Source organism: Benincasa hispida, chromosome 4 (genome assembly GCF_027475165.1).
Source record: "Benincasa hispida cultivar pf3 chromosome 4, pf3_genome.v1.1, whole genome shotgun sequence".
NCBI classification, from domain to species: Eukaryota; Viridiplantae; Streptophyta; class Magnoliopsida; order Cucurbitales; family Cucurbitaceae; genus Benincasa; species Benincasa hispida.
The window spans coordinates 54601750-54663277 of record NC_143481.1 but is presented as its reverse complement, the minus strand read 5'-3'; the positions used below and the strand labels follow the sequence as shown (position 1 = coordinate 54663277).

General features: G+C 36.8%; 1 protein-coding gene across 1 annotated transcript; it reads right to left on the bottom strand.

Annotated features, from left to right (window-relative positions):
• Positions 1–5350: 5350 nt before the first annotated feature.
• Positions 5351–28795, bottom strand: LOC120075452 (Ubiquitin-like superfamily protein). Its single transcript, XM_039028853.2, has 10 exons — positions 28512–28795; positions 28118–28217; positions 22227–22279; positions 22058–22139; positions 19337–19402; positions 19176–19243; positions 15576–15773; positions 14995–15496; positions 8347–8622; positions 5351–5732 (listed from the first exon to the last, which is right to left on the bottom strand). The coding sequence occupies exons 2-10, from the start codon at positions 28215–28217 to the stop codon at positions 5497–5499; spliced, it is 1581 nt and encodes a 526-aa protein (XP_038884781.2). The 5' UTR covers positions 28512–28795; the 3' UTR covers positions 5351–5496.
• Between the last annotated feature and the right edge of the window lie 32733 nt (positions 28796–61528).

Genomic DNA, 61528 nt, shown 5'->3' with positions numbered 1-61528 from the left:
TTTAATAAAAATTAAATGAATATTAGAATTATATATTTGCACTCAATGTGAATGATGGCTAAATTTTATTTATTTTAGATGGTACTTTTGTAATTCAATAAAACTCAAAGTGGTAAAATAGCCTAGAAAAGTTTTTGAAAATCTTTACTTTTGAAATATAAAATAAAATTAATACTATAAGTTTTAATAATATTTGGCTAGTAGTTATATTATGATATTTTTTTATAAATTTTCAAATAATGACATAATTCATTAAATAGGGTTAAATCGCATCAAAGTTTCGCATCTTTATGGGATTAAGATTTCATTATTAATTATAATTAATGATAAAGGCATATTCAACATTAATTTCTAGGAAATAAATGTATAAAATATCTATTAAATAAATTAATTTGAAATTTAATTGTTTTATTGTTGGAACAATATATAGATGTTAGAGTAAGTATTTTAGATTTTGAGGAAAAAAAAAATTTTAAAGAGACAAACATTTTTTAAGAGAAAAAAGAGACACAAAAGGTTAGTTATTATTGTACATATTCGTCAAAGTTTAACGTAGATTTTATTTTTTATTAATATTATTTCTTCCTTATTATATTCGATCTTTTATTTTCTTTGGGTGTGATATCTTTATTTTGTTTCATAACTGTTTCTCTAGATGGTTATTTTGTTTTCTTTGCTATGGCTTTTGATCTCTGGTTCTATTAAGAGCTCGATCTTTGCTGTTATTTTGTTTGTTGTGGTGCCTTGATCCGGGTTGTGGAATTCTCCTGTTGTTGTATAATAATATAACATTTTCAAGAAAAAAAACTTAGATTTTATTTTTGATCTAGTTTTAAAATTTAGAGAGCTTAGTCATTATATTAAAATAAAGTAGGTAAATTGTTCTTATTTATATTTTTAGTTAACAAGCAAAAAAAAAAAAACTTTTAAGAAATAAATAAAAAAATAAAAAAAATAGCTATAAAATTATATTTCAATCTAAAAAAAAAAGCTAAGAGAGTATTATTGCTTGATTTGTCGAATAAGCTCAACGCACTATTGAAAGGGCATCTATTGATATTGATGATTCATCCATAGCCATCTTCAAAGGATTCTTAAAAGTATTTGCTTCTAAGATCTCCAATTCAAAGCAACCAATAATAGATTGATATGTTGGATATATTTTTTGTGGTTTCCATATGTCATAAGCTCAATGTCTCCTCCTTCAACAAAAATATTGATATGCAACCTTCTCACCTTAGTTCTAAAGAAAGAAGCAATTAGGTGGAAATTTTGTACGGATGACCCCTATTTAGAGATTCACTCGAAATTTGGTCTCACTTTAAAAAGCACTCAAATTTAGCCTTTTGCTTATGTCAATCGCATGTGAAAGTACTATTTTAACCTAAAATGTGCACGAGGCCAGACGCAACCCAATTTTCTCGCTCTTTCCTCTCGTTCCTTCATCTCGTTTCTCTCGCTCCTTCATCTCGTTCCCCAATTCACGTTGCACTCCTTCATTTTTTTCATTGATTTTCCCTTCTTTTGAATTCTTCCTCTTACTTCTTCCTCTTCTCCTTCCTCTCGTTTCTTCCTCTAGCTTTTTCCTCATCAATAATTTTGTAGTTTTTTCCTTTGAGTTTTTCCTTCATTTGAATTTCTCACTCTCGCTTCTTCTTCTCGTTCTGATTCATGCTTCAACTTACATCTTTGATTCGAGAAGAAGAAGACGACGTCAATATAAACAAAAAAACCACCAGAAAATGAGGGCAACTGAAGAAAATCTCGCCATAAAAAGGAAAAAAAGGATCGACATAAACATAAATTGCGAAAAAGGAAAAAGAGAAATCACCGGAAAACAAAGAGCATCATAAATAGAAGAAATCACAAAAAAAAAAGAAAAGAAAAAAAAAAGAAGAAATGTAGAAAAAAGGGAATAAAAAAAGAAAAAAAATATGTAAAAGAGAGAAGGAAGAAAGAAGAAGGAAAAAGGGTTAAAGTGGTAAATTAATAAGGTGATGACATCAACCGAAGGTAAAAAAAAATCGAGAAAATTGAAAAGTAAAGCCAATTTTCAAGATGACTCTTGTCGGTACCAAATTTCCCGATTAGGTGAAAGAAGAAAGAAGATGGTAAAGAGAGGAGTTTGAGGAAAATGGGAGGGGAGATGAGAGTATTTATGCTTTTAGTTAGAAAATAGAATGGTTAGAGGTTATTAGTAATTTTAATTTATGAATTGTAACGCATATGGAGATATTTAAGGCATTAAAAAAATGATTAATTAGTGGATGAAGTATTAGATTTGAATTTAAATTACAAAATGGTATATATGTAATTAACCAAAATTTGGAAGGACAAATTTGTCCAAAAATGTTTAATCCTGGCTTTTTATATATTAAATATGAGAAAATTAATTAACAAACATAACACAACGGTAAAATTAAAAATTTTCTAAATGTTAAACTGGACAAAATTGTAACATACATAAGAACAACAAATAATAATTATTATTATAAAATAACTTGAAAAATCTATAGAAACAATTAGGGAATATAATATGATGTGAAACATAATACGATGTGAAACAATTATATAAAACAATTAGTAGTATTTTTAGGAATAATAACCAAATGTATAACATCATTTAAAAAAAATTGTAAATATAGACAAATTTATCCGCGAGGTCTATCCGCGATAAACTTCTATCGTTAATAGACTCTTACCAATGATAGACTCCTACCAATAATATGGTCTATCACTGATAGACTATTTAAATTTAGCCATATTTGCAATTTTTTTTACATTATATTATATCTCCTAATATTTTGGGTCTAATATCTATATTTGCAATGGTCCCTTATATAAATGGAGTTGTTTTCAAATAATGGAAAATGAAATAACTTATTTACAAATATAGCAATATGTTGTTGTTTGTCAGTGATAAACTACGATAGACATCTATTGCGGTCTATTGACATTCATCAATGTCAATAATAGATGTTTATCGTGATCTATCGCGATCTATCACTAATAAACAATAACATTCTATACTTGAAAATATTTTCAAATAGTTTTACTATTTAAAATAATTATTCTAAAATATAACATACAAAATAGATGTATATATTTTAAAGGCGTTCGCTAGAAATAGAACATTCATTCATTATTTCAAGGATATATATCGTTGATTGGGTGATACAAAATCGATTAAATTGATTATGGGTGATGAAATAGCACTACATTGACCAACTTCCTCCATGATGATGATAAAAAATCAGGGAGAAGAATCAAGGATGATTTTTATTTTTATTATTATTTTTTTTTTATCGTATGAGTTTTAAGGTATGTTTGGAATGACTTAGGAAAAAAACGTTTTTCAAAAATTCTTTTTCATTAAACATTTTTCATAAAAAAAAAATCTTCAAAATAAAAACACACGTGTTTGGTAACTCTCTCAAAAATATTTTTATATACAAGTTTGTTTGGTTTGTTATATACTAAAAGTATTTTTATTAAGGTCGAATTACTATAAATGACAGTTATAAAATACTATGAACCAATAATTTCAAATAGTGGTCGTTGAAGTTGGTCGTATGGGGTGGTCACCAGAGTTGACTAGTGATGGTCGAGGTTGGACGGTGGTGGTGGTGGTTGGAGTTGGCCGCCAATGATGTTGTCGAAGTAGGTTGTTGGTGGTGGTCGGCAGAAGGTAGTGGTAGGCAAGACAATATAGTGGAAGTGAGAAATTAGAGAAAGATTAACCATTAAATATTCAAAATTCATTTTTCTATAAAGTGGTTTCAAGTATATATCTTAAACTAACTTATTTTATTGACTCATTTTTTTAAAAAAATTCATTTTGAATTGGTGTGAAACACTTGAACTTTTTCTAAAGTAACGTATTTTTAAAATTAAACACTTGAAAATATTCCACATCCACTCTTAGATTTATAGGTCTAAAAATAGCACTAAATTTTTTTGAGTGAAATGAAAGAGTAACAAAACAAATCTTAATGACCATTTGGAGGGAAGTTATAGATAATAAGAGATTTTAGGGGATATATTGAAATCCATGGAAAATATAGCTATTTATTTTAGGAACTAATTTACACAAATAAGAATTAAATCTAGTGGGCAATAAAATCATTCCTCTATTAGGCTTCAATTGGCTTGGCTTGAGACAAAGTTGAGAATTTTCTTGAATTAAGACATTTGTGAAATTTGTGAAGCCTTTTAATGGTCTTGTAGTTGACCAAAAGATTCATTACATTTATCTTAAACCAAAAAAAAAATAAATAAATAAATAAAGAAAAAAAAAGTTATATTCTTGTCTCTATAGTATTAAATTTTACATGTCGATATTTCTAGGTTTTTCTGGGTTCGACATCGACAAGATGGATGAATTGATATTTCCATCCTATCATAAAAAAACCTATGAAATACATAAAATAAATATCAAATAGTCACTAATAAAAACATAACATAAATAATAGACATGTTAACTTGTTTGAAAATCATACCAACTTTATTTATTAAATTATTATTTTTTTATTTTTTTCCAAAGATATCCCTCAAAATCAACATTTTATCGATATTTTCATTGAAATTTCCATAAAATTAAGACATCGATATTTCCACCAACATCATTATTTTAAACCTTGCTTGTTCCTCAAGTTTGAGTTAATATTATATTAATATAACAACAAAAATAAAATGGCTCTAACCAATCCCTTCTAATAAATAGTGATATGAGTGTACCTATTATATCTTTTGATGACAATGACCAAAAAAAATGTCAATAAATACAAATCTAATAGGAGTGACTTAAAAGTACAACAAAGACGAAAGAGCAGGAAGAAGAGTGTGAATGAAGTTAATAATGTAAATATTAGTTCAAGATGTCAATCTAAACATATAACTCAATTGATTAAGATATATACTTTGACCAAGAAACGAGAAGTTTGACCCTACATGTTGAACTAAAAATAAAAATAAATATTAGTAGGGGAAATACTTCAAAATTCTCAACATCACACTGATGAATAATTAAGACTCCATTTGATTTTTAATTTTTTAATCTAAGCTTATAAACACTGCTTTCATCTATAATTTTTTGTTTTTTTTTTGTTATAAACTTTCTACCCATGTTTTAAAAATAAAACTATTAAAAAAAGTTTTAAAACTAATATTTTTGTTTAGAAATTTCACTATTGATTCAAATGTTTCTTCACATGGTAAAAAAAGGTTGAGAAAGAATCAACCATAAATTTTAAAAATAGAAAACTAAAAATGAAAGTAGTTACCAAATGAGGAACACACACAATGTAATGCGAGCTAGAGGAAAAGTGATTGTGACAAGAGACCATTGAGATGACATCCAAATGTAGAGAGACTTATTTAATTTTAGACATTTACAGTGTCATTGTTATAATAAGTTATCAGTTTCATTTCAGACCATATTGTATATAAGTAGGATTTAAGTTTCTGAGCAGATAATCTAGTGTTTGAACATTGGCCTCATTTGCTATCATTGTCACCACCATACTCAGTAGAGTTACCATTCCAAAAGGAATTCCTACTTTTGAATCGTTCATCGTCATCGTCACGCTTCAGTGTATGAATGCTATGAATATTTGCTCCAAATCTAGATGAAGAAGAAGGTTGCTTGCCTCGAGTATCGTTTCCACCTGCCATCGTAATTCCCTGGTTTGGTTGGCGGGCATAACGCCTCTCTGCTTCCAAAGAATCACTACCTGAAATCGACCAAAAATATTAGCCATTAAAAGAATCAAGGAGAAATTATTTTCAACTCTATACTAGTTCATATCAAGTCGATTTTAACCATAGCCTATAAGAAATAGACAATGCGTTAGAACCAAAAGGGGAGTAGACAACCTAAGTACCTTAAACATTCAATTTCAGCTAGTTGAATACTACATTCAAATGAATGGTGCAATTAATCTCATTAAAATGCATTAAATTTTTTTTCTATTAAAAGACTTTTTTCTAAGTACAATTGAAATTAGGGAGATTCAAATAACAGACCAACTAACACATAAGACAATTGATCTATACTTGGTTTGGCGGAAACAAGACTTTGTTTCTCATTGATTATTTATTCATCTGTGTATATGTTTTCACGGATGAATCAATAATCATATAAAAACCGATCAACAAAGAGACTCAAAAGATACAAAATCACCTAAACAAATCATAAAAATACTTGAAGCTGCCAATAAATAAACCTAGAAAAAAGTACATAAGCTCAGCTATAAAATATTCAAACCTAAAACATCTAATACAATGAGAAAAACTAATATCCAGATTTTTTTTTTTTATAAAAAAAGTGCTTCCTCCAAGCACAAGAATTCTCATAGCTAAGTCATAATTCTACCACTTATTCAAGTTTATCATTAAATTGGATGAATTACAACGTCAAAGTTGAAATTGAGTTACTAACAAAAATAAAAATTAAAAAAGTAAAAAAAAAAAAAAAAGTAAACATTTTTCCGCAAGGATTATGTTTTAGCTTCATCACTAGGAGGACCTCAGGACATGAGAGATGTTTTGTGCATGATAGCTAGGTGTGAAGGTATTTGATGGAATACTAAAGAATACTCAGTGATATATGTCAACCAAAATTCAATCAAAATAGTAAGCAAAATGAGTAACACCTAAACCATTTGGCCTCCACGAAAACAACTCCATTTGGCCTCCATGAAAACAACTATTCCACTATATAAAGTTGTTTCATAACTAACAACCTTTTTATTTTTGAAATAAATGTGTTTATTAACCAATTCTTAGGTTGGAAATTCATTTTTAAAAGCATTTACATAAACCATGACAGCTTTTTTAAAAAAAATAAAAAAAATCAAAATTTTGTCTTGAGTTTTGAAACTTGGCTAAGACTACGTAGTCTTCTCCAAAGAAGTATAAAACAAATTAAAGAAATCAATAGCAAACAGCAATCTTTTTTGGATGCAACTTATACTCTTTCTTTCATTCTCAACGAAATTTTGGGTTTATATAAAATAATAATAATAATAATAATAATAATAATAAACATAGAAAACAGCAGAAGGGAGAAGACAAATAAATAGAAGCAGAGAACCATTAACAGGAAGAATCACAACATCAAATATCTCCATGCTTGAAATTCCAGGTTTTAAATTAAGGGACAATGGTAACCTTGATAATCCTCCAATACAATATTCATTCATAAACCATAAACTATTTTTAATTGAATTAAGTGTTTTGAGGAGAAATTTACGCAACTCCTATAAAAAGAACTTCAGGAGATCATGAAGCATTAAAATGCCCGTCTATATTTTATGTTAGTAATTGTAGGAGATATTCTATGATAGTGTAAGAAAAAAAAAAAGAGTAAATCTCATTAGTCCATGACTTTTAGTATTGGCTCCTAAATTTTCAAATGTCTATTATAATTCAAAACTATTATGGTCGTTTACATCATTCAACTACATAATATCCACGCACGTAATACCAAACCGCAGCCAATGCAATACATGCCCATATATACATGTTCAAAGCTCATGTTACCATATGCAAAACAAGTCATGGCAAGAATCAAAACAGTTATTTTTTAAAAAAAAAAAAAAATCAAAGATTAACGTAAACATTTTGAAGCTTTGGAACCAAAATAGAACTAACCAAAAAGTAAAAGAGATTAAAATAGACCTTTTGAAAGCTTGGGAAAGAAAATAAAGTTAACTCAAAAGTTTAGGCACCGTTTGGTTACTATTTGGTTTTTGTTTTTTAGCTTTTGAAAATTAAGCCTATAAATACTCGTTCCACCTCTAAATTTCTTGCTTTGATATCTACCTTCTATCAACGTTTTTAAAAACTAATCCAAGTATCTATCACCTAGGGGTTCATGTGGTTATTAAAGCTATTCTATTAGAATTGTGGTTGGAGAGGAATTATGGAATTGAAAGCAAGCATCTTTCTTGGTTTGACAGATATGAATCAGCTCATTTGAAGACTTCTTCTTGGTGTTCTTTCTCAAAGTCTTTTGTTGGATTTCCTTCACAAGATATCTGCCTAAAATTTAATTAGCCTGCTTTTATTTCTCCTGATAGCTTATCAATTATCATCTTTGTATCGTTCGTACTTTTTATTACTTTCTTATTTACTCTACAATGGACTTTCTATCTCTAAGCATTAGTCTATTAATGAAAAGTTTCATTTTTTGTTATTGGAAAAAAAAAAAATAGACCTTTGAAAGTTAAAAAGAGAGACCAAAATGAAATAATCCTGAATACTCAGACAAACCAAGATTTTAACCTTAAAAAACATAAAGATTAGAATACTGTGAAATTGCTATCTACAGGATAAGAAACTCACTATATTGTCGTGCGTCTCCCTGAGTTTCATGTCTGGAACTTGTTGTGCCGCCCCCTACCCCAAGATAAGAGAATGGATTCACATAAGATAAAATCCTTTTAACGAATGCAAAGTATCCATCACTATTTTCATCTGAAGAAACACCATTGGCTGCAAAGTTTCTTTGATCAGAGGAGGAAGATGCTCCTCTGAAATCAGTACTAACTCCCTGATGCCGAACCATTATCAATGCTTGTCTGTTATGTAGGCCCAGGTCAGATAATGATTTACCCAAGTCTGGAGCAATTCAAATAAATAAGACAACAGTCAACACCCAGCCTTCCATTAAGCATCTTCATGCTACTAAATATATTATGATGACAAGTTCTACAAAATGGAAGTGAGAGTTTATTGAAATCCAGATTAAAAGACACCAATTTGAGTTGAACTATTGGCTGTACTTATAGGATGATAGATAAATCTTTTGAAAGATCTGAATATTAGTTTTAATCGATACCAGCTGATCCCCAGTCCTAAACAATGGATGTCAGTCCAGTTGATATGTTTAAGGCACACGGCAACGATCACATGATAGTGACTCATAAATATGATCAACATCTTTTTTTTTTTTTTCTTTTGAGTCGGTGAAACTATGATCAACATTGTATTATTTCACGTCAAAAACAGAGCTATTAGCATGTATTCTAAGTTTAAACTGTACCAGTCAAAGCACCATCCGAGTTGCAAGTTCCAATTGGCAACAAAATGAGTAAAACCACTGGACTCTGAGAATTTTGCCGTTAAAAGATTATTTACATGAAACTTGTGAATCCATTTACCAAAAAGATAAAGAAAAGATATTCATGTCACAACTCATACGAGAAAGGTTTCCAACAAGCTAGCATAAAATTAAAGACGTCAGAGTTCACTTTTGCAATTTTTCCTTCGTCCTTCGTCTTTAATTCACATTGCATCCATACTTCTCGGAAAGACCACCTCAACCGAAAAGCTTTTTGTCTGTCATTTATCATGCTCTTATTTAATGCAACTAAATTTTTTCTCCAAATTTGATAACAAGTGAAGAAAGAAAGAAAGAGAGAAAAAAAAACACTAGTCAGAGAATAGATCGGTGGATAAGGTACCAATTACCATTAATCAATGGTTTGGTTTCACCCTGCAATTATTGAACTCAAATAATAATAATAATAATAAATGAAGAAAAAAAAGAAAGAAAAAACATAGCTTTCTGGACCTAGGAGTCAAAACGATATCAATTAAAAATATTGGAGGAGAAAGAGAAAGGAGGGGAGATGGGGAAGGAGAGATCTATTCAAATAAAGAAAGGAAGAAGAATAACGGAAGGTTTACGTGGAAAACCCTAGACCAGGGAGAAAAAATCACAGTAGAAGAATTCTTATTATTTTTCACTTTAAAGAACAACACAGGCCCAAATATAAATAGACTAAGGAAAACCCTAATACAGTAGAGAATTATAAAAAGATTAAAATGCCCTTAGGGCAAATACGGCATTTTTCAACACTCCCCCTCAAGTTGGGGCGTAGATGTCAATAAGATCCAACTTGCTAACACAAGAATCGAAGCTTTGCCTTAGTAACCCTTTGATGAGAATGTCAGCAACTTGGTAACTTGAAGGAATGTAGGGAATATAATTATGCCACTATCCAGTTTTTCTTTAATGAGTGTCTATTAATCTCCACATGTTTAGTTTTATCATGTTGCACAGGATTGTTGGCTATACTTATAGTTGCCTTGTTAGCACAATAGAGTTTCATAGGAGCATCATTCTCTTGGTGAAGATCAGACAAAACTTTCCTCAATCATATCTCTTCGCATATTCTCAAACTCATAGCCCTGTATTCCGCTTCAGCACTACTTCTAGCAACCACACCTTGTTTCTTACTCCACAAAGTAACAAGATTACCCCACACAAAAGTACAATACCCCGAGGTTGATTTTCTATCTATAACAGATCCTGCCCAATCCGAGTCAGTGTAAGCCTCAATGCATCTCCTGTCATATTTCCTAAACATTAGGCCTTTTCCTAGAGTACATTTCAAATACCTCAGAATTCGAGTAACAACCTCAATATGTTTCTCGTAAGGAGCTTGCATAAACTGACTAACCATACTGACAACATAGGATATATCTGGTCTATTATGAGATAAGTAAATCAATTTTCCTACTAGACGCTGATACCTTCTTTATTGACAGGAACTCCGTCGACAAGATCTCTCAGCTTAGCATAGACTTCAACAAGGGTATCAATGAGTTTACATCCAGTCATCCCGATTTCCCTCAACAAATCCAGAGTATATTTCCGTTGAGAAACAGATATTCCTTCTCTCGATCTCGCCACCTCCATTCCAAGAAAATATCTCAAACTCCCGATATCTTTGATCTCAAATTCATCTGCCATTTTCCATTTTAGTTTGACAATCTCAGCAGCATCATCACCTGACAGAACGATAACATATACAATTAGAACAACAATCTTCTCTAATGCTGACCTTTTTGTGAACAAGGTATGATCAGAGTGCCCCTAAATGAAACCTTGGGACTTAACAAAGGTGGTAAACCTGTCAAACCAGGCTTTCGGTGACTGTTTAAACCATATAGGGATTTTTTGAGTTCACAAACTCAATGATCAAATTAAGCTTCAAACTCAGGAGGAGGGCTCATACAGACCCCTTCTTCTAATTCACTATTTAAGAACGCATTCTTCACATCAAGTTGATGAAGGGGTCAATCTTTGTTAACGGTTACTGAGAGAAGAACCCGAATCGTGTTCAATTTTGCCACTGGAGAGAAAGTTTCCGAGTAATCGATCCCATACGTCTGAGTAAACCCTTTAGCAACCAATCTGGCCTTGTATCTATCAAGAGTTCCATCAAACTTATACTTAACAGTGAACACCCATTTGCACCCAACTGTTTTATGCCCTTTAGTGAGAGCTACAAGGTCCCACGTTTTATATGTTTCAAGAGCTTTCATCTCTTCCATAACAGCAACTTTCCATTCGGGAATTTCCATGACCATATGCACATTAGTCGGTATTGTTACAGTCTCCAGGTTAGTAGTGAAAGCTCTAAACCCAGAAGACAAATTACTGTAAGAAAGGAAGCTAAGCATGGAATATTTGGTACACGACCTAGTCCCTTTCCGTAGAGCAATGGGTATATCAAGAATGGCATCATAATCTTCTGTTTTACCTGACATCTCATTAGTATGAGAACGGTGGTCACACTTGCTTATTTGCGACAAGCCCTCACCCTCCTGAGTTTCTCCTGATGACACATTACTACCTACAGTTTCGACCTTTTCTGAAACAATTTCATTAGTTTCATCACTTTCAACCACATCACCCTTAACACACTCATCAATACTGTCAGGAACAACATCAGGAGCAGAAATACCTTGAATTTGAGCTGGTGCTGGTTCCGATTCATGGACAGTATTCGGTGGAGCAACAGGAGGCGTTATTTCCTTTCTAAGATTTTTCCTGTAGTATGTTATCTAGGGCACTTGTTTAGTAGGAAGGACAGTGTCATTTGTATCTAGGATAGGCTCAGGAAGAAAATCCATAGGGACAAAATATGTGGACGAGTTAGTCTCTTCACTAGTGTTCTCCCTCTGAAGAGGACTAACAGGAAAAAAAGGTTTATCCTCAAGAAACGTTACATCTATAGTGACAAAGTACTTCCTTGAGGACGGATGAAAACACTTATAACCTTGCTGATGAAGAGGATACCCGACAAAAACACTCCTGAGCACGAGGAGCAAATTTAGTGTGGTGGGGACCATGGCTATGGACAAAAGCAGTACACTCAACACTCGAAGAGGAACATCCAAAATGAGACGCGTGGATAGGGAAGACTCTTTGAAGCATTCAAAAGGTGTTTGGAATTTGAGAACACGGGAGGGCATCTGATTAATGAGATGGGCTGCAATTAGGACAACATCTCCCTATAAATATAAGGGAAGAGAGGCAGGGAGCATGAGGGATCGAGCCACTTCAATGAGGTGACGATATTTCCATTCAGCCACCCCATTTTGTTGAGTATAAGCACACAAACTTTGATGGGCAATACTTTTCAAAGTCAAGAACTCACGAACGGTGGTCTTAACTGTGTTTCTACTATAGTATAGAATTGTTGGAAAACAGACGCCACTCCGAAGAATGGCAATCTTCGTGTTAAACTGTGTTTCTACTGTAGTATAGAATTGTTGGAAAACAGACGCCACTTCTGACTTGTCAGTGAGAAGAAACACCCATGTAAGTCGGGTGTGATCATCAATAAAAGGTCACAAACCAACGCTTGCTGGACAAAGTAATGATGTTTGAAGGACCCCAAACATCACTATGGACCAGATGGAATGGCTGGGAAGGTTTGTAAAGCTGAGACGGGAAGGTAACCCGATGTTGTTTTGCACGTATACAGACATAAGACAGAGAAGAAACAACACACTATGAAAGAAATGGGGAAATAAATACTTCATATATTGAAAGTTTGGATGACCAAAACGAAAATGTCATAAATAATCTTTTTCAGAAGTTGAAAATGAAGATAACAAACTAGTCCTAGAAAAACTCCTAGAAGCAGCATCATCAAAAAGGAAATAGAGGCCCTTATCATGTCGGGCAATGCCAATTGTCGTCCCCGAGCTCAAGTCCTAAAACAAAACAGTATCTGATGATAAAACAACTCGGTAGTTTAAATCCCTAGATTTTACTGATAGACAGCAAATTGTAGGAAATTTTTGGAACATGCAACACGTTCTGCAAGATCAAACCCTAGAAAGGAGAATGATCCATCTCCTGCCATAGTAATGATAGTTTATTGAAATAAGAAGCCACGTCCATGATCCCTTGTTTGCACTCATGAACCTGTTTGGCAAGGTGTATAGATGTGATGCGTTTTTCCTTTTAGAATACAGTTTTTGTACTGCCTCCCAAATGTCCCGAGCAGATGCAGAATATAGCAAAGGTTTTCCTATCTGAGGTTCCATGCTATTGACCAGCATAGAGCGGAGCAAGGAATTTTCTCCCTTCCAGATGCACTCTTGAGGGTCCCCAGGTTTCAGTCTTGGTATCTCACCAGTCAAATTCTCAAATTTATGGCGCGCCTCGAGGGCCATTTTAATGGACTGAGACCAAGAAAAATAATTCTAGTCATTTAGCTTTTCCCCTGTAATGAACACTGTAGAATTTCTCATAGATCCAGATAACAAATTCGATGTAGATAAATTAGGGGAAGTGGTTACCGAATTTTCATAATGCATTGATAGTCCTGAAGAAGGATCTGAGCTTACAGGATTTGTCTGAAGATCTGAGGTATTCCCAAGGACTGCCCCAAGGGCAGCAATCTATTGCTAAAGGCACACCAATTGTTGTTGGATCATCATTGGAGACATACCCATCAATCCCAAAGCCCCACAGTTGGCTGACACATTCTGAAAGAGACCAATAGTGACTGTCCTAGGTGGTTGCAGTCCACCAAAGGAAGAAAAGGACTCACCGACAAAAGGATGCGACGCATTAGACGACACTGGCAGCAACTGGTGTGGCTGCGACTGGCTTGACTGAATCGGTTGCAATAGAGGCAACAGCTGGACTGGTTCGGGCAAACCCAACTGTGACGGCTGCTGGGCTCCGTGGGCAACGACTGGAGGACCGACTACAGCGGCTGGAACGGCTGCAGTGGAATTGACTGAATCGTTAGGGCATGGAGCCGGATTGGCTCCAACAGCTTGACTGGGCGACAAGACAACGTACGACACCAGCGCCGGCAATGGACTAAGATATATTGACCGAAGATATTGATCGACTGCAGCCTGAACCGTAACGGACATAATAGCAACAGCGGTGTCATTAGTTTCGGAAGTGGTCCCGTTGCTGGCTGAGGTTGATGGTTGATTTTTGTCAATGATGGCTAGGGTTTCGTCACCTTGCTTTGATACCATATTGAAATAAAGAAAGAAAGAAGAAGAATAACGCAAGGCTTACATGGAAAACCCTAGACCAGGGAGAAAAAACCACGATAGAAGAATTCTTATTATTTTTTATACTTTACAGAACAACACAGACCTAAATATAAATAGACTAAGGCAAACCCTAATACAATAGAGAATTATAAAAAGACTAAAATGCCCTTCGGGCAAATACAACATTTTTCAACAAGATCATAAGTGGGTGAGGATAGAAAGAGAGAAAAGAAACTTCTGCAGGGAGAAGAATGAAAAGAAAAGGCCACATGAAAAATATAACATAAGATTAAGACTTGTCACGTCATGCTAAATTAACCACATACATATTTATCATATCATCCTCTAATGTGTTCTATCAACTTTATAATTAGTATCATTAGTGATTGTACTTTTTTCCAAAACTCATGGAATAACACTTGAACTATCAGTTTTTGAGACCTAAGACAAAGGAATTCTAACCAAAACTTCCAAGATAAACAAAAGTGATTTTTACATCTTTTTACTCCTTTTGGGATTTGTATCCTTTGAGTGAATAGTCTCTTTTTTCATTTTATCAATGAAAAGTTTGGTCTATTGTTAGAAAAAATAGAAATGAAGAATAATCAATAATGTGTTAGGAGCTATTGACTTTAACAAAAAAAAAAAAATAAAATCAGATCATACCTTGATCTGTGAAAACCTTGCGGGGATATGGGATGGCTAAATCATAAGATCCAAAGGTACTTTCTTGGCTGTTATCCACATAGTCCTTGATCATCCCCAAGGTGCTTGTCTTGGAAAACTTCTCCTGTAGGTTAACACCATTCAGCAGCCGAATGTTTAAATGAACATCATTTGACGTGTAGTCCTTGGGGGCACTATCATTTTCCATAGCATTATTGCCATCAACAATTTCATTCTCTTCTCGTAGTACCTCTTCCTTGGCTTCTAAAGAAATTGGTTGCAAAGCTCCTGATTGACAGGATTCGACAAACTTTGGAGGGATATAAGAGTCATTCACAATTTTGGAAGTATTTTCAGAGGAGCAGTTTTGCTGGTCTCGAGGATGTGCCAATGAATGGTCTTTCTCAGAGGGGCCAGGGGATGATTCATCATTATTCTGAATCTCAACACTCACAGAATGATGTACAATGGACTCCTTAACATCTGCTTTCATGTCTTCCCGCTAACAATACCAAAGAGAACGGGACCAATTATAAATAATATAACCCCTTAGCTTAAGCCAGACTATGTTGATATAATACCTTGACTAATTTTTCAGGCCTTTTCTCTTCCTCTACTGTACCACTGTTGACGCCCAGATTTGTCTCTGAGGAACCAACATGATGATCTGAAGGAGAAACAGCTGCCAAAGAGGAACTCCGTAAATCAGATGGGCTTGAAGTAGATGCCTCAGACTTCTTTGACGCAAGGGCTGCTGTCAAAACAGATGCCGTTGTTTCCTGCAATTCATCTTCGGATATAACTAAAATGCCAAAATGCTTTGATGCAAACAATAGGTAGTTCTAAGGGTGGATCAAGATGAAAAATATTCACAAAATTTAGGAACAAATTAAAAGGCCTGACTTACCTAATTTAATCACGTCATAATGCCTCATCTTTGAAAAGATATGAGAAAGGAGAAGGACAAAGAGAGAAAAGACGAGAGAAGAGAGAGAGAGGGAGAAAAAAAAATGAAAAAGCTATATAATCCGAAAAATTAATATAAAATTAGTAAAAATTGTCACCTCATTCATAATTTACTAGCTTGACACGTCATGTCATTTGTTTGTTAATCAACTAACTTTCAAATTAACTCAGAAACCACTTGGAAAAATCTCTCAAACCTCAAATGCTAAAGTGTCCATTGTCAAACCAAAGATCCAAATAAATGCCAAAAACTTTATTATTTTGTTTTATCCAAATAAGCTAGTAAATAACTTCAGTGGTGTTCGTCCATGAAACCAGCTTTTCTATTCAGTCACCCACGCAAATCACTGATAGTAGAGAATCAATATCTTCACGAGCACAACAAGAAAGAACGCAAACAAAGTCTAAATAGAAGTGTAACAAGATAAAAGCAAATAAAAATATCTTAATAATCCTCCATGATTTTTTACCGTTGACAAGGTAAGAGACACATTGGTGTAAACCAAATTTGGAGAGACTTTTATCAATGATAAGATGCCTCAAATACAAGACAAACCCCTACTTATAAAGGGGGAGCCAAAAACTAATCCTAACTTAACAACCTTCACAACCAAACTAAAAGAGATATGATCTTAGAGAGAGAACACTAAGGGGAAGCGATGGTCCTTGCAGCTCAAAACGGACAAGTCAATAGAGTGAATTAACTAAGGACCCCTTTGAATCCTCTCAAACCAACATTCAACAAGGAAGGCTTTGACGACGCAAATGAAGAATTGATAACAAAATCTTCCAAAAAGCTCCAATTACGAAAATAAAAAAGAAACACCACAATGTTGCCTGGAGAAATATGAAGAAACTATTGAAACACGAAACTTTCAGCAACTTTTAACAATCTTCAAAAATGAAAAACCTGTGAAGAAACGTCAATTTTAAGCCTCTCAAATCAAGAACACCATCCTTCTGAGAATTGAAGACCAAAACCCATTAAGCATGATGAAAACTTTCTACCTTTATTTTTTCCATAAAAAGACTTCTAGGTTCTCCATAAAAGTGCTACAACTTAAAAGCTTGCTCTCAACCCATAAAACTAAAAAAGCTTTCAAAAATAACCTAAGAATCTTCAACCAGCTTCCTCTTTTGAACACCAGATAACTTTGAAGAGAAGACCCACCACTTCCTTTATCTTTGATTACGATTGAGGTTGATTAGACTTTTTCCCGGAAGAGTTTTCATATATTGCAATATCTTCACCAAAAAATTTATCCTCCTCTTTTGGAACAGAGTTCAAAGCCAAGATATCAGGTTCTTCATTGCTTATACTAATTGAAGAATCATCTTCCGAATCGTCTTCAACCAAGTGCGCTTTGAACTTGAGTGGGTGGGAAGGTTCTTCACTGCTTACACTAACTAAAAATGCTGGAATTTCTAGCCAGACGAGGGCATTTTGGGCAAGGTGTGAGTTGTTTAGTCATGAGACCCAAAATGTAATAAGTCATAGAGTTGATATTTTTTAGTCATGGGCCCACAAACTCCTTGGCCTAAACAACGAGTGGAGTTATTAGTCATGGGCCCACAAACTATTAGTCAAAACCCTTCGCCGGTGCTTCTCTCCGAAATGTCGGCAACTGGCTCTGATACCATTATTAGGTACTTAAGCACCTTGGAGAACCACACCCCAAAAACCAGCTATTGAGGTGGGAGATCTGAAATATATTGAGATATAAAAATGAAAGCACGAGATAACCCAACTATAAAGTAACTTGGAACCTCCCTCTTGAGTGTACTCACCCAAGCCCTAGACCACTCCACAAAACCTCCTCTTCACGCACTTACCCTCCCTCTATTTATAACATGTAGTAACTACCCTTATACAATAACTACCTTATTCAGTAACTACCTATCTATCTAATGACCCTTATACCCCTTAACTAACTCGATACTAAATATCTAGTACCTAACACCAAGCCACTTAAGTACCACATTGGTCATCTCAAACCGATGTGGGACAAAGCTAGCCCATACTACCTTAGTTCCTAACACATAGTTCCATGTATGTCTTCCATCAAGTGTGTTAATTCTTTTCTAGGCTAGAGAACTTAAGAGACTTTTTTGTCGTCTTCTTCCAATAAGAAGATACAACCGTTAGGTATCTATGATGTCCTTGCACACAGTAAGACCTAACCTAACAAGGAAAAACACACCCTGATGATACAAAATAGATTGATATAACTTCTAGCAAAAATAACCAGCAATGTCCAGAACAAATCACAATGAAAAACAAAGTAATAACAGGTAAATATGAAAACAAAGAACAAGGTAGATAACGGCTGAATTCGAGAACACCTCCCTCTCCTCTGAAGCTTCACAGCTCAAATAATCCACTCCTCTAATACTCCCACAAAAACCTCTATCTCTTTGCTTGTCCCCTCCCTCAAACACAAAGGACCCCACAAACGTAACAGAAAACGGTGTCCACTATTCATTTGTCTGTTGAGGAACTCCCTTTTTACCCCTTCTCCCATAAGTATGAGCAATTGAGGTTTTACAACCACCCAAGGAAGGGGGGGAAAAACACCAAATAGAACCAGCAACAACCAACCATAAAGAGGGGAAAAAAGGACAAAAAAACCTGAGACTAAAAAAAACAAGGTCACAATACAGCAGCCACAAACCAACCAAGCAACCAAAAAGGAAAGAAAAAATTGCTAGGACTGAACCCAGTTGCCTACAAACAAACAACCAAAAGGAAGAAAACCCAAGAAAACAGCAACAAGATAAGGAACTGAAAATCCCACAAGCGATTAAGACTCCACAACCAAACTAAGCACCATACTGGAAGAAAGCAAACAGCCACAACCAGAAGGTCTTAAAAACTTAGTGATTTAAAAAAAAACAGCCATAAAAAAGACTAGAACTGAAAGCGACATTCAACATAGAAGGAATAGAAGATTAGTAGGTACATTGAAATTTCAATTGAACCACCTAACATGCATTCCTAGGTACATTGAAATTTCAATTGAACCACCTAACATGAATTCCTTTCTTCAGCTCTTGCAATTCCAAATCCCTTCATTATCATTAAAAATCCAAAATATGACAACTTTTACAAGGTATTACACACCAAGAATCCGTGGAGCTCCGCATTGTAACAAAAGATATACAATATATATATATAAAGAGAAAAAAAAAACCATTAATAGGCAATAGTTCCCTACTTGGATATGAAGACCCAACCATGCCTTCTCTAAATTGGAAGCCAAAACCTCAGCACCAACGAAGCCCTCTATATCAAGACAAGAAAACAAAGTTCAACAGAAATATATGATATATTTAGCTTAAACTGTAGCAACAGACACATCTCATCAACAATCCTTACCATTTTGCCAAAATTGTATACCATTGTATCCAACAGCTGTAATACATGGTACAGATTTCTGTGGGTCTGTAGCACATTGATGCAAGGAAACAACCTCAACCTTGAATGTATTATTAGAGAATGACTCCATAATGTCAGCTATAAGCAAGGGGAAGATATATAGATATAAAGCTGAGAAGCTTGCACAAGGAAACTCAAACTAACGTTCCAGTTTGAGAAGGAACAACACTGACAGTGGACCACAAGCTTAGAATCACGGCTGACTTCAACTATCATAGAACTTAGATTTTCTTCTTAAAAGAAAATGTGGTACAAAAACCTATTTCAGAACTTTGATCTACACAGAAAATACAAATATACCAGATTTTTTTTTTTTTTTTTTTTTTTTTGAACAAATGCATTGCCAGAGAATCGAACCCTGGACACCTTACAATCAAAGATATTTTGAAAAAAAAAAATCTAGGAGTTTTTTTTCCCTTTTTTAAAAATAAAACAATAAACCAAACTACATAATTGGCAAGTGAATAAATGGAGTAGGAGATATTCTAGGTTTCAGTAGGTATGCTATTGAGTGTTGACACTAGCGGATGGTTCATGAAGAAAAAGGAAGATATTAGCAAAAGATATCCTTGGAATTTCATAACCAAATCCAAACAATCTATGGCAAAGGATTTTAAGTTTAAGGTAAGAGATAGAAGGAAGAGAAGAAAAGTAGGTGCCTCCACTTAAAGAACAGTCTTACAGAAAAGAGAATTAGATGCGTGGTTCCAGCAGCTACACATTAGTTTCACCAGTTTCCATCAGACAACCCAAGAAGCTTAGTTACTTTGAAAAGGCAAATCTTCTGAAAAAAGTTCAACAAAATATTTCTTCAATAACATTGCAGATATTAGAAACTCACAATCCATCCTCCCCAAGAAATTGAATGAAGAAGCTTTGGAACCACTTATTTAAGGATTTTAGTCTGTCTTAGTGTCTCCACAACAAAATAAAAACTCTTGGTTTAAGTGTTGATTATGTAATTCATGAAAAAAAGAAAATTATAAAACTAATCAATTAGTGCTGATGTTAACCAAACACTTTTAGAAAATTAACTTTTCTTTATTGTATCTTATCAAATATATATATATATATATATATATATATATATATACACTTTTCATTATTGTAGTTAACAAAGTCTAATTCAAACTTAGGGACTAGGGGTGTTAAAAAAACCCGATGACCCAAAAAAACCGATCAACCCAACCCAACCCGTGCGGTTTTGGTTAGGTTGGGTTGGGTTCAAATAAATGAAAATTTTATGGGTTGAGTTGGTTTATGGGTTCACCTAATATAATCCAAACCAATTTGAACCAACTCAAATTTATTATTAACTTTAAAATATATTTTTTTTCTTACTTATAAGACAATTATTTATACATATATTGATTTTAATTTTATTTAATTCCAATATTTTTTGAATAATTTATTCTTCAACAACTCTTAAAAGTAGTTTCTTTACACTTTAGAAAGAAAATTTTCACTATATAAATTGAAATTGAGTTGTTAATCTTAATTCAATATATGAAAATAATTAAATTAGACTTTTACAGATTTACGTTTTGCTTCTTTTTAGAATAAAATTTTAAATAAATGACCCGATTAATCCGAATCAACCCAACCCAAATATTTTATGGTTGGGTTGGGTTGGGTTCATTTTTTAATAAAGGTTATTTGGGTTGAAAAAATTTACAACCCGAACAATAGGGTTGGGTCTAAAAAGTCTTTCAATCCAACCCATGAACACCCCTAGTAGACATTATAGTCTTACTTATGGATTTTGTAGACATTTGAAAACATTGTTGCCTATATTTTGAATTTTGTAGACATTATGGTCTTTCTTGTGAATTTTGGAGACTTGTTTTGTTATAATAGATTTTGGATATCGTTTTTGTGGATTGTGGAATCTTATGTGTTTTTTATTGGTGATTCCAAGCTCTTTTTTTTTTCAAGGGAACCGATAGAACCGAACCACCCATTTTTTATGGGTTGGTTTGGTTCGGGTTCATAATTTAACAAGGGTTAGTTTGGGTTAGAAAAATACACAAACCGAATCATAGGGTTGGGCCTAAAATATCCCTAAACCCAACCCAACCCACAAATACCCCTACTAGAGACCACAGTCAAATGAAACTTCTTAAAATTTACAGACATAAAGGGAAACCCCATTCACAACTTAAAGACCAAACGTGTAATATTTCTTTCATTATGATAAGATTCACTTTTTCATTATTAATTTCTCAAAAGAAAAAAAAAAAAAAAAAGTAGTAGTACTTTTAATAAAAGGGGAATACAGTATACAGGTGACTTCATAGGAATTGAATAGAGCTTCTTTCGTTTTATCCCCTCCAAAAAAAAACGAGCCATGGCATTGACAAAATTCCAAAAATAATCTCCTGAATACCTAAATGGGAGATTCTAATCTATGAAGAGCTCAAACTCAATATTAAAATTCATGAAGAGCTCAAACAGGGAGATTCTAATCTATGGTCCTCAGAAATTGCATGGCTTAAAATGTAAGGATGTATAGACCCCTTTTTTCTTTTTAACAAAAAAAACATCCAACGTACAAACCAAAATGTATTGTCCAAATTACACCACCATGCCAGCGAGTCAAGCCATGCACAGTAGCATGTAATAGAGATAAGAACTGAAAACTACTACTCAATATTAGGATACATATTGACGAAAACTGGGCAGCATCAGTACTTCCGGCAGGAATATGCAATAAAACACAGTATTTCAACACTGATTCAGCCACCTGGTATACCATTAAACGAAAGAACAGTATAAAGTCAAAGATGAAGGAACGTCAATAGTCAATCCAAGGAGTTGAGAATAGTTTTACCTTTGAACTAGTCCATGTTGAGCTTTCCAATCTGCTTGATTCAGCATCATCACCTGAATAAAATAAGAGGGGAAGGAGAATAATAAATTACGACTGCAAAATTCAAAATTCTAATAGGTGGCATCAATATTTTTTGGATAAAAAGACACTTCATTAAATGAATGAAGGGAAAATCCACGCATGAAGCTGATTACAAGAAAGCTCTCCAGTTGGAAAGAAGAAAGAATAAACTATAATGAGTAAAAGGATAATCAGATTTAGACCAAAGAAAAGCATAGAATCAAATAAATAAAACTATGAAAGGCAGAGGAGGAATCCCTGAAAAATCAGCCATTACATTCACTCCAAAGAGTACAAAAGAACGCACACACGATGACCAACCAAATTGTCCGCTTGGTACCACGAAAAGGATGCTCCATGAACATAGAAGCAAGGAGATAAAAAAATAGAATTGGGACATACAAAAGACCAACCAAAAGATTCCAGAACAATATTCCAGAAAAGCTTCATGAGCAAACAAATAAGTTGGAGATTCAGTGTGTTGGCAATACATGGTGCACTTAGTTGTGGTATGATTCAGTGTGTTGGCAATACAAGGAGGTTCACTTGTCAGACTATTTGCTTGATTGCTAATCATGAACAACGTCGTGTTGGTGATGACTCTTCTACTACTTTCTAGAAAGACTCCTGGCTTAGTTGTGGTATTATTTCTGCTACTTTTCCCCATCTTTTTTTGTCTCTCTTTGACTAGATGACACTATGGCTGATGTGTGGATAGTTGGTTCGAATTCATGGGATTTGCATCTCTGTCGTAATCTTAATGATTTTGAAATTTCTGAATGGGCTTCATTATTTCACCATTTGTCTTCTATTAGACTCTGCCTACTGGTGATACACGGATCTGGCCTATTGACCCTTCATCGATTTTTGCCGTTAAATCTCATGGTGGGTTTGGTGGGATCAGTTGACCCCCCCCCCCCCCCCCCCCCCCCCCCACAGTCTTAGAGCTATGAATATGACTGATCGATTGCCAACACACTGAATCTCCAACTTATTTGTTTGCTCATGAAGCTTTAGGATGAGTAATAATTTGGCAAACTAGAAAAAAGTAGTGTGAATGAGCATGTGCCTACCACTTTTAGAAATGAAGGCATTCTTCCAATTATGAAGCTTGTGCTTAAATCTATCAACAACGTGTTGCCAAAAAGGCAGTGTCTTAGAATTCCCACCTAATGATAGACCCAAATAGGTAGACGGTAACAACCCCACTTGAGCCAAAAGTGTTCAAAATCCACTCAAATTCTGAATCATCAATATGAATTCCAAGAAACTCACTTTTAGAGGGGTTAATTTTTAAACCAGATGCAAACTCAAAAATACCAACAAGTTCAAACAGATTTTGTAAAGCAGCATGATCTGCAGTTGAAGATGGTTCAAAAAGAAAGATGATGTACCAATGCAATGACTAGTAACTAAGAAGCATGGACACTCTAGTTTTGTGTCCAAAAAGTGTCGGACACTTGTTAGTGCAATAGATGTGTTAGATACTAGTTGTGCAAAGTCAAAATAAGACCAACATTTGGTATACATGCATCAAACACTTCTTACATATACTAAGTCAAAACATATAAAATTTGAGAGTGAAATACATGAAACTATTTTTCTAAGCATAGAAATGAATAAATCATTAACTTTGATTTCCTCCTTTTTTAAAATGATATATAATTTTAAAAAAGGTATGTTTTAATAAACGTGTCCTTGTCATGTCCATGTCCTAAATTTTTAAAAAATGACTTGTCGCCATGTAGTGTTGTGCCGTATCCGTGTCCCATATCCGTATCGGTGCTTCTTAGACTAGTAATAAGACCCAAAGAAGAATTGTGCTCCAAAAGGCGGCTCAAACAATTCACAGCCAGAATAAAGAGGAAAGATGAGAAAGGATCCTCTTGTCAAATACCACAAGGAAGGAATGATCTTCCCTCAAGGGCAACCATTAATAATGATGAATAATTTGCACTAGATATACAATCTCTAATCCATCAGCGCCAGAGGGAGCCAAAACCTTTGACCTGAAACACAACATTTGAGAAATCCCAATCTACATTATTAAAAGCTTTCTCGAAATCCAACTTAAGAATCACACCAGCTTTATTAGGGAAAAAAACAATAATCAATCAGCTCATTAACCACTAAAGAAGCATCCATGATTTGTCTATTAGCCACAAAAGCAGGTTGATTGGCAGCAATGGTAGATGGAATGACAAGCTTCAATCAGTTAGACCAACCTTTCTCAGATTAAACAGATGTATGTCTCATTCAAAGATGCATTAATGATACCAGAGGTGAAAAAAGTCATTGATCAAGTTCAGGATATCATGCTTAATAACAGTCTAGAAAACCTGAAAAATACAGCAGTAAATCCATCAGGTCCCGGAGACTTGAAAGAACCTAAAGAAGAGATTGCTTTGAAAACCTCATCCTCTGTAAAGGAGGTGTAGTCATCACTTCCCATGATCCATTCTTCTTACTTCTATGTTGCAAACCCACACACAAATAGAAGATCCAGTCCATCAAACGTTAGTTATTTGCAATGCCCAACCCAAAATTTAGAATTCAGATTAGGCATACAACCCTCCTTTGCATTCTCCTACATTCCCTACGACCTAGTCATGCTACCTACTTGTTTCGAACATAGGTCCTTTCATTGTGCTTCGTCCCACTCACTTGCTTTCTAGAAAAGTTCCCAAGAGATAACTCAATACAATGCCTCAAGCCGAACATGCACAACTTTGTAGTTCCTATGATTACGTCATCAAAATGAAAAGTGCACCTTGTTGGTTAAGGTCGTAACTCCCAATTCTTTTAAGCCTTTCTCAACCATGCTTGCATAGCCTCAGAACTCCTCTCATTTTGATGTGGTGGCAGTTCTCATTCACGTAAGCCTCCTCTACTTGAGTGTCACATGTCTACTAGCTTCAGCCTTGGGTGATCTCAATTCACATTATCACGTCTTGTACTAGGAGGGGTTCCACTCGGATACCATTTGTAACAACTTAAATTTCTTTTGTCCAATATGGCTGTAATGGCTTGGGTCAAGGGTGGGGGAGAAAATTGTGGATTTAGGCTCAAAAGGAGTGGACCAGATGGGTGAGAGAGGTCAGGTTGATTGATAAGGACATGGGGAGTTAGGGGAGATGATGGCTTTTGGGTACGGAGGAAGCTGAGTGGAGTCAGGGTCTAGTCATTCGCCTATTGTCATAGGGTGCACGTTCTTGGGAACCTCATTTTGTTTCACAGACGATCGTAGGTGCATGAAGTTGTTCCCCATCACCTAGCTTTGGGTCCATAGACTTCGGTGATGTATCCAATGGGGTAATCTGAATTGAAAAAAGGGTCAATCGTGACAAAATATTCTCTTGTGGAGGAAGTCGCAGGTGGACAGTTGCCGCCGAGATAACAGATTGATTCTCGGTCACCCTAACGCTAACTTCCATCATGTCTAGGCAAGGCAAGGTTTTCTTTGCCACTTCACAGAAACTTCCGCAAGCATTGCCAATAAATTCAAAGTGTCGATGCTCCATGTGTCCAAAGGCAAATTTATGACCTTTATCCATCTTCCATCTTCCATCTTCCATCTTCCATCCTCCATAAGAGGGGGCTTTTTATTCTCAGTAGACAGCTTCATGTCCCCATTTTTCAAATCTCACTTGATATTCCACCCCATCTGAAGTTCCGAAGATGAAGAGGACCTTGTTTGCTTGAAAAAGAGCTAGCAGAAGAAAAGGCGTTGATGTTCTGGTTGAGGGCATCCATAAGCAAAAGCCAGTGGTCATGGAAATGCTGGCTACGAAGGACAACAATAGCAGATTGGTCCAGCAACGCTAGGTCATATGGCATAGTTGGTAGGATGATTAGTGGCGGGTGGGTGAAGTTCATCACCACTTTGCTATCACATCCACTTTTATGGAGAACAAAGATCTTATGCAGTTACGCTCAATACTCACATTTTAAAAGAAAGGGTGAGGATTTTATCTCAGTTCAACTGACCAATATAACAAGACTTCTCACACGGATTTTTTCCTTGAAGAGAAACGAAAACTTATTGATGTGATGAAAAAAGACTAATGCTAACAAATACATGCTTTCCCAAATGGTAAGAAAAGCATATGAAGAAACAACATAAACATGTAATCCAAACAAAAGAAATTATAAGGAAAATATGAAAACATTCCAATTAAGACATACATCTTTAATAGAATAATTTCAAAAGCCTTTGGAGAGACAACATATAGATGTTTTGGGACGAGCCAAAAACAATCTTCCCAAGGAAGAGACTCACTATGAAAAATCCTCTAATATATCTCAAGCCGAATTTTGGATAAAATAGCTTTCACCGCATTGGCACACTAACTGAAAATATTCTCCTTAAATGAATTAAGGAACACCCACTGAGTATTAAAGAAGAGCTTGATGAATTAAAGGAATGATTGAATTCGACCCAACTGTTAACTGTTTCTAATGGTACAGTCTGTTTGCCCGTTGTGCCATAAGTTTATGTGGCAAGTTAATGCTTCCGCATCAGCATGAATATTCATTCATTATTACTAGTTTCCGAGTTTTCTTTTGAACAACAAACGTTATTTATCAATTTATTTTATTTCATGTTTTATAATGTTTTTCTGTAATCCCAAATAAAGCTTTAAATTATTTATAAAAGTTATGCTTGAAAATCTATTTCTCTTTATAGACTTTTCTAATGCTTTTAAAAACGTTATTAGTATGCATGTAGTAGGGTTCATAGTCAAAGTCCAAAAAACTGGGTCATTACATATATACTACAGAAAATTCTCAAATCTTAGAGGAAACTATAGGCTCTCTTTTTTCTTCTTCTCTTTTCCCTTTCTTTCTTATCCCCCCCAGGCTCGGAGGAATGCATATTCATGTTAATCTAAGAAAAAACAGGATACGGATTAGTCGGAAATATACTTATGCAACAAACAAGAATGGAGATACTTTTCCCCATGGTTGGCCGAAACTTTTTCTAATACGAAACGGGAGACTTCATCAAACAAAACAAGAATGGAACTACGGAGATAGCATAAAACAGACAAGGGATACTAAGCCTACAAAGAGAGGTCATATAAAAGGCCTCTAACCTAGATTAAAGATGGAGCATTACAAAAAGACACGTGTATTGCACACCATGTATGAATATCATTTTTTTTAACAATAGACAAAATTTTTCATTAAATTAATGAAAAGAGACTAGCTCAAAAAAAATCCTAAAGGAGTGAATCAAAACGAAAAACTTATTACAAAGCAAAAGAAAAACAGAAGATGAAAACTCCATCCATCAATATCTTTGGGAGGCTAAAACCCAATTGTAATACAACCCAGAAAGCACTTCTAGAACATGTACAAATTTGTACTACTTGAGTATTAAGCATCTACCATAAAAACGGAATTTCTTGCAATGGATAATTGTAATTAAGGAGAGCAGAATCTCCTAAATTAGAAATAATCATTTATATGTACATGGATTTGGATAAGATATCCATTTCTACAGATAATAAGGGTCATAATAATTCAATCCTGATAACCAAAACCAAAAAAAAAAAAAAAAAAAAAAAAAAACACAACGAAAGAAAGAACAAACAGATCTTTTATGTACTTTTACAAGTAGTGTTTCAAGGTTGGATATTTTTAAGTAGAAACATACAGGAGAATTGGGATAAACGTAAACTAGTTGATATACATAATGCACCATTATTTGGACCAGTCACTCCCCCACTACTAAAGATTAACGCAAAATTGTCTTTTCTCCTTCCATCTAAAAAATATCCAAACCAGCAAAATAATTGAGGAAGAAGGTAGAACAAATAAAAATATACCGGAAATATAAACCAAAAATAGTTTCCTTTGATTTTTGGATTCGGCAATTGCTTCAGCTATGGAACCCTTGAATGCCAGTGAGGATATAGACTGCTCCATCTGCACAAATAAACAATAAACAGCAATGACGATGAGGAAAACTCGTACTCACTAAGAACAAAAAGAGAGACAAATTATAAAACTAAATAATCGTAAGAAGAATCAAGACATAGACAACGTTCAATTATCTTCCCCGTGATAAAAACAAAACCCGCTATCATTGAACCCCTTAAATCCCTATCTATCCATCCATTCATCCATTTCCCACAGACCGTCAACTCCAGAAGCAAATTCTGAGCAAACCCAAAACACAATTTGATGACCCAACAACAAGGAAACTGAAATTCCGATCACCTGAACAAAATTCAGTGAATATTGGACTATGAAATTTCAAAATGATGGGCTGATTGGCAATTGACAACCGATGCGCAGTCCGAGCACGGCGTAGGATGGACGAAGAAAACTGAGAGCGCTGTCTTAACTGTTTACTCGAACAAAACCATTGCCACTCTACTCTTGTTTCATCTCTCTTCTTTTTTTATTTTTCTTATCATTATTATTAACCGAATTCTTTGCTCTCTATTTGGCTGATGGGAGATGGTATATATATAAACCGAATACACAAACAAATTGATTATACATTAATTTGATGTAGGATACACTATATAATGATAAAATTATTAATTAAATACAATACATATTATACAATAATAAAGTTCAAACCCAAAAATAAGTCAAATGATATAGCAAGGCTTATGAATTAATATAACTAAGAATCTCAAGATACTATGAAGACGCCAATAGGTAGTCAAGACACGCTTCTAATAAGCACCGTTCTGAAGACAACTATGCACTTACACGGACTTTAAGCATCCTACAACAATTATCTTAGCAAGATACAATGACTAACTCCACTAGAATTGCAACTTTGAACTATTCAAATCTAGCAAGACTCTTGAATACTTGTTCTCAACTCAACTCAAGAATAAAATAAAGAAATGGGATAACTCTTCAATGTAGAATAAGATACTATTAATGAAGAAACATGTTGCTTTTTGTAGGCTAGCAACTTAGTAACTCTCCAAAATACAAAATAAAATCAAATAAATACAAAATTGAAATATTTGTTATATTTAAGTTAATTGAGTTGTTATTTGATCAAATTCAAATATAACTTATTCAAATTGAAGAAACTACAAATTTAACTTTCATATATGTTAAATTTGTACATGAAAGATCATCTAATTTGATAGTTTTAATCCAATTTGAAGTTTCTAATTAACCATGAATTTAACTACACAATTAAATCTAATTTTTATGTTTCAAATATTCATGAAAGTTTCACTTTCTTTTACTAAATATCCAACAATCTCCCACATGAAAGAAAGTGAAAGAAAATAAAACAAAAGTCGTTGAGAGCAAACAAATAAGTTATGCATCAAGAGAGGTGTCTTTTGGACTTGAACCTCCCTTAGTGAATATTCATCGAATATACCGAAGAAATAGTGAGACTAAGCTTTGGAACTATCCTTCTCATTGGTGAATTGAGACAATAGATATAACACACAACTCATCTTGTATTTTTAAGTTCTATACATTTATGTCTATTTTAGTTATGGACACAATCCTGAATCCATGAAAAGTTCGCATAGAAGCAATCTCACGTCTACTCTCACATAGGTAATATTAATTAAGAGTATTGTGTCATTACTCCTCTTGTAAAACAAATATTAATATAATCTTAACATCAACAAATCACACACTCTAGAACATCCTAAAAATGGGAACAAACTATGAATTATTGAGTTAGTTTGTCTACTAAACCTAGATCTTGAGTTCTCCAATCAACTAGGTTAGATTACCACCAAATTATCATTTTGTAAGTTTTAGCCCCATTTTTCTAATATATATATATATATATATATATGACTTTCTCTCTTAACAGTTCTTTCATCAAAGGGTCTTCAATATTTTTTTTTCGATTTCACATAATCAATAGAAAGAATTTCATTAGATAGCAATTATCTTATCAAATTATGCATGCGTCTAATATATCGTGATTTGCTATTATAGATATTATTCTTGGCTTGCCATTACAGACATTAACTTGGCTCTCATAGAAGCCACTAAATTGTCACAACAAATACATATTACACTTACAGGCTTTGCCTATAATGGAATATCTTGAAGAAAATTTCGAAGTCATTCAGCTTTTTCTCTTGCTTTATCAAAGCTAACTCTAATTTCATAGTAGCACATGCTATACGCGTATGTTTTGAAGATCTTTATGATACAGCTGCCCCACCTAAGGTAAAAATATATCCACTATTCAAGTCTTCATGCTATAAAAGATCCAATTATTAGCACTAACTTCTTCCAGTACATGTGGATACCTCGTCTAGAGTGTACTTCAAGTACCTTAAAACTCTGACTAACTGATAACACATAAAATGTGCTATATCGCTCAGCTTAACTCAAGAATATTATGCTATTTAATGTGTTTAATTGGTTATTTTATAGGTATTTTGCAATCTGAGGTAGAAACGAGTGTTACAGAGAAAATGGAGCTAAAATGCAGGCCAAAAAGATCAAAATGCCCCTAAAGGATGCCATCGCCATGCTAAAATAGGGGTTTTTCATTTTGGAATGGTGTCGCAGTGTTGTCGGTGTCTATAAATTCATCTTTTCGTAATTAGGGCATAAGTTTTTAATGGGTGGTCGTGGGCGAATGACCGCTTGTTTTCTTTGTTTTTTTGGTCCTGTATCCATCTACAACATTACTTTTAGGTTTTTCATTGAATATTTCTCTGTAATCAAGTTGAAGGATGGTGAGTTTTATCTTCTTGATCTCAATAGGCATGTAAGGATCTCCAATTCCTAATTTTTTAGATTTTCTCCAACTGTAACCTTGTGAGACTTGTGCTAAACTCCAAACCATATTATTTATTTTGTCTATGAATTTTCATCTTCAAATTATATTTATGATTGTGTTTCTTTGAGATTGTCTGACAAACTAGTCAAAGTTGCATGATTGATTGCTATAGAATTAAACTTAATTTGTAATTGTTAAGTCTCGTAATCGCCAAGTAGGAAAGATTAAATTAAACTTGTAGATTGTATGGCACTCATTCAACTAGCATTGTTTAATTAGCCTAGATGAAAATCGTAATGAGTGGCTAATGAGGCATTACTATTCGTCATTCATCTTAGTTTATTTCCTAAATCTTAATATGGTTAGCTAGTATGTTATTGAGATTTGTGTCCTAAAGCCTCATAATTAATTAGTTGATTAATTTAATTATTAATAAGCAATATTAAATTATCCACTAATAGTTAAAAATCCAAGGTTATCATATGAAGTCTTGAACAGTATGTAGTTGACATACAGGTGGATCATGTTCAAGACATAACCTAACAGGTCTATAGTATATGGATAAGGTTGAGCTGGTGACACTATGAATACAACTCACTTTGTAATAGTTACAAATGGTTAATCCAAATCATTCATGTAAAGACATATGAGTGAATATATCTTATATAAAGAGTTTGTATAAGACTAGACCATGAAATATTTAATTTCTCTTTATAAATTCATTAATTAATGAGCTTAATATTTCATAGGATGATCATTGTGACTCAATATTAATCATAAGTGAGTTGTGAACTCTTGTCTGTGAGATCTCATCCTCTAATTTGCATGGGTGAGAGTGGCCCAAGTTGCCAACTCCATAACCCTACCATTTTGGGGACTACTAAATGGGGAGCTAGGAACATAACTTCACTAGATGAAATTTACTTCTTCCCGTATAGTGTAAGAGATGAGTGGTTCCCTTAAGTACTGATTCCGAGTCTTGAACAAGGGGTCTCACCTCTTGTTGGCCCGAGAGTACTTAATTTATGGTTAGACCATAAACAAATTGTTCATTAGAGGAATCAATGGTACTTAAGGAAAATAGGTAATTATATGGGTAAAACGGACATCACCCAACTATAGTTACGAACAACTCATGAATCGACTTTCTTATATTGGCTATATCCATGGACACAACTTGTTCTATAGTGCATAAGAGCTCAACTAGGAGTCTATAGTGGTTTTCCATGTAGTTAATTAATGAAGGTTAAATTAATTAATATTGGATCATAGAAGATTATAATATGTAGGTTCATAAGATCCTCTTTGATAACTTGTTGAAATACAAGTTATTGTAGTCTTTTACTTATAATAATGAGGAAGAATAGGCAAATATGCGTTGTAGGAATTCATGTTGAATATTATACTTGTGTTGAAGTACACTAGAGTTTTTCCTCTGACCGCATATCATGGTTAAATTGCGCCAAACATGTCTATTTTGCAGTTGATCACTTCGTCACATGCACGAAACTCCTATCCGGCGAAAAAACAATTGATCACATGCCTCGAAATCTCTGAGCCAATACCAACGATCTTCTGACAAGCATCCAGAATGTTGATTATGATTGATGTGCTGACATCTTCACCTATCGTGTTAGACGATAATGACTTATTAGAGCAAAAATTCCAACAATTCCAGTGTGGGACTCTATAAATAGAGCCTTGAGGCCCAAGAGAGAGATATTGAGAGATCCATATATCCAGATAAACATACATACACACAAAGAGATATTTTGAGATTTGAGAGAGAGAACTTCCATCCTCCAAACTTCATCTCGATTCATCGGAGCTTCGCTAGAGCAGAGTCTGAGAGGACCTTCTCCATTCACACAACTCTATCCCCAGTAGCCTTGGCATCCCTCTATTGGAAGCAAGAAATTGCTTACAACTGTTCTCTTTTTACTTCTTTACTATTTTTGTTGTTGTATTACATTCTGTTTAAGAAATTATTCATATTGTAGACAATGATTCTATCTTTATCTTAATATTATCATGGTTATCTTCATCATCTTCTCCACCTCTACTTTGATTTTCTCTTTTTACATAAGTAACTAATTTTCACGGGGTAAGGGGGAAGATTAATGCCATGAATTAAGCTTATTCTGTAGAAGGAACCCTGTTTGCTTAATGTATGAGTATTTAAATGTCTGTCTATGATTGCTCATTGGGTCAAGTAGCTATAACTAATTGTCCGAGAGGGTAAGTAGTTGAGGATCTCATTAAGCAAAGCAAGAAGTTATTTCTAAAGATAGAAATAACCGCTCGAGGCAACAACATGCATGCATCATAGAAATATGATCAGTGTGGCCGGCCATCGAGAGGTGTGCAATGAACAGAAGTGCGAGCCAAGATTAACTTTTAAGTTGAAGCTTAAGGATGCGGCCTTGATCTCCCTCAAACCCCGATTTCTCCATATATTTTTCATGTTTTAAGGCTATTGTGTTACGTAAGCTCTCTTAGAATCAATTTCAAAGTAATCTCTGCTAGTTTAGTTATCTACATCACATAGCTTAATTAATTGCATGATTTCAATGTCACTTAATTAACATTAGTTTTGCCGTATTTGCGCATTTATCTAGCATTCTTAGTATAAATCCTCGTGTTCGACCTTGCGTCAACTCGAGAAACTTGTTATCTTGTTATACTTAGCAAGAGAACAAGAAAACTTGTGGCTAGCGCATGATTGACTACAACCGATCGCATGACATAACATTGCTTAGATATGCTAGCGTAGTACATGACTGACACATTTAGAGAATTCTTTAACACCCTTACTAGCTCACCATAGACGAACAAGGATCAAATATAATTGAAACATCCAAATTTGATGAGGGAAAATATTCATTATATTAGATACAATTAAATGCATACTTTATTATAACGTTCATTTGAATGAGATTCAAATTATAACTTTATAGTATGGAGAATTAATTTATTTGAATAATATTCAAATAAATATATTATTTAATTTGAATGAGATTCAAATTAAATAGATTATGGAAAAATTAATGTATTTGCATGTAATTCAAGTAATTAATTATTTAATTTGAATGAGATTCAAATTAAAGAGATATAAAATAAATATTTAAAACATTCTTTAAATATGATTTAAATATTTAAAACATTTTAATATGAGATATTAAATGGGTAATTATCTTTTAATATTGAAAATAATGTATAATTAATTTAAAATCTATGCAAAGGGTTATCCTAATAGGATTGAGAGTTATAATACAAGTTTTATAAATAGGGACCTAGGGAGCCCTCATGGAATACAACACTACAACTCACCTTTGCAGCCATTCTGCAGAGATTCACTCTAAAAAAAGTTCTAATTTTTAGATAAAGGGTTCTTTGAAAATTCTCCTTCTCATTCCCTTTCATCTTTCAAGAGCAATTTCCACAAACCAGATCCTTGTCAGAGCCATAGCAAGGAAGATCTCATGGAAAAGGAAGACTTCAAGAAGAAGACTACCGATTCGAATAGAAGGTTCTGTCGTAGTTGTGGATCAACAAAGGTATGATGCTTAACATTTCATTCTAGTTTTTGTATTTTTAATTCTTTTAAGAAATTAAAGAACACGATCACATACTTCCGTTGGGATTCGATCCCTTCACATATTTAACATGCACTATATCTATACATTGAAAGATTGTATCAGCAACAACGGAAGCAACAAGGATCATTAAGCACTCTAATTCATTAATTTTGGCAAAATATAAAGCATGCTCTTGCAAAATCAAGTGAGTTTCATGACATACCTTTGTAGAACTACTTCAAAGCACGATATCCAACTGCAATCTTCTCCAAATCTCATTGTAGACCACCTCAAGATCTTCTCCACTATTCTCTTGGTGCTCTAGATAGAGTTGTGGGACTCAAAACAAGCTTGAATCAAAGGATTTTTTAGAAGTGCTCACAGCAGCAATCCGATTGAAGAACACCTTCTTCACCACGAATTTTCAGCAAAATTCTATCGATTGCATGCCTCAGTATGTCACACCCCACCCCGTGCCCGCATTCCTGAGTCCGAGGAGAGGCATGAGGGACCGCAGATACTACCCTTTTGTGATATCTACTGTCTAACTGAACCTCTTTACTACACTCAATAAACTTTAAGTCAAGGAGATAACAACAACTAATTAATTAGGCCCATTTTATATTACAACAATGTAATGTTCATACAACTCCAAGACTTAATTACAAAGTTTACAACAACCATTCTTAAAACCCTCTGGAAGTGTAACTGTGGCTGGTGGCAGACCTTGACCTTAGCAGTACCCTGGAACTCCTCACCTTCCGCTACCTGGAGGGGAAAGACATAAAACATAGAAAACGTGAGCTACAAAGCTCAGTGAGTGGTAGTTTTAAACAAATATAAGTTTTATTTTAGAAATTCATCTTTGGGAAAACAATTCCACAATCAACAACAATCACATAGCAAAATGTAACCTTCCCAGCCTGTCAGCTGGACAACCCTGGCATGATTATGTATTTTCCCCAGGTATTCTCCACGAATGACCTGTGATGACCAACGTGGACACAAGCCCAATACCCTATAACCCGTCGACTGTGCACATGTCGACATTTCTTGTTAGCCATGTTTGGGTATGCTGACAATTCCAGCTAACTATTCTGACAATCCCAGCCAAGCGTCCTACCAAGCACGCTAACAATATCCCAGGTATGAATCCCATTTCCTAATGCAAATATACACGCATTGTGACAACAATACAAATCAAATATCTAAACAAAACATATTTCCCGATCATGCCAATATTTCAAACACAACCTATATATATAATCACATATATATATATATAAATCAACCATGCAAACAATGGAATAACCACTCACCTTGGTTGGTTAGGAACTTTCCTTCCCAAAGTTCCTTAGGTTTCCTTGGTTTCTCTTTTGAACCCTAAATTCCAGATTCAATTATCAGCTTAGAATACTCATAGTTCCAGAACTTATTTTAAGATACTTCCTTCTGAAAATATGTTCTAAAATGTTCAGGAAGCTTACCCTAAAATCTTAGCTCATAACTCTTTGTGGTTTGGCCGGAATCATCAAAACATCAAGGCTGGCCCAAGCTTACCTGACAGCTCGACCCTCTTGTCTTTTCCTCATTCTTCAGCTCGATTCCTTGGAGCTTATTTTATGGCAGCCCTACCCTGAAAAACTAGACTCTCAGAGCTTTCAGGTGGCTTTAAAATTACTCTAAATGCCCAAGTATTCCTGGAGATATCCTCGTCCCAAGTTGATACTACCTCTAGACCTTACTGTTCGACATCATCTCTTCCTCTTGGAACTTCATGACCGACGCATGGTTTTTACTACCAACGCATGCATTCTTCCATCAATGCATAGTTCCTCCCACTCGACCCTCGTACGCTCTTCCTAATGTCTTTTGAAGAGAATTCGAGTTATCATCGGAAGTCATTAGCCTTATTTATAGGCATCCAAAATCTCCCCCAGCGCAACACCTCCTGCTTGGCCGCATGTTCGGGTGTCCTTTCCCTACACTATTAATGCAATCTTTACGTCGTCGCAATCTAAGGTGTCTTCCTCCCCTTTTACCAACACATAGCTCTCAAATTTGCATGTCTTCTTGTGCCTCCACCTCATTTTCTTAAGGCCCAAGATTTCTCCCTAACAAGCCACATGTCCGGATGACGACCTTGAATGCGTCCATCCAACCTCATATGTGCCCATACTACCTCAATGCGTCCATCTACCGCAAATGCGTTCATATGCGCCTATCTGCCGCAAATGCGTTCATATGCGTCCATCTGCCGCAAATGCGTTCATATGCGTCCATCTGCCGCAAATGCGTTCATATGCGTCCATCTGCCGCAAATGTGTTCATATGCGTCCATCTACCGCAAATGCGTTCATATGCGTCCATCTACTACATATGCGTCCATATGCGTCCATCTGCCACATATGCGTTCATATGCACCATCTACCACATGCGTCCATCCAACTGCATATGCGTCCATCCAATTGGCGCAACATACCTATATCCGGACACAACCCCTTGGCGCATGCATCTATCCTATCTTTGCACCCTTTGAGGTATCTTTTTAATCTCAGCATAACACCCTTCAAGCCATTTCCGCCTAGCACCTTTCCCCATATGCGATCTACTAACCTCGATTGTGCCATTTCCAATTAACGCAACCTTACCTTGTGCATCCGATTGACGCAACTTGGTCGCATATGCTAGATGCTCGCAAGGCTCATCCTAACCTTATTGCTTGGCCGTGCATGTCCTTTTCTCGGTTAGCCATCATCAACTCGTGGCTTTCTCATCAACACATCACTTGAGTCAAAACTCAAGGCATGGCATCCTTGGCCGCATACTTTCCTCTCCTGCATGGCTTACCTTTGGCCTATGCATTCAACTAGGATTATGACCACACTTTTCCAATGCATTCTATTAGTCCTATGTGCCCACATGCCCTCGGATGTCCAACACATATAGCAGGTCGCATAGTTCACACCATGCGTTCAACACCAACACATAATATTAGCCTTGTCCTATGCGCCCACATACCCTCGGATGTCCTCGGCACATAGCATGTCACCAACGCATAACAACCTTATGTACCGCAATCCTTAGCAACGCAAGACGTTTCACCATGCGTCCACCATGGCTTGTCTCATTGCCTAGCTCATCGTCTAGTACCGTTGCCGCATAGCACCATCGCATAGCGTTATCGTTTAGCTCCCCGTATTGCTACACGATCATCCAACGCCCACTTACACGATCGCCTACCTCATCGTGTAGCGCTACTTACTTACTATACAATTGTCTACCTCATTGTGTAGCACCACTCCTTTGCTACACAATCGTCCAATGACTGCCTACACGATTGCCTATCCCATCGTGTAGCGCTGCTCACTTATTATACAATCGCATACCCCATCGTGTAGCACCGCTCATTTGCTACACGATCATCTACCTCATCGTGTAACACTGCTTATTTACTACACGATCAACCAGCACACGCAACTCCAACGCCTAGTGCCCATGTCCGCGTAACTTGAGGCTGCCGCATGCTTTGCTAACCTCTCAAAACATTGGCTGTTGCATGCTTTGCTAAACTCTCAAGATATTGGTTGTCGCATGCTTTGCTAACCTCTCAAGACATTGGCTGCCACATGCTTGTTCTCGCATAGTCTTTCCTCTCGGCCATACTTTAGCCTCTTTCAATGCCCAAATAACCTCTTAAATGTTCGTGGCCAACGCATGGCACCACACCAATGCTTAGCACAAGGCCAACGCATTGTCTAATACTTGGCTATTTTTCTAGCCTCCAATGCATAGTTCTTTTTGGATTCATACTTAACCAAATTTTCACTAGTAACGGCTTATTCCAAAGCTACTAAACAATCTATTTAAACACCTACTAAACAATCTATTTAAACACTTGGAATTTTCCTACTCTTTAACATGGAATTTAACTTATACTTAGTTAATTCCTTTTATTTCCCGCTTAAGTAGGGAAAATGGAAATCCGGGTTTCACACAATATTACTTCAATCTCTTCAATATATTGCAGATCATCATGCAAGGAAGATAGCTGCATGAGGTGTAGCTCATACTTGTAGTAATTGAGGGCAAATGAATGGATTTTGTGTGAGCAACTAATGAAGGTGATAATGGAATAACCAAAAATTCCATTTATGTGCTTTTCATTTTTTCAACTTTTCAAATTGATTGATTTCAAAAATCAATTTCATTTATGAAATTGAAAAAATTATTAATTTTACAAAATTAATCTTTCTAATAAAATTAATAAATAATTATTTAAACAATTTAAATAATTTTAATTAATTTAATATCAAATATTAAATTAATTTTTACAAAAATCCACATTCATATATTTAAATCATATTTAAATAATAATTCTCATATTTTGTTTAATTCTAAAATTAAATGTGTAACTATATCTCATATAATTACATATTCCCTTAATTTTAATTTGAATGTTTCAAATTAACTTATCATGCTACTCTAGAGCTAATCCATTTACGAGCTAGTATGAGATTTCGTGGACCTACAGGTCATCCAATGATCCAAGATTAATTGGCTAAACTCATTAGACAAAATTAACCCCCATTCGTTAACTAATGAGTCACTCCACGAAAGCCCATAGTTGCACTCCCCTCACTGTAGATATATTATGTCCACATGATTTAACCATAATTAGTAAGTTGACTCTTCACAGGTTGTTCGTAATAATGGCTGGGCCAAATATCTGTTTTACCCTCGAGATTACTTCTTGTTCCTCAAGTTCCTACTGATCCTCTAATGAACAACTAGTTTGTGATCCAATCACTAAACCAAAACTCTTTCAGCTCAGTGAGAGGGTGAGGCCCCTTGTTCAAGCCCTGGATTCAGTACTTGAAAGAGCAACTTTTCTCTTATCCCTAAATCGAGTAGGGGTGAATTCCATCTTGCACCCTATGTCCCCAGTATCTATTCAGTCTCACCTCTGAAATGGGAAGCTTATTGAGCCAGCGCTATTGAGCCAACCCTCACCTATGCAAATCTAAGGATAATCTCAAATAAACAGGAGTTCATAGTTAGCTCAGGATTAAGATCGAGTTACTAAAGTCATCTAAGTGAAATAGTCAGTTTTATACAGTAAACAGAGTTATAAAGTAAGTGACTTGATCCGATCTTATGCAAACTCATTGCATAGGACGCCCCCATTCTTCATGTCATAACATGTACGAATTAGGATCACTTCGTATGTAGCACTTTACAACTCTTTATAACAACTACAGAGTAGACCGCATCCAATAGTGTTGCCAGAATAAGATACCCAACCTTATTTGTATACTATAGATCATTTTGACTATTTACTCAAACCTGATTCACTCTTATGTCTCCACATAAAGTTCAAGTACTCATGTAATAGTCATGGGTCTTAGTTTATTTGATTTCTAATTTCATGTATACAATTTATAAAATCAATAATAAGCTTATTGACTATAGAAAATATTTATCATTTTACAAACTGCGAATTTTAGGACATAAATCCCAACATACATGTGGCTAGTTAGGTGTTTAGGACTTCCATTTAACATTACTAAATAACTTAGCTAAGCTTAGGCAAGAAATAAAAGTTAAATTATATGAATTCAATGATCAAGCAAGCAATTGGGATATCTTTAAAACCCTAGGATATTCTTTTTTTTTTCTTTTTTTTTTTTTTTTTGCAATTTACATTCTGCATTTTATTTTTTCATGCTTGCTTCTAAAACCACATGCAAACCTCTCATTTACCACTTTAACTAAAGAATTAGCTTTGAGAAACTAATCTCCGTGCTTCTCTGTGGATCAACACGGTCTTGCTACTAAGACTACCCAGTAGTTGATGTTCATGATCAGTAATATAAATATTATTTGATCAATTGAAGGCCTCGACAACCTTTGGTCTATTCAGTAATGCATCCAATGATCATACCCATGATTGCAGAAGTATCTTGCTAACCTTCCTATTGAATAGGTAACATGTCTTCTACAATTCATTATGTACATTAAGCTACTAATAACTCTAGAATATTCTAGAGAAGACGCATATTCATCATTGTTTTTCTTTAACTTACAATTTGGATCGAATGAGGTAATAGCTGGCTTACTCTCTAAATGATCAAATTTTATTTTTCACTTTCTCTATGTAGTGAGATTAAGAAAGTATATATCCACGATTTCTTGTTTTTTGAATTCCAAGGATAACATCAACAAGGCCAATTTCTATCATATCAAAGTTGGATTTCAACATCCTTTTAGTGGAATTAATGACACTTTTGTTTGTGTCCATTATCAACATATCATCTACGTACAACCAAACAGTGACACACTCCTTATTTACGATTTTAACATAGACACATTTATCACACTCGTTTATCTTAAATCCATTTGATGTCATAGTGTGATCTACGGTTATTTGTGTGTTTGTTTCAACTCACAAAAGAGACTTGACACGTTTGCAAACTATGTCTTCAAGTCCTTTAACAATAAACCCTTCAAGTTGTTCCATATAAATTTCTTTATCTAAATCTCCATTTAAAAATGCACTTTTTACATCCATTTGGTGTATTTCCAAATTTTATAAAGTTGTTATTGAAATTAACATCCTTATAGATATAATTCTCGTCATTGGAGAATAGGTATTAAAGAAATCTAGCCTTTCTTTCTGTCAAAAGCATTTTTAGCTACTGAGTGGGCTTTGCACTTATCAATAGTGTTGTCAAGCTTTAACTTTCTCTTAAAAATCCATTTACTCCCAATTGATTTACTTCTAGGAGGTAAATAAACCCATACCCATATATTATTTTGTAAAATGAATTCTAACTCACTATTGATAGCTTCCTTCCAATAAGGTGCATCAGAAGATATACAACTTCTTGAAAAAGTTTGAGGTGTACATCATATAATTTATGAAATCAGGTCCAAAAGAAGTAGCTTTCTTAGTTCTTTTGTTTCTTCTAGGTTTAGACTCCGTGTTCTGATCGTTTTGACCTTTTGAAGAGCTAGCCTCATATATTTGGTTTTTCAATTATAACATCTTTTGGTTTTAGCATGCATGAGTAGCACCTGTACTTTTTCCTTCAGAAAAGTTGAGTTGTTACCATTGGTATCAGAGTTCAAGTTATAGGTTTTGTAGACTAACTTACATTGTAAGCTTAAGTTTGTCTCCATGGCCAAACAACTAGCTAGCCTTATCATTATCAGCTATGCCAATTGATACACACTCTTACTTATGTTTTGAAAAATATATGCTTAGAGAGAAAAGCAAAGAAATGTTCATGATTAGATGTGATTGATGTTTTGTGGGATGATATGTTTGATTTTATGTTTGGATGTGATACAATTGTAATTACAAGCACCCCACTATCCAAGCAACAAAGGACCGATGTTGTTTTTATTCCTTCTACCACTAGCCATCCAAATGAACAAAATAGGTTGTCCCCTTCCTCAACCCATGTCACTTTGGTCTTTTGTCTCCAACTGATAATTTGTTTTCTAATTAATTTTACAAAGTCCTTTTTAAGATAGTTCAGAGCAACATCCATAGGGGCCCTCCAACACCTTCAAATCAATCACATTGATCTTGTTGAAGATCATTTGTTTCTTAGTTTCAACATCTCCAAAAATCTCTATATATTGTTGAGGTCGATGCCTTAAATCTCGTAGGGTCCTATAGTTTGTAAACTTTGTATGAACAAACTCTTATGTGATTAATAAAATATACGATATTTTATTCACTATGTCTATAAATATATGTGATATTTTAGTTGCATTAACCACAAAACAACAAACTAACATCCAAGGTTATCGTTGTAACTTAAACATGTATGTGGAGACATACAGGTGGATCATGTTTAAGTGATAACCTAAATGGTCTATAGTATATGGATAAGGTTGGGTACCTTATCCTGGTGACACTACGAGTATGACCCACTTTATTGGTATTATAAATGTTGTAAAGTACTACAAATGATCATTCATGTATTAGACATGCGAGCAGGGATATTTGATGCTTTATTTTATGAGGTGGAATTATGGATGAAATGTGTTGATGGAGTTGCGTTGAGCACTCAAGTTTTCTCAGCGGAATCCAAGTGTAAACCCCACTGAGTTTCCTGGTAAGTCCAGGCTCGAACTCAGGGACTTGGGAAAACAGGTTGCGGTGGTAATTGTTAGAAAACTTTGCGGTAACTAAATAAATAAATAAGTTGTTGTGATTGTTGTTTGCAGTAATGGAAATAACAAATGCGGCGGAGTTTGAAAAGAGTTGATAAAACGAAAGATGCGATAAGTATGCGGTGAACGGGTTGAGAAGGGTTTCTGCTAACACTTCCTAGGATGCGTTCATGCTATGCGATCATGCAACACACACACAATAGTAAACCATCTCTTGGTGCGAATGCTACGACTTCTAATACTAGAATGCATGCGATATACGATAAGTCTACAGGGCCTACACATATGCCTCTATTCCTATTTGGGGATGAATGTACTTGTTATCGTTAGCGGCTGTCGGCTTAATTTGGATTCGACCGTCATCAGCTTTCTGTCCCATCGCGATTAATTATGCCTTTCACCCAGATGCGCTCATCAAGTTGCGTCAACCAAGTTGCGGCAATCCTTCTTGAGCAAATGTTTGTGAACACAATCACTGCAAAACCTTGCGGTAATGCTGCACTCGACCAATGATTTCCTATGATCGCAATTTTCGCCTTGCGTCAACGCATATTCTGCATAAAAATACAAAAATCAACTATTCCTATGCGATGAACGCATGCGACCGTAGTGTAATAAACTTAATACTTTTCGGACGCAATCTAACACATTTTATCAACGCAAGCCAGCATTGTTTAAGAACTTAGTACTATGATAACGTGCATTTCTGCCCGTTATCACACCCCCAAATTTAAACAATGCTTGTCCTCAAGCATAAGCTAAAGATTTCCTTTAGCAAGTCGACCACAATGTTCTTTTCTTAGATTTCTCAAGGATACTTCATTCAAATCCTATACACCAAAATTTCCTTAAGTCTTATTCAAGTCTCCTCTAAAAATATTTCTAAGACCTAGGGACTGCAAGTTTAACCTTCAAAAGGACTTTACTAAATTCCGGAACATCGCATGATTTATTTCAAAAAGAAAATTTTTCCACCGGGGTGTCAAATGATTTTTATCCTTGCATGTTTTTGACATTATTATTTTTTTCTGACCTTGCACTGATCCAAGTTCCTTGCCTTCATTTTGACTTGCCCCCACATGTGTCATGCGAACATCCAACTACGAGCAATGCACTCTTCCTCAGACTAAACTCGTACCTACTTGGGCGTGAAGTTGCGGTCATTTATTTATGCGTTGATCCAAGCGGCCTACTTTCGTTTTGGCTTGCCCCCACGTGTGCCATGCGGACATCCAACTACGGGTAAGTGCCCTTCAAAACTTAACTCTTATCAACATGGGTTTCCCCATTGCGTTGACAGTGGAGTTATTATTCACCTTTTTTTTTAGAATAGCAAGGTCGAAAATAAATACCTCACCCCCAAATTTAAAATACGACAATGTTCTCATTACCAAAAGATTGAAAGAAGTCATGCGATGTCCTTAGAAGGCTTCGTAAAGAGAGTTTGAAAGAAAGCTAGCAGAACCCTAACTTCTAGAAATATTTCATAAGGTGATTATCTTAAGATTAAGTTGACTCTAGTATATACGAAAGAAATAGAAGTATGTTTTTCATCATTGAAATCATAATTGGCAAAGAGATAGTATGTGGTAACTCACTAAATTTATCAATATTAAATGATTACGGTAATCAAAGAGGATGCGGTGATAAAACTTTTAAAACTAAAATGTGATGTGATAGTGCGAAATTTGAAAAAAAAAATGATGGAAGAATACAACCCCAAAATTTGCGCTATCGCCCGCATTGTGTATTGATGCATCCTTCTTTGCGGCGATCTATCTTCTTTGGATTGTGGTGATGGAATGAGATATGTTACTTCTTCGTGTAACACCTCCACAATCTAGCGCCTCAATCATTGCAAGAAAAATAGAGAGAGGGTCAAATAAGTTTAAACAAAACAACATTCTTGTACCGCAATTTTTTTTTTTTTTAATTTTTTTAGAATAATAAGAGTAAGAATAGATAAAGACTGAAAAGATATAGTGAATTGAAAATTCTGAGTAGTAGAGAAGAACTGAAGATTCCATGATTCCCAAAACTTGTGTCCCTGATGGATTTCGATCGTCTGATAATGCAGGGACCACCTACTTCCTTCTTTATTCAAAGTTCTTTAGTTCCACGGAGTCGACTTGGTGATGCCAGCTTTCTCCATGATACGCCTTTACTCGCTGCCCATTAACTTTGAATATGTTGGTTCCGTCATCATTTGATAATTCAACCACGCCATGCAGGAATACCTATCTAACTATGAATGGTCCTGACCAACGTGACTTTAATTTTCCCGGGAAGAGTCGTAGTCGTGAGTTGAATAGTAAGACCCTCTGCCCGACTTGAAGTTTCTTACCGCATATGTGTTTGTCGTGCCAGCGTTTGGTGCACTCCTTGTAAATTTTTGCGTTCTCATATGCGTTAATCCTCCATTCTTCTAGCTCGACCAGTTGCATTTTTCGGCTTCTCATGCTTTCTTCAAATCAAATTTCAGTTTCTTCACCGCCTACATTGCCTTTTATTCTAGCTCTAGAGGCAAATGACATGCCTTACCAAATACCAACGCATATGGGGACATAACTATGGGTGTTTTAAATGCAGTCCGGTATGCCCACAACGCATCGTCGAGTTTTGTAGCCTAATCTGTTTGCGAAGGCCTTACTACCTTCTCGAGTATCAGTTTAATCTCCCGATTGGACACCTCGACCTACCATTTGTTTGTGGATGGTATGCGGTGGCCACTTTGTGGAGAATGTTGTATTTGCGCAGCAGCTCCTTAATAGTATGATTGAAAAAATGAGACCCCTCATCACTTATTATGGCACGTGGGGTGCCAAAACGAGTGAAAATGTTCTTCTTTAGGAATTAAGAGACTACCGCCGCCTCACTTGCGGCGCACGCCACTACCTCTACCCGTTTGGATACATAGTCGATGGCTAATAAAATATAATGTTTACCATTCGAGGGAGGGAATGGTCCTATGAAATCAATACCCCACACGTCGAACAATTCAAGCTCTAGGATGGTGTTTATCGGCATTGCATGTTTCCATGAAATGTTACCTGTGCGTTGGCACCGATCACACTTCTTGGCATAGTCAGCTGCATCTTTAAACAATGTTGGCCAAAAGAATCCACTCTATAAAACCTTAGCTATGGTGCGTTGTTCTCCAAAGTGGCCACCATATAGTGAGTCATGGCATTGCGATAATATGCGTTGTTGAGCAACATTTGGTATGCATAGTCACAGAATCTGGTCTACCCCCCTTTTGTACAGATTCGGCTCATCCCAGTAATAATATCTGCATTCATTTTTGAGCTTCCTCTGTTGGTGGTAGGTATAATCTTTAGGAAATTGTCCGCAAACCAGATAGTTGACTATGTCAGTATACCAAGGCAATTCTTCAATATGGAACAGCTACTCATACGGGAATACCGCACTCACCTTTGATTCATTACGGTCAATTTTAGGATTTTTCAATCTAGACAAGTGATCCGCAACTTGGTTCTCCGTCCTCTTTTGATCAATTATATCTTGTAAAATTCTTGAAGGAGGAGAACCCATCTGATCAACCTCGGCTTTGCGTCCTTCTCTGTCATTAAGTACTTTATTGCCGAATGATCAGTATGGATGAATACCTTTGTTCCTAGCAGATATGCTCAAAATTTTTCCAACACAAAAATTACCGCAAGAAGCTCTTTCTCTGTGGTGGTGTAATTGGTTTGAGCAGGATTTAATGTCTTACTTGCATATGTGATGGGATGTAAGTTTGTTTTTCTCTTTTGTGCCAAAGCTGCTCCCATCGCATACCCGCTTGCATCGCACATTATTTCAAAAGGAAGTGTCTAGTTAGGTGCAATCAACACAGGTGCGGTAATCAACGCATTCGTCAACATCAAATTTTCTGTCAGCCTCCAACAACGCACTTAGTGGTCGCGCTATTTTCGAAAAGTCTTTGACAAAGTGTTTGTAGAATCCGGCATGCCCCAAGAAACTTCGTACAACCTTAACGCTTTTTGGAGGTGGAAGTTTATCCATTGCTTCAATTTTTGCTTTATCCACCTCTAACCCATCCCGAGAAACCTTGTGCCCTAACACTATGCTCTCCTTTACCATAAAATGGCATTTTCCCAGTTAAGAACCAGATTCGTCTCTTCGCATCTCTTCAGTATCTTCTCCAGATTGGCTAGATAGACTTCATAGGTGTTCCCATAAACAAAGAAGTTGTCCATAAAGATTTCAACAGAGTCCTCAAGATAGTCTGAAAAAATGGCCATCATGCACCTTTGGAATGTGCTTGGTGCATTGCAGAGACCAAATGGCATGCGGTGGAAAGCAAAGATCCCATATGGGCAGGTGAATGTGGTCTTGTCTTGGTCTTCTAGAGCTATCATAATCTGGTTATACCCGGCATAGCCATCCAGAAAGCAGTAAATGTCATTTCCAGCTAGACAGTCTAGTATTTGATCAATGAATGGTAAGGGGAAATGATCTTTCTTTGTGGCCGCATTCAGCTTGAAGTAGTCCATCCAAATGCGCCACCCAGTGACGGTTCTTTGCGGTATTAGTTCAGTATTTTCGTTCAGGACTACCATGATGCCACCCTTTTTCGGCACACACTGCACGAGGCTGACCCACGTGCTATCTGGTATAGGATAAATGATGCCCGCATCTAACCATTTAATGATCTCAATTTTAACGACCTCTTTCATCGCAAGGTTGAGCCTGCGCTGATGTTCGATTGTTGCCTTATGGTCTTTTTCGAGACGAATGCGGTGCATACAATATGCTGGGTTAATTCCTCGAATGTCGGCGAGCGTCCAGCCAATTACTCGCACATGCTTCCTCAGAACGCTCATCAACGCATTCTTCTGGTCTTCGTTAAGTTCGGAGGAAATAATTACTGGCAGCTTCTCGTTCTGCCCCAAAAATGCGTACTTTAAATGATTCGACAAAGTCTTTAATTCCAATGTTGGTGGTTCTACTAGGGACGGTTGCGTTGTTTTTCTTTCTTCTTTTTCTATTGGCTATTCTTCTCGGTTTGCGATCATCTCTTCTTCCTTGCTTGTTTTTGTTATGATTGCATTATAGGAAGCAATGGATGTGCTTTGATAATTTTTAGAAATACAAGTTATTTATGCTGTTTTATTTAGATTATGCGGCAAAAAGAAGGAAAATTTGCGTCGATAGTATAAGAATTGGCTTAGAAATATGAAAATTATAAAGTGTCGTGAACACACCCACTAACCTCATTGTGATGGCGAAATGGAATGTCCAAGTCTTTGTTTTTCAGGAAATAGGTCACCACATGCGTTAATTTCTCAAGGAAAAAATGTACAATGCGTCTACACAGCATGCGCCAATCGATCTAGAATGAAAAATGATCAACGCAATTGCAGCGCATGCGGCGATCGATCATGGATTCAAGCGATCAATGCATTTCCACCGTATGCGGTTATCAAAACAACAACACCGCATGTGGCGATCGATCGAAGATGTGAAGAGCAACGCATTCGTGGAGCATTCTGACAAGTGTACAACTTTTCTATTGTACGATTCTGACAGATTGATCGTGGAGCAGAGAGGACTTTTCCATTACGCCATGGAAGGAATTATCAGAATTACACAGTGGGACCACCAATACAAGAGACGAGGTCTATAAATAGCTTCATTGAATTCATTGAAATGAAGGCTGGTCTGAAGAGACATTACAGAGAAAATCCGGGAAAACGACGAGATAAGGCTGAAAGGTGAGTCTTTGAGCAAGAAATTCTTTCCATTCCGGAAGAAGAAGCTCTGTGCGAGAAGTCACTTCTACCTGAAAAGTAAGCCTGAGAGGGATGCTTTCCACTCCATTTCATCCACACGGTGGCAAGCACAACGTCTCCGATCGGGATCTGTGTCAAGACATTGACACTCTTTCCGTATTTATTTCTATTCTTTCATTCATCTACTATGTTCATCTTTTTTAATCTTTCATTCACAAATCATGTATCAAACGTTGATCTTTAGATTTAAACATCATCATCGTCATCATTATCATCTCTCTATTCCTTTCTATACATTTATCATCCATTTTCTCCATCTTGTATCCTTAATCCCTTAGGTAAAGGGGAAGAATTAAGCGAGTGAGTTAATCCTTCTTAAGGTAATCAGGTGAGTTTAGCTAAAGCATGCTCGATGGCATCTTCACCTGTGAGAGCAGAAGTGAAGATGTCATTCCGCCTATTGAGAGAAGGTTGGAAGAATGTGTTTACTAAAGCGAGAAGTATTTCCAGAGATGGAAACAACCTTGTGTTCATTACGTTCATCCCTGTTCACCTTAGAAGTATGGGAACGCGGCCGATCACTGAAAGGTGTAAGCCAAGGGAAAGCGAAACCTCAGTTGCGTCCTCAACGGGATTGACGAACTTGTGATGTCCTCTCCCTCAACTCATTCTTTTTCTGATTCATTCACAAGACTTGCCATCACATTCATTATATTCTTTTGTACAACTTCACAGCTAGTCCTCACCCTGTATCATTAGTAGTTTAGTCATTTATTTTATCATCGCATTTTATTTTCATCTCAATTTACATTTTCTGCACAAACCAAATTCTTTATTCTTTATGTTAAACCGGTCGATAATACCACACTAGTATCACATCTAAACAACAACAATCCCCATGTTCGAACTCAAGTCATTCTGAGAAATTTACGTTGGAATTATACTTGGTTCCAGCGTAAGAAAACTTGTGACACGCACTACATCATCGCATACTACGAAGCATATTACCATCAACGCATACACATAGACCATAGTATCGCAACAATATCTTTATCGCAAAGCACTTGAGCGCATAGAGCATCATCATTTTCATTCATTAGTGCATAATAATACATATAGATAAAGATGAATACAAATTTAATATAACAAGTTTTTGGCGCCGTTGCCGGGGACAAGAACTTGAACCATTCATCAGTAATGCATAATAGATATAGAAAATCATAATCTTTTTATATTCAACAAGTTTTTGGTGTCGTTTCTAGGGATTAGTAACGATTAGTGTTGAATATTCTTGTGGTATTTTGCAGGACAGATCTTTGCTGTACTGTCTGTTTATCGCGAAGAGCAGGCTGACGGTTTATGAGTACTAGGACTGATCCAAAATTCTAAGCTGACCCAGAGATTGAGTGTACTTTTCGGGTAAGAGCACGCCAGAACCGAATTAGGCAAAGAAGGAACATGGTGAATAATAATGAGAGGCTCGATGGGAATCAAGGGGTAAATCGGCCAGTGCAAGACCCTGGTTTTCTTGTTGCCGACCGCAATATCCCAATGAGGAACTATGCAGCGCGGAATCTATATAACTTCTCACCCAGAATTTCAAGACCCACAGTTGTGGAGAATGCAAGGTTTGAGATAAAGTCGGTCATGCTACAAACGATCCAAAATGTGGGACAATTCGGAGGTCCACAAGGAGAAGACACGCATGCTCATTTGACTAGCTTCATTGAAATGTGCAACACATTCTCCATACCTGGTGTGACTTCTGAAGGAATTAGGTTGTATCTCTTCCCATATACACTGCGGGATGAGGAAAAGAGGTGGGCTCATTCACTAGAGCCAAATGAAATCAACTCATGGGACTAGTTAATTGAGAGGTTTATAAAGAAATTTTTCCCGCCCGCCGTCAACGCAAGAAGACGAAGGGACGTGTTAAATTTTGAACAGATGGAATATGAAACTCTGAGCACTGCTTGGGTGCGATTAAGATGATTAGTGAAGAACTGTCCGCACATCGGGATTCCCGATTGCGTTCTGATGGAGAACGACTTGGATCGATCAACGCAAGCAGTTGCTGATGCCTTCGCGGCAGGAGGGTTAATGGACAAGACGTATACGGAAGCAAAGATCATCTTAGATTGCATTTCGTGAAATACAGATGATTCGATGGATAACGGGTATGAGGAAAGAGACTCGGAACGAAGAAGAGCAGAAAGTGCCATTGTACCAGCTGATACAATTACCACCTTGGCCACTCAGATGGCCACAGTAACCTCGTTCCTCCTGGCTATTAATCAAGGACATCTCTCTCAAAGTACAGCACAAGCCATTGCACTGACGCAAGTGGAAACAGTAAGTTGCATCGAATGCAGAGAGGGGCACTCAGTGGAAGGCTACCCGTTAAATCCACAATTCGTATACTCTATTCACAATGAACCATTCAGCAACACCTACAACCCTGGTTGGCAGAATCACCCAAATTTTAGTTGGGGAGGGAATCACAACTAGGTGGGCCAAAGGAATCATCAGAACAATCATCCCAGGAATCGAGGTAATCCTCTGGTTTTCCTTCATCAGAATCAAAGCCAAGGTAATTTTCAGAGTATACAGCCACACGACCAACCATCCTCTTCTAACACCTCTTCTAGTACCTCGTCTTTGGAAACACTATTGAAATAATATATTGAGAAGAACGAGGCAATCAAGCAGTCACAAGCTTCCTCCATTAGAAATTTGGAAGTATAGGTTAAATAGTTTACAATCGAGCTTAAAGATAGAGCGCCTGGAATGCTGCCCAACAGCTCGAAAGCACCGGGACCAAGCGGCAAAGAACAATGTCAAGCAATGACATTAAGAAGTGGTAAGAAGACGGTCCCCGTGCCACCAGTACTGGATTTAGCAAAACGGCTAGAAGACTCAATCACCAATAATGACCACTCAACCGCAAACAACAGATCTACCAGTTCAGAAGAAACTACCTCTACAAAGAATGAATCTCAACAAGACTCATAATCAAAGTCACTGCAACCTCCAACTCCTAAAACACAGCAAGCAAGGGACCTCAATGAATAGTCAAGTGATCAGGAAGTACGGCGGGATCCTTCACCTTTCCTGTCTAGGTTGAAAAAGAAAGATGATAGCAAACAATTCAAGAGGTTCCTGGATGTTCTCCGATAGCTACATATCAACATCCCCTTAGTAGAAGTGTTGGGACAAATGACGAGCTATGTGAAATTCCTCAAGGACATACTCGCCAACAAGAGGAAGATCGGGGAAAATGAAACGGTCGCACTAACGTATAAGTGTAGTGCACTCTTTCAGAACAACATCCCCACTAAAATGAAAGATCCAGGGAGTTTCATGTTGCCATGCTCAATAGGGGGTAAAGAAGTTAGAAATGCGCTGTGTGAATTAGAGGCAAGTATAAACCTGATGCCCTTGTCAATCTTCAAGAAGTTAAACATCGGCAACGCAAGACCCACCACAGTTACGTTGTAGTTGGCTGACAGATCAATAACGCATCTAGAGGGCAAGATAGAAGACGTACTTGTGCAAGTGGATAAATTCATCTTTCCTGCCAACTTTATTATATTGGATTACAAAGCTGACACTGAGTTGCCGATTATCTTGGGTCGCCCGTTTCTCGCAATAGGGCGAGCGTTGATCGACGTATAGAAAAGAGAACTTACCATAAGAGTCGACGATCAGCAAGTAAAGTTCAATGTTTTCAATGCGTTGAAATACCCAGGTGATATGGAAAACTGTCAGTATGTTGGAGAACTGCAGGAAGAACATTGGCACGAGTTTCGAAAAGAATCAGAGGAAGAAGACTTTGAGATTGGCACAATGTTGGAGGAGAACTGCACCACAATACACACTGAACCAGAATTTGAAACAATAAAGTTATCTTAACGAGCAATGCAGCGAACTAAGCCCTCTCTGGAAGAACCACCCATGTTGGAGTTGAAGGCGCTACCAGTCACCTCAAATATGTTTATTTAGGAGGCAACAACACTCTACCAGTTATTATCTCTGCCTCACTGAGCAAAGAAAAGGAGGAAGCACTTATTCAGATCCTTAAGAAATATGCAAAAGCCTTGAGATGGACCTTAGCGGACATTTGAGGGATCAGTCCCTCGTATTGCATGCACAAGATCCGTCTTGAAGAGGGAAAAATAGGATCCATAGAGAGGTAGCGTCGTTTGAACCCTGCCATGAGGGAGGTTGTAAAGAAAGAGATTGTGAAATGGCTTGATGTGGGCATCATTTACCCCATATCTGATAGTGGCTGGGTAAGCCCAGTGCAGTGCCTTCCAAAGAAAGGGGGCATGACAGTCGTCACCAACAACAAAAATGAATTAATCCCTACCAGAACAACCACGGGGTGGAGAATATGCATGGATTACTGCAAGTTAAATTTGGCCACAAAGAAGGACCATTTTCCACTCCTGTTTATTGATCAAATGTTAGATCGACTTGCGGGGAATGAATTTTTTTCTTTCTTGACGGCTACTCAGGGTATAACCAGATTGCGATTGCGCCGGAAAATCAGGACAAAACAACTTTTACATGCCTATTCGGCACATTTGCATTCCTTCACTTGCCATTGGACTCTATAATGCACCAGGCACCTTCCAAAGGTGTATGATGGCCATATTTTCAGATTTCCTGGAGGAGTCAGTCGAGGTGTTCATGGATGATTTCAGTTTTCGGTAACACCTATGACTCTTGTTTATTAAATCTTGAGAAAGTTTTGAAGAGATGCGTTGAAACCAATTTGGTTCTGAATTGGGAGAAATGCCATTTTATGGTAGAAGAAAGAATAGTACTAGGTGACAAGATATCAAAGTCAGGGTTGGAAGTTGATCAAGCAAAAATTGACGCAATATCCAAGTTACCACCACCAGTCAATGTGAAAACACTTATGAGTTTTTTGGGACATGCGGGGTTCTATCGAAGATTCATCTGCTAATTTTCTCAGATCGCAAGACCCCTAAGTGCGCTCCTCGAGATTGACCGCGAATATGATTTTAATGATGCATGCACCGAAGCGTTCTACACGCTAAAAAATGCACTCATCACCGCACTTATTCTTTTTGAGCCCGATTGGACGCAACCGTTTGTGTTGATGTGTGATACCAGTGGATATGTAGTGGGCGCAGTCTTGAGTCAGCGCAAAGACAAGATTTTGCATCCTATCTATTATGCCAGCAAGACACTGAATGATTCACAAGAAAATTATACAACCACAGAGAAAGAAATGCTCGCAGTGGTGTTTGCGCTGGAGAAATTTCGGCAATACTAGATTGGATCAAATGTGGTGGTGTATACTGATCGTTCTGCGATCAAATATCTCATGACGAAAAAAGATGCAAAACCAAGACTGATAATGTGGGTATTACTTCTGCAAGAATTTGACCTAGAGATCAAAGATCGAAAGGGCACTGAGAACCAAGTCGCAGATCATTTATCACGGTTAGAAAATTGCAAGGTTCAGAAGAAAGAGAAAGAAATTGAAGAAAGATTCACTGACGAGAAACTTATGACGGTATGCATTAATGTTCCATGGTATGTGGATATTGTAAACTTCATAGTTTGCAGCCAAGTACCAGACAACTTTTCATACCAGTAGAAGAAGAAGTTGAGACACAAAGTCAAGTTTTATTTCTGGGATGACCCATTCTTGTATCAACTCGAACCTGATCATATTCTACGTCAATGTGTTCCTGAGCATGAGACCAAGTACATTTTAGAACTTTGTCATGAGTCCCCGACATTTTGGGGGGCAACGAACCACCACAAAAGTCCTACAGAGTAGCTATTTTTGGCCAACGCTATTCAAGGATGCCCATGCCCATGTTATGCAATGCAATAGATGCCAGAGAGCAGGGAACATGTCCAGACGGTATGAAATGCCTTTGTCTTTGATCTTAGAAATTGAATTATTTGATGTATGGGGAATTGACTTCATGGGCCCATTTTCGCCTTCAGAGGGTCATCAATATATTCTGGTTGTGGTTGATTATGTTTCAAAGTAGGTTGAGGCCATCGCATGCACTAAAAACGATGCGGCCACGGTGGCAAAATTTTTCAAGAAAAATATCTTCACGCAATATAGAACGCCCCGTGCCTTAATTAGCGATGAAGGCACACATTTCATCAACCATATCATCACCAACCTTTTGATCAAATTTAATGTCAGCCATAGAGTTGCAACGACATATCACCCACAAACTAATGGGCAGGCAGAAATCTCCAACAGAGAAATCAAGACCATCTTGGAGAAGGTAGTCAGTACCTCCAGAAAAGATTAGTCACCTAAGCTTGACGAATCACTATGGGCATATAGGACTGCCTTCGAAACTCCAATCGGTATGTCCCCATATGCTCTGGTCTTCGGAAAAGCTTGCCATCTACCTCTCGAGTTGGAACACAAAGCAATGTGGGCAAGTAAAAAGCTGAATTTTGATTTGTCAAGTGCGGAGGAAGTTCGAAAGTTGCAGTCGAACGAGTTGGTCGAGTGGCGAATGAATGCCTACGAAAATGCCAAGTTTTATAAAGAGCGAACCAAGAAGTGGCATGATGACCACATAAGCAAAAGGACGTTCTTTGTGGGTCAACAGGTGCTTTTATTTAACACACGTTTGCGATTGTTTCCAGGAAAGTTGAAGTCCCGCTGGTCTGGGCCATTCCGCATCAAGACTATCTTTCCCCATGGCGCAGTGGAGCTAACAACTAAGGATGGAAGCAACACATTCAAAGTCAATGGTCAAAGAATTAAGCCATACTATGGGGGTAATGTGGAACGACGCATGGAGACCATCGACTTAGGCAAGCAGGATTGACCGCTTGCAGGGATGCTATTGCGGTAACCCTGAAGAACCTCTTTCAATCAGCATCCCTACATCTATCTTTATCGCTTTCTTCTCGCTTTCTTTATTGCTTTCTTTATCGCTTTCTTTACAGCTTTTTCTACTACTTTCTGTATTGCGTTATTACTACTTTCTTACATTAGTCTTTACTGCTTTCTGAATTTACTTCTATTTAAATTCCAGTTGCGTTAATTTCATGCGTTATTGAATTTGTTTACTCTCCTGCCTTAGTTTGCATTGTTCCTAATTGCTGTGAATGAATAATAAAAAGAAAATGAACACCGCAAAGGCTTATCAACTTGGTTTTAGGATAAGCATTATGCTGTTGATGAATTAAAATAAATAATAATAATAATAATAATATCCGGTATGCATTGCGATGATGGGTGTATCTTATGCTGACAGATACACTTTGCATCCATCTTCCACAAATGCATTGTGTTGATGGATGAGTTGCGCGCGTGTGTACACTGCGCCTGTCCTTAACAAAAGCGCACTATGTCGAGGTAGTGTTGTGCTGGTAGAAATACCGTGCGCCCGTACTCCAGAAATGCGTTTGTGTTAAGGGGTGTGTTGCGCTAATGCATACGTTGTCCCTGTCCTCCGCAAATATGCATTTGCGGTAACGGATGCATTGCGTTAATAATTAACATTGCGCTCGTCCGAATAAAATGAAAAGATAAAATCTTCACTGAGAGAATAGTCGAATCATCTAAGGTTCCCAGGGAATTATGACTTAGCAGACGAAAGGACGTCCTTTCTGCTAATTCGTAAATGAGAGGAGCGTGGCTGCAGGCTTTTTGAGTATCTCGAAGCCTGCCAAGCAGAGACTGCATTGGGCACATCAAGGCCCAACCTATAAATCTCACTCTCCTTCAACTGAGAAAGCTTATTGGAGTCTCTCGCGAAAGAAACCCTAAGAATTTCCTCTGTATACCAAACCTTCCGATTTCCTTCCTAAGTCCTAAGAAATTTTCTAACTCTTTCACTCAACTGAAACCATGGCCGACCAATCTTCACACTCATCTTCCCTACCATCATTGCCTTCCCAAGCCCTCGTCACCGCATGGGAGGTGGCTTTCCTCGCTGCTAGCCACCGCCTCGCCGCCCAGCCCAAGCCTACCCAAAGAATCGTTAAAAAACCTTGGCAAAAGTTCTTTGTAGCCAAACCACTCACTATCTAAGAAGGGTCGAGCACGGAGAGCGCCCCTGCCACCCGACCTGAGGTGGCGCTCCCAGTACCTTCGTCAGAAAGCGAGCTGAAGAGAAGAGATGACAAAGAGGTATTTGGGAGCATTTTAAGCAATATGGAAGGGGGGGGGGGGCTACCAAAAGTTGGAGTTGTAAATCAGCCCCTGCCTTTGGAGGAAGAAATGGCAGAAGCTTCGTGGAGAAGAGCCCTGGCCATTGCAGATCCTAAGGAGAGTGTTCAAACAGACTCCAATGAGGGACCCATCAGGGCTGTTTTGGAGGAGATAGGAGCGAAGAAGCAGTCGGAGACGATCGAAGTGAAGAAGAAGATAAAAAGCAAAGAAAAACGGGTAGAAGGAGATGAAGCTGCCTGGCCGAAGAAAGAAAAGAAAGAGAAGAAGACGAGTGAGAAGAGACAACGCAGGCGAGAAGAGAAACACTTGAAGAAGGAAGAGAAGAGAAAGAGGGCGGAAAGCCCAGATTTTGATGGAGAATCCACCACCGCAAGGGTGGAAGAGGGGGTGTCAATGCAAGTCAAAGAATCAGCGTAACCTCAAGTCTCATCAACGCATATAAGAATGGTTGCGACTGAAGATAGGAAAGATCCAGACATTACCCCTCTGATGCGGCGTCACAAAGAGAATGTGCCGTAAAAGTCAATAAGTGACCCATTATTTTTGCAATGCATAGCAGAAGAAAATGAGAGAAGGAAAAGAGAAGAAGAGGAGAAACAAGAAAAAATGTCACGTGCGGGCCAAATCATCGCATCAGGCGATTTGGCCAGGAAACTGCACGATGACGACATGCGTCGTGACAACGCAAGGTTAAAAGAAGAAGAAAGAAGAAGACTCGAGGATGAGCTACGTATTTTGCTTGCCTCAGAGAAGTTTGAGAAAGAAATGAGAGAAGAAGAACAAAAAGAAAGGAAGGAAAAATAGGAGAAAGGAAAACGACGCAAAGCAAATGTGCAACGCGTCAGAGAAAACAAGAGAAAAGAAATGGTGAATGGAAAAGGGAACAAGAAGAGCAACATAGGGAAAGGGAATGCAAACAAAGACAAAAGTCCCGCCTTACGTCCACTCAAGATAAGGGCAAAGCTAAAATTGAGAGCAGCGAGCTTGCATCGACCAGGAGGCACCCATCAACAAAGAAAGAAAACGATGATCTGATGATGGAGATGGGTTTCTTCCCTGCATCGATGCCACTACCAGATCTGATTACAGGTGTAGTATTGGAACATGGGTGGGAGACTTTATGCCAATGCCCATCCTTCATTATTCCTGCGGTAGTGAGGGCCTTTTATCATGGCTGGCTCCATGACACTGAAGATGGGGTGATCATAGAGGGGAGGGCAGTGCCATTCAGCGCAAGGGACATCAACGAACTATACAAATTAAAGAACATCACAGAAGCACCGGGTAATAAGATAATTGATGATCCTAAAGTACACATGGAAGATGCGATGAAAGTATTAACACAACCGGGTACCCAGTGGTCGGTATCATTGACAGGTATTAAGACCCTCACCTCCAACAAGCTGCTCCCAGAGACGCGATGTTGGGTATGCTTGGTGAAACGACGACTCATCCCAACAACGCATGATAAAACCATTTCAAGGGATCGAGTGATGGCCGCATACTGTATTGCACGCGACATTCTGATTGATGTAGGCTAGTTGATTGTGAAGCAGATTCGAGGCTTTGTTGGCGAGGCTAATACTTCTTTCCGTGGACGATTTCAAGCTTGTGCCTATCTATGGGCATAGGCCTTGATGAAGAACCCATGCCTGAAGTCCACGGCATCATCCATATGAAGATTCTGAGAATACTTCTCAAGGATTCCCCACATTGCCCTGAGTTTCCACCCAAAAGGCCCCTCATAGATCTGAATTGGCTGCAACAACCCAAGCCAAAGAAGCAGCATAGAAATGATAAAGGAAAGGAAAAGGTCCAAGAACAATCACCGCAAGAGCAAACCCAACTACCCTTTCACCCCCTGCCTTTAATCATTTTCTCGCCTAGCCCTCCAATAGAGCCCCTTTCCCCTCTTCCAGAACACTTCACCAACCTTCTTCTTGCTCCAGACTCAAACACCGCAACCCCAGCAGCGTCCCCTAGCCATCCCTTCTGCTCAACCTCAAATCGTTGCTAGTGAAACATCGACGGCACAACCCACCATTGCAACCCTTGCTGCTGACTTAGCAGAAATGCGGTCCCTCTTCTCTCATCAACTTAACTTTTTCAGCCAAGTAATAACAGAGTTGCAGGAGAGCAACACAGAGTTGCAACACAATAATACAATGGTGCGGCAGGCGATGATTAATATTCAACGCAATATCTTCACCATCCACCGAACCAGAGACAGATGGCAGAGCACAACTAGAGTACTTTAATTTTATAATGGCGTATTTACATGGTCCCATGGTGCCTCCCCATCTACAGCAACCTCTGCAGTTTCAAGATGCGCCTCAACGAGCTCCTCCGCAACATCCTCTTCAAGATCCCTCGCCGCAACTTTAAATTTGGGGGTGTGCCACCTTCTCCGCAATTTTGCTATTTTTCTTTGCGGCCATTCTTTCATTATTATTATTATTTTTTTTTATATATAGAAGCTATACCTTGAATTCTTTTGTACATGCAAATATTTTGTGTTGCGATGTTTGTAATTCTTTGTATACTTAGTCAAATTTTATACAACTGAGTAATTATTCTTTCCATATACGTTAGCCTCTTTATTTATCATCCTTTGTCAATTATTGCGGTAATTCTTGTCTTTTATTTTGCGTTGTTAATTGCGCTGCCATGATGAGTAGTATGCATACCCTCAGCAATATTTCTTATACATTGCATTTTCCGACTAACACTTAGACAATTCATCGCAATAGCTCTACTTTACCTTTTCTATTTCAAGACTCTGCTCAAACCTTCTTTTCAAAAATTTGACTAAGTGTTTTGTCTTGTCTGTCCAAAACAACACAATGAAGACCTTGCACATCTCTAAATTTGGGGGTGGGGAAGGTCTGAGCAGATGCGATCAAGCGGATGCAGTCATATCAGGCAAATGCGTTCATCATTATATCGATTTTTTTTTATATAAAAACTCCGCTGTCAGTGCAAGAGAAAATCCCAACCTGATAAGAGTTAAGTCGTGAAAGAAACCTGCTCGTAGTTGGATGTTTACATGACACCCATGGGAGCAAGCCAGAATGAAGGTAGGTTTCCAGGATTGACGCAATATGAAAAAAAAAGAGTGAAAATAAGGATAAAAGAGACAACTCTTCTGACCAGCAAAAGTAAAACTTGGTGAAAATCAAGAGTTGAAGTTGAGATTGGTACACAACCGAAGTTGGATACTCGCATGACATCCGTGGGAGCAAGCCAAAATGAAGAGTGTAACCATGATCAACATTCTCTAATAAGATGACGCAAACCAGGCCATCGCATAAAGATGCACTTCGTTGTTTTTGCAAGAAAAGGTAAAACATTCTTCTCAAAACTAGAAGGGAACTTTAGGTAGAGGTTTGTTTTAGATGAGAATAAAGTAGAGCATGTGAAGAATTGTTAAAGGATAGAAGGAACTTGCGGTGTTGAGTAATTTTGTTGAGGTGGAGCATTCGAAGTAGCCGATCGACGCAAAGTTAGGATAAAAGTTGAGCGAAATTGCCTTAGTTGAAGATATGCTTGAGGTCAAGCATATATCTAAATTTGGGGGTGTGATAACTTGTAGAAATGCAAGTTATTTATGCTGTTTTATTTAGATTATGCGGAAAAAAGAAGGAAAAGTTGCGTCGATAGTATAAGAATTGGCTTAGAAATACGAAAATTATAAAGTGTCGTGAACACACACACTAACCTCATTGCGATGACGAAATGGAATGTCCAAGTCTTTGTTTTGCAGGAAATAGGTCACTATGCGTTAATTGCTCAAGGAAAAAATGTACAATGCGTCTACAGAGCATGCGCCAATCGATCTAGAATGAAAAATGATCAACGCAATTGCAGCGCATGCGATGATCGATCATGGATTCAAGCGATCAACGCATTTCCACCGCATGCGGTAATCAAACAACTACACCGCATGCGGCGATCGATCGAAGATGTGAAGAGCAACGCATTCGCGGAGCATCTTGACAAGTGTACAACTTTTCTGTTGTACGATTCTGACAGATTGATCGTGGAGCAGAGAAGGCTTTTCCATTATGCCATGGCAGGAATTATCAGAATTACAGAGTGGGACCATCAATACAAGAGTCGAGGTCTATAAATAGCTTCCTTGAATTCATTGAAATAGAGGCTGGTTTGAATTCATTATATTCTTTTGTACAACTTCAGAGCCAGTCCTCACCCTGTATCATTAGTAGTTTAGTCATTTATTTTATCATCGCATTTTATTTTCATCGCAATTTACATTTTCTACACAAACCAAATTCTTTATTCTTTATGTTAAACTGGTCACTAATACCACACTAGTATCGCATCTAAACAACAACAATCCCCGTGTTCGACCTCAAGTCATTCTGAGAAACTTGCGTTGGAATTATACTTGGTTCCAACGTAAGAAAACTTGTGACACGCACTACATCATCACATACTACGAAGCATATTACCATCAACGCATACACATAGACCGTAGTATCGCAACAATATCTTTATCGCAAAGCACTTGAGCACATAGACCATCATCATTTTCATTCATTAGCACATAATAATACATATAGATAAAGATGAATTCAAATTTAATATTTGAATTCAAATTTAATATTACAAGTTTTTGGCGTCGTTGCCGGGGACAAGAACTTGAATCATTCATCAGTAGTGCATAATAGATATAACAAATCATCATCTTTTTATATTCAACAAGCTTGCATCCTCTTCTTCATTCTCTTCGTCAAGCTTTTCTTCTTCAATCAAATTTT

Coding starts and splice junctions, on each gene's coding strand:
- LOC120075452 (XM_039028853.2), bottom strand. CDS start 28,217: ATGGAGCAGTCTATATCCTCACTGGCATTCAAGGGTTCCATAGCTGAA. Junction 19,403..22,057: donor TGCCCAGTTTTCGTCAATAT/GTATCCTAATAT, acceptor AATGTGCTACAG/ACCCACAGAAATCTGTACCA. Junction 5,733..8,346: donor GGGAGACGCACGACAATATA/GTGAGTTTCTTA, acceptor GGTCGATTTCAG/GTAGTGATTCTTTGGAAGCA.